General features: G+C 36.8%; 3 pseudogenes; 1 reads left to right on the top strand and 2 right to left on the bottom strand.

Annotated features, from left to right (window-relative positions):
• Positions 1-15,900: 15,900 nt before the first annotated feature.
• LOC100525998 lies at positions 15,901-16,866 on the bottom strand (annotated as a pseudogene).
• Positions 16,867-30,431: 13,565 nt separating this feature from the next.
• Positions 30,432-41,784, bottom strand: LOC110258399 (annotated as a pseudogene).
• A 14,166-nt stretch (positions 41,785-55,950) lies between these two features.
• Positions 55,951-56,874, top strand: LOC100511701 (annotated as a pseudogene).
• Positions 56,875-72,089: the final 15,215 nt, after the last annotated feature.

Here is a 72,089-nt window from a genome sequence, read left to right as displayed (position 1 = left end):
TTATTTATTCTTTCCTTCAAATTAGTATTCCCCTCCAGGACTATTTTCTTTTACCTGAAGAACTGACATTAATATTTATTTAGTGCAAGCTCTTAGACAACAGATTTGCTCATTTTCTTTTTCTGAAAATATTTTTATTTCACTTTCACCAAAAGACTATGAATTAATCTCATTTAGACTTTTAGCTTGGTATTATTTTCTTTCAGCACATTAAAGACATCACACCACTGTCTTCTGGATGCCATGTTTCTGTTATGGGAAAAGCTGTCAGTCTTGTTCTTTTCAAATCAACATGCATTTCCTCACCTAGAGACATTTAAGTGTCTTTTATTTTAATCTGTCATATATTTACAAATTGATGTATTTCATCAATTTGTAAACAATCTTGGTAGGTATCTCTTCAAATATTCCATCTTTCCCATTCTTTCCTTTCCTTCTCCCATTTGGACTTCTTTCTCATCTATGCAAGATATTTTCATTGTATCTCACAAATCTCTAAGGCCTCTTTCTATATTTTTAAGACTTCCTATTTGCATTTGCATTTCAATTTGTGTGTTTTGTATAGACTTAACTTCCAGTTCACCTTTTTTTATTCTTCTCTGTTTGATCTGATTTTAAACACACAACAATTTTTTTTAAATTTCAGATTTTTTAAATTCTAGAATTTCCTTTTAATTCCTTTTATGGATTCCAATTGAAATTCTCTTTCTCTCTCTTACTCTCACACTTTTGTTTAACATATTTACTACATTTTCTTCTATAATCTTGAACATACTAATAGGTATAATCGTAATGTTTTATTTACATTCATATTCTGCAAAATCTCTGCTTATTTTTAATTATCTATTTTTTATATTTTGATAATCTATTTTATGCTTTCAGATATGTAGTGAGTTTTTATTAAAAATTATTTTATACAGGCCCCAGATCATGTTACTTTTCTCAAAGAAGATTCATCCTGGAGTACCCGTCGTGGTGCAATGGTTAACGAATCTGACTAGGAACCATGAGGTTGCAGGTTCGGTCCCTGCCCTTGCTCAGTGGGTTAACTATCTGCCGTTGCCCTGAGCTGTGGTGTAGGTTGCAGACGTGGCTAGGATCCCGCGTTGCTGTGGCTCTGGCATAGGCTGGCACTACATCTCTGATTAGACCCCTAGCCTGGGAACCTCCATATGCCGTGGGTGCAACCCTAAAAAGACAAAAACATTTTTTTAAAAAAAATTTTAAAAATTTATGAGAAACATAAAGAGAATTTAAAATTTTGGGGAGATATCCATTCTGCAATAATGAAACCTAAATGCATCATTTTTGAATGCATAGATATGAAGGACAGATTCCCAGAACAGCAAGTTTTAACTGCATAAAGATTATGCCATAAGTCAGTGTTTTAAAACAATGATAATTTGTTATTGTTGACGTTCATGATTCTGGAATGTGGCAGGGTTTCAGCATGGACATTTGAGTGTTTTTCAGGTGGTGTCGACTAGGTTGGTCAACTGAGCACAATTTAAAGATGGCTACCCTCAGCGTTCTGGAGTTCCCATTGTGGCTCAGCAGTAACAAACCCAACTAGTATCCATGAGGATGTGGGTTCAATCCCTGGACTCACTCAGTGGGTTAAGGGTCCAGCACTGCTGTGAGCTGTGGTGTAGGTCACAGACGCATCTCAGATCAGATCTGGCATTGCTGTGACTATGGCATAGGCCGGTGGCTGCAGCTCTGATTCAGCCCTTAGCCTGGAAGCTCCCATATGCCATGGATGCAGCCCTAAAATATTTTTTAAAAACGGCTACCCTCATGCCCTGCACATCAACTGGGCCTCTTACTCTATGTGTTCTTTCTTCATTCAGAAACTCTGTCTACCTGTGGACTCTCATTTTAATAAAAATTGATGGGAGATTCATTATAGCCTTGGTTGTCTCAGATTTTTAAGGATGTGAAGAAGTAGTTTCAATTATCCTTAATGCCTAATCTTGGAAATTCCAGAATACTACTTCCACTAAATTCTAGTAATCAAAGGAGTCCTAAAGGCAGTCAAAATTCAAGGACATAGAGAAATACAATCCACCTGTAAAAGAAAAAAATTATGGCCACACCTGTGGAATATGGAAGTTCCTGGGTCAGGGATTAAATCTGAGCTTCAGGTGAGAACTGCATTGCAGCTGTGGCAATGCTAGATCCTTTAACCCACTGTGCCAGGGTGGAAATTGAACCTGCACCTCCACAGCAACCTGAGCTTCTACAGTTGGATTCTTAACCCACTGTGCCATGGCAGGAACTCCAGAATCCACCTTTTTACTACAGGAATGGCAAAGCCACATTGCAAAGAAAAATTCATGCAGAGAGGATAGAAATTTGTTGTAAAAACTCCTCTGTTGAATTCCATTGCTCTAATTAATGGTTTTGTGCTTTAAATTGCAAAAACAGACCAGAAGAGGGAAGGCAGAATAAATTAATAATTTTATACATATTGCTATGTATAAAATAAATAACCAACAAGGGTCTCATGTATAACATAGGGAATTATACTCAATATTTTGTAATAACCTGTAAGGGAAAACAGTCTGAAAAAATAGGTATGTGTGTATGTATGTACAAACAAATCACTTTGCTGTATACTTGAAACTAACACAACATTATAATAAATTATACTTCAATTGAAAGAAAGAAAGAAACAGACAAGAGGCAAAACAGGGAACATGGACTCTATGGAAGTAGCTTCAAAGAAATGTAGTCGTCTTTTTTCAACCTACCACCATTAGATACAGTTTCTTCTTAATTTCTTGTTTTTTTAATTTTTATTTTTATATGTTCTTTTTTCCATTTTAGCAGTGCTCTGTCAGTTTTCTACTGTATAGCAAGGTGACCCAGTTACATATACATGTATACATTCTTTTTTCTCACATGATCATGCTCACAAATGACTAGCTATAGTTCCCAGTGCTATACAGCAGGATCTCATTGCTTATCCATTCCAAAGGCAATAGTCTGCATATATTAACCCCAAATTCCCAGTCCCTCCCACTCCCTACGCCTGCCCCTTGGCAACCACAAGTCTGTTCTCCATGTCCATGATTTTCTTTTCTGTGGAAATGTTCATTTGTGCTCTATACTAGATTCCAGATAGAAGTGATATCATATGGCATTTGTCTTTCTCTTTCTGTCTTACTTCACTTAGTATGAGTCTCTAGTTTCATCCATGTTGCTGCAAATGACATTATTTGTTCTTTTTTATGGATGGTAGTATTCCATTGTGTACATATACCACCTCTTCTTAATCCAGTCATCTCTCAGTGGACATTTGGATTGTTTCCATGTCTTGACTATTGTGAGTAGTGCTGTGATGATGGCCAACAAGCACATGAAAAAATGCCCAACATCCCTGATTAGTAGAGAAATGCAAATCAAAACCACCATGAGATACCACCTCACACCAGTCAGAATGGCCATCATTAATAAGTCCACAAATAGCAAGTGCTGGAGGGAGTGTGGAGAAAAGGAACCCTCCTGCACTGCTGGTGGGAATAGTTACAGCCACTATGGAGAACAGTATGGAGGTACCTTAGAAATCTATACGTAGAACTACCATATGACCCAGCAGTCCCACTCATGGGCATATACCCAGGCAAAATTTTCCTTAAAAAAGACACAGGCACCCACATATTCATTGCAGCACTATTCCCAACAGCCAAGACATGGAAACAACCCAAATGTCCATCGACAGACAATTGGATTAGGAAGAGGTGGTATATACACCCAATGGAATACTAATCAGCCATAAAAAAGAACGACTTAATGCCATTTACAGCAACATGGACGGAACTAGAGACTCACATAGCAAAATAAGTCAGAAAGAGAAAGACAAATGCTATATGATATCACTTATATCTGGAATCTATTATATAGCACAAATGAACATTTCCACAGAAAAGAAAATCGTGGATTTGGAGAATAGACTTGTGGCTGCCCAGGGTGGGGGAGAGGGAGGAAGTGAGAGGGATTGGGAGCCTGGGGTTAACAGATGCAAACTATTGCTCTTGGAATAGATTTACAATGAGATCCTGCTGTGTAGCAGCAGAGAACTGTGAGAACTATGTCTAGATACTTACATTGCAACATGACAATGGGAGGAAAAAATATGTATACATGTATGTGTAACTTGGTCCCCATGCTGTACAGTGGAAAATAAATAAATAAATGAACAGTGCTGTAATGAATGTGCAGGTGCATGTGTCTTTTTCAAGTAAAGTTTTGTCTGGATATATGCCCAAGAGTAGGATTGCTGGGTCATATGGTAGTTCTATGTATAATTTTCTAAGGTACCTTCATACTGTTCTCCATGGTGGTTGTACCAGTTTACATTCCCACCAGCAGTGCAGGAGGTTTCCTTTTATCCACATCCTCTCCAGTATTTGTTATCTGTTGACTTGTTAATGATAGCCATTCTGACTGGTGTGAGGTGCTATCTCATGGTAGTTTTGATTTGCATTTCTCTACTAATCAAGGATGTTGAGCATCTCTTCATGTGCTTGTTGGCCATCAGTATATCTTCTTTGGAGGAACGTCTATTCAGGTCTTTTGTCCATTTTTCCATTGGGTTGTTGACTTTTTTGCTGTTGAGTTGTATAAGTTGTTTGTATATTTTAGAGATTAAGCCCTTGTCAGTTGCATCATTTGAAACTATTTTCTCCCATTCTGTAAGTTGTCTTTTTGGTTTTTTTTAATGGTTTCCTTTGCTGTGCAAAAGCTTGTCAGTTTGATTAGTTCCCATTGGTTTATTTTTGCTTTTATTTCTGTTCTTTGGGAGACTGACCTGAGAAAACATTCATAAGGTTGATATCGGAATGTTTTGCCTATGTTCACTTCTAGGAGTTTAATGGTGTCTTGCCTTACATTTAAGTCTTTAAGCCATTTCGAGTTTATTTTTGTGCATGGTGTGAGGGTGTGTTCCAGTTTCATTGATTTACATGGAGCTGTCTAGTTTTCCCAGCAACACCTGTAACTGATTTCTGAATGTTAATCTGATATCCTGATAATTTGCTGAATTTGTTGATCAGTTCAAATAGTTTTTGGGTTGAGTCCTTCGGGTTTTCTATATATAGTATCATGTCATCTGCATGGAGTGACAATTTTATATTCTTCAAATATATTTTCAATCCCCCCCGTTTTTTTCTCTCTTTCTGAAATTCCTATTATGTGTAGATTGGCCCACTTTATATTATCCTGTAGATCTTTTTATTGCTCTTATGTTTATTCATTTGGTTTTCTGTCTGCTGTCCTGATTGGGTGATGTCCATTATTCTGTCTTCCAAGTCACTAATTCCTCTGCATTATTCATTCTGCTATTTAGTGCCTTTAGCTCAATTTGCTTCTCTGCAAATGAATTTTATATTTTTTCTATGTTCCTCCTTATATTTACTAGTTCCTTTCTAAAGGAATCTGCATTACTGGTCATATCTGCTATTAATTCCTTGATATTCAGCCTTAATTCCTTCAGTATTTTCACTACCTCCCTTTTGAACTCAGTATCTGTCAGACTGCAGAGGTCTGTTTCATCGTTTGCTGCTTCATGCAAATTCTGTTCTTTTCACTGGGAATGGTTCCTGAGCGTCTTCATTTTGTTTATGGCTTTCTTTTTCTGTGAGTTTAGGGAAGCCAAACTATAGTCTTGGAAGGCTACTTCTATGAAAGAGCTCCCCTTTGTATTTTGTGGGGGCTTACTATTTATTTCTGATGTGGGAGTTTGAATATTTGCTGTCTCTTTCTTTGGTGTGAGCAGGCTCTTATCCCCAGGGTGCTGAATGTGTTTCCAGGGAGGAGGCAGTGGGTAGGGCTATTAGTCAGTGCCTTGTTTTGGGGCTCTTAACAAGCAGCAAGGACCTGCAGGAAGGTGGTGCAGGCTCCTCCTAGTTGCAGGGCCCTGGGAGTTAGTAATGAGCCTCGGCAGATTTACAAGGTGCCTAGAGCATGTGGCAGTGGCAGCAGCAGGCTGTGTGAGTTCCCAGGGGAATGAGAGCAACAACATGTAGTGTTCGACTGCAATGCCCTCCTCTGAGGTGACTGGAGCTGAAAATGGTGCCTGTTCAGGGACCCCTAGTGGTAGCGGTCCACGCCCACCTCTGGAGTCAGTGATGAGTACAGTGGTTTGCCCCCACCACCTGTAGACCTTGCAAGAAGCATTCCGTCTCACCTAGCCCACACAGCAGGTGCAGCACAGGCTGTTCCTATTTGCGGGACCCTGATAAGTGACAGAGATCAAGGGTGTGGGCACTGCCCAGAGCATTCAGCAGTGGCAGCAACAGGGCAGGTGTGCTCCCAGGGATTGGAGAGCAACAGCAGGTGGTGTTTGGTCACAATGCCCTCCTCTGTTGTACCCTTGAGGTGACTGGGGCCGCAAGTGGTTCCTGTTCACAGACCCCTAGTGGTGGCAGGCCATGCCCATGTCTGGAGCCAGAGATAACTGCTGTGTTTTGCCCCTGCCCACCTGAAGACCATGCATTAAGCACCCCATCTCAGCCCACACAGGGGGTGCTGCATCAGCTTCCCCTAGTTGTAGGGTCTTGGGAAAGGGCTCTGCCCAGAGCGTTCAGCAGTGGAAGCTGCAGGGCAGGTGTGTTCCCAGGAGGGTGAGAGCATTAACATGTGGTGCCCAGTTGCAGTGCCTTTTTTTTTTTTTTTTTTTTGCCCACCCCTATGGTGACTGGGGCTGTAGGCAAAGCCCACTCACAGGCCCCCAGTGGTGGCAGGCCATGCTTCCCTCTGGCCTCCAAGACCACTACCATGATCCGTTTCTGCTGCGGGTAGATCATGAAAGAGGCACCACATCGCACTTAGCCCCATGCTGCCCTTAGCCCACACAAGAGGTTCCCAGCCACCTGTAGCCTCCACCAGAAGCACCTGGTCTCCCATAGCCAGAGAAAGTGGCTTTTGGCCACTCGTAGCCTGAGCCAGAGGTGCTCCGCCCTCTGAGAGCCCTAGCGCGCATGCGGCCCACTCCTCTTCCTCTCACCCTCCCTGACAATGGCGCTTCACTTCTCCTGTAGCCCCAGACCTTCTCCCAGGTTTCCTCTGCCATGGCATTCCACTCCCCAGCCGGTAGCACACTGCTGCTGCCATGGTGCACTGCTCCTTAGCCCCTTAGGCTGTTCTCACACAGCCAGCCCTGGTCCTGTCCCTGGGACTGACCTCTGGAGCCTAAGTCTCAGTGCCCAGCCCCTGCCCAAGCGTCTCAGGCTGTGGTGTCCCGACGGTGGTGCAGATGATCTGTGCGGCTCTCACTCTGCTTTGTCCTCAGTCCAGCTGCTGTGCTTTTCTCCACGACTTTGAGGTCCCTCTTTCCGGGATGATCTCCTGGTAGGTTGGGTGGCTTCCCAGAATGTGGGTTCCTTTTCATCTTCAGAGCTCCCTCAGGAATGCTAGTCCCATCCTGATTCCCTTTCTCTCTCTTTTTCTTTTGTTCTACCCAGTTATGTCAAGGGTTTCTTGCCCTTTTTGAAGGTTTAAGTTCTTCTGCCAGCATTGCGTAGATGTTCTGTATGAGTCATTTTACATGTAGATGTGTTTTTTGGATGTGTTTGTGGGAGAAGCTGAGCTCGAAGTCTTACTCCTCCACCATCTTGATCCACCTCTCCTTAATTTCTTCTAAGAGCCTCCTAAGAAAGAATTCTTAATGAGTTATTTCATTAGGAAAAAATGTGTATTTTTCAATTCTAAGTGGCTATTTTCCCAGATGTGACATCTTTGGGTTATGTTTTCTTGCCTTAGAAAGTTTTTTAGTTTTTCTCCACTTCCATTTATTTAACAATGGTTAATTAGTTACTGGAGCAACACATGAGTATTCAACTAGATTGTTAATCAGTGGGAACTGTGTAGATTACACCTCTCCAAATCTGGGGGAAAAAAAATCCCTTTCTCTGGAATGGTATCTATTCTCTTCTTTATCATTTTCGTGTTTTTGGTTTTACTAAGGTGAGCTATTTTATCTTGTGTTTTAAGATAAGTATTTCTATTTTAAAAAATAATTTATCTTCATTTTTATAAGATAAAGTTGCAAACACTTGTTTATATTCAGGTTAAAAAAGTGCAAAGATGGAGTTCCTGTCGTGGCGCAGTGGTTAACGAATCCAACTAGGAACCATGAGGTTGCGGGTTCGATCCCTGCCCTTGCTCAGTGGGTTAACGATCCAGCATTGCCGTGAACTGTGGTGTAGGTTGCAGATGCGGCTCGGATCCCGCGTTGCTGTGGCTCTGGCGTAGGCCGGCGGCTACAGCTCTGATTAGACCCCTAGCCTGGGAACCTCCATATGCTGCAGGAGCGGCCCAAAAAATGGCAAAAAGACAAAAAAAAAAGTGCAAAGATAATTTAATATTTTAGGCAAGTCATAGAATTTTTGATAGTGTACAACAATCTGTGACTTAAAAATCTTATTTAATCATAAGTTGCTGATATGAGATCAGAAGATAATCAGCAGTTTAGAGAATAAAAGGTAGAAGAAACCTAAAAAGATTTCAGGAGGAGACAGAGGTGGTAATTTATAAGTTTGGTGTTTCACTGGCAAGTTTTTACTGGCTGACTTGGAGGCAACAAGCAAAATAATGGGTAACTGTGAGGCTGTTCTCTGAAACTTGTTTCTCCTGCACTACCCAGCCTTTTAAAAGCTTCTGCAACAGCCAGGTTCTTCATAATTCAACCTAGCTCATTGCAGAAGTTTCTTTCTCTTTTTTCTATTTTAGTTCTTGTATATTCATATGTTATTTAGCATTTAATAATACTTCATTACCCTATAGTTTTCTATTCATTCTTGTTTAGCCCAAGCTGAAAATTTTGAGGAAAACATCCCTCTGTGGTAGCATTACACTGATGTTGGAGATCATATCAGGCAGTGATCTCTTTCTAGTGACTTTAATTCTAGATACATGAATTAACTATATATATATATATATATATATATATATATATAGGGCAACAAAATAAGTAGTCTTGTTTAGATAGAGTCTATCATATTGAATATGATTACAAGTATGATGTAATTTCATTATTTGTGTATATATGTATACATTCTTTTATTCATTTCTCTTTATTAGATAAATGTTTAATCCTATGGATAAGTCAATTTTTTAAATCATTTCCAGGTAAAGAGAAGTCAGCTCAATATTCTGAAGTTATAACTCAAAACCGACATTCAAATTCTTAAAAGTCACCTTAGTATTAAGGAAAAAATCAGCTCATCATAGGAGATAATCCAGTATGAAAGAAAGAACTCTCATTGCCACCATTCCATGTTGGACCTTGATTGCCAACTATGTTATCAATTAATAATTTGAATATTTTAAGATGAATATCTTATTATCCATTCATATTTATTTCTAATAAAATTGTGATCCAAGAATCTGTTTTTCTCAGAAAAAATTACCTCATCAAATAAGAAAACTGAAGTTCTATCACATCCTATGAAATGATCTATACCTTTGATGACTAATGTTCCTCAGTTTGAATTGAGAATTTTACATATATATATGCATATATATGTAATATATATATTATGAAAATATAGACTAAGTCAAATGTTCTAAACTACATTTTAATTTATAAAATATAGTCATTTATAGAGGTCTTAGTGCCAGGGAAAAAGAAAGAATTAGGTGATAAATAATTTACTAGTGAATCACACCTATTTTGCTGAAAGGAAAATAGAAAATTTGAAAATTCTATTAATTAAAATGCATTGCTAGTTAAATTTACTGCATGAGAAAAAATTAGAGACAAATATAGCACACAAACATGCCAAAAAGCTAGAATATAAAAAACAAAGAAATAATAAGGTATCCGTTAAGGCCAGCCAACTTAGAATTCCTCTCCCTAAGGCCTACTTTTACTTTGGAGAATGTAATTAGACATTGGCTATAAGAACTTATAGCTGTCTCCCCAAGGGAATAGGAAAAAGGAGGTTTCCTGTAAGAAAACAAAGCAAGATATTGCTTTATTATTATTATTAATATTATTAACACAATGCACCCAAAAGTTTTATTTTATTGCCAGTACTGCTGAAAGGATACCATCCCAAATAACTTCAAACAACTCTGATGTTTTTGCCATTCATTTTTAATTCATCTTTTTAATTCTATTAACTACAAGAGACATAATTTACAGATGTTAGGATGGACAAGTCTTAAAACATACAGACTGAAAATTTGTTTTCCTTGTACGTGCATCTGTGAAACCATCACCCTTGTCAAATTGCAAAATATTTCTCTTACACCAAAATTTTTCCTTGGGCTCCTTTGCGGTAAACATTCACCAGCAGAAATAAGGACTATTCTTATTTCTCTCACAAAATATCAGTTTTATCTATTGCTGAGTTTCATTTAAATAAAATCTTATAATATGTACTCTTTTGATTATCTTCCCCCTAGAACCACTGTCCTTGAGAGATATATGCCATTTGTTTCATCTACAAATTTATTTTTAAAAATTTGATTGCTGGGTAGAATTCCACTGAGTAAATGTTCTCTAACCCCATCTTAATGCCTACTTCTCAGTTGACCTAAACTAACATAATTGGTACTGGGAGTGGTCTGAGAATCAGATGGTTAATGGGAATTTGTAGCTGGCTCACTCACCACCTTTATGGGTAAATAGGACTCTGTTGCATGTGGTAGATAGGACACAGATGAGCTCTGGCATAGTGTGTGTGTCTGATTTGCTGAAGATTTCACAGGCGGTGATGTAGGAATACATCCTGTTGGAAAGGAATGCTACTGCAGGTGAATGATTCAGTCATTTGAAAGATAAGGGGAGACGAATTCCTACAATGAGTAGAGTTGTTTGTTCATCATAAGTTGTAGTGGTGCCTTGAAATAACAATGGAAAGTGACTAACAAACAGTTAAAAGTTAAGTTTAAGGATTTATGAACTCTTTGGTAGTTGATGAAGAGTCTCTTGTCTCCTGTGGTAAGTAGGAGACTGAAGATCGAGCAGAGTTACACAGCTCCAGAGAGCTGCAAACACTCAGTCAAAGCTTATGTGTATTAAGCTAAGGTCAGGGCAGTGACAGGGAAAATCTAAAACCCTGAAATATGATATAGGTATATCTGGATAATTGTCTCTGAAGACTTTGGTTCTTCAGACTTCTTCACCTTAGTAAGAGCTCGAACTTTCTCCTACTCTAGGAGCTTCAGAGACTTCTCTTCTGCAAGGCAGTACATAACATTTTAGGCCTGGCCTAACTTCCCCTCCAGAAGATAATTAGAGTAGAGCCCCAGAATAACCCCTAGGACACTTGGGGGCTGATCAGGAAGGAAAGAGATTTTATACTAACATAATTGTAAGATTTCATTTGCATGTTCTGGCAGGAACCATGGGATTATTATTGAAGGGAGTGTTGAGGTTTCCTTCATCATGCACTGTTCTCTTGACCTTGGTGGACATCTTTATGATAGCTATTTTTAATTCTCTGTCAAAGAAATCATATGATTGTTTCATTAGGGTCCATTTCTAGAAATTTCTCTGGTTCCTCTGTTTAAAACATCTTTGGCTAGTTCTCTGTTTCCTTGATACTCTGTGTTCATCTATACACATTAGACAATGCAGCCTCCCAGTCTTCACAGATTGGCTTTGTACTAGAAAAGGTCCTCAGTAATAAGTCTGGCCTGAGTTTCAAGGTCCTTTATCAATGTTTTTCCTCCCCAGGAGGAAGCAGACAGTCTCTGGGCAATAGTTTTCATTTTTACATGCTGTGCTGAGCTCATGATGGGGTGTGGAGGTGAAGCTATGGTATCTGGGGGTCCAAGCTGCCATCTCCATTTCCCTCCAGCATCTAGACTGTGCCAGAGCTGTCAGAACTCCATGATTGGTGAGATGAGTGCTAGTTCTTTGGGAAGTGTCTTGGAAATTGGGGTACTAGATGCATAAACTGACTCTTTTCCTTTATAGGGTGAAGCTGAGAATTGGACTTTTTTTATCCACTCACTCTTCACTGAGTTATGGAGGATCAGTGGCATATGTTGGCTCAAGCTACTGCCTGTTTTCCTGCTCCAAGCAGCTAGACTGTGACAGATCTGCCCGAGCTCCAAGACCAGCAAGACCTCAGTCTCCTTACCTGCCTTGGTGAGTCTGATAAATTTCATTCTCCTGGGATGCAGGAGAAGTTCCATTATTTTCTGATTTATCATGAAGAAAATTTGTCCATGAATTGTTGCTGAATTGTTGTGTTTGTGGAGGAAGGAAAGTCCAGGGATTCCTCCTCTCCCATGTTACTGATGTCATGTCACTCCTAGCATCAAGTATTGATACAAGTTGCAATGTGGATGAATCTTGAATACATTAAACAAAGAGAAGCCTGCCACAAAAAATGACATTCTCATTCCCTTCCCACCCCATGGACTTAGGAAACCATTAATCTACTTTCTATCTGTAAAGATTTGCCTATTCAGGACCTTTCATAAAACTAGTCTCATACAAGGTGCAGTATTTAGTGACCCATTTATTTAACTTAGCTAAAAGTTTTCAAGATTCATGTGTGTTGTAGCATTGTAAGTACCTGATTCCTCTTTATTTGCCAAGTAATATTCCATTGTATGGATATAGTGTATTTGTTTATAATTCATCAGTTGATGAACATTTGGGTTGTTTTAACCTTTTGAGTATTATGAGGAAAGATACTATAGTCATTCACGTACAGTTTTTTTATGAGGACATGTGTTTTATATTGCATTGTGTCTGAGATGAAATGGCTAAGTCACATGGTAACTCTGTGTTTACTATTTTGAGGAACCGTCAAAAATCCCTCCAAAATATTTGTACCAGTTTATATGAGGGTTCCAGTTGTTCTAGATCCCCATCAACTCTTGTTATTGTCTTCTTTCAGATAATAGCTATCTTAGTAGATGTGAAGTGGTTACCTATGGAGAATTGGATTTATATTTCTTAGTGACTAATGCTGTTGAGCATCTCTTACTGTACTTATTATCCATTTGTATATATTCTTTGGAAACTTGGCAATTTAGAGTCTGCCTATTTTTAATTATTTGTCCTTTTTTTAGAATTGTGAAAGTTCTTTATGTGTTGTGGATACAAGTCAGTAATAAGATTTGTGATTTATAAATATTATCTCTCATTCTGTTCATTGCCTTTTCACTTCCTTCTGACTCTCATTTATGCTGGAGTTTTTGTTGGCTTGTGAGTTTATATTTTTAAAACCTTTCTGTGAGACTTCAGTGAATGCTATTTTCAAATAACATTTTTTATAGTGAATATCTGTATGACTTTTGCCAAATGTATGAGCCTACATGTTTAAGTAGCAAGTTAAAAGAAAATTCTTGCCTTGATTTGTTGGAACATACAAAGATCATTTATGACAAGACAAACATATTTTTTAGGAAGCATTTGTTTTCATCTCCACCAAGAATCAGGTTTGAGAGATAGTTTTTGTTTGTTTGCTTGCTTCTTACTTCTGCTCTGTGGGCTTTCTTCTAATTTTCTATTGTTTTTCAGAAATCGAGGCTTTAGCATAGCCTCCAGTCAATCCCCATCCTTGTTCACGCTCAAAGTCTATAATATCCCAAATTCCAAATTCTACTTGTAGGCTCCCTAGGTAATGATATTCTGTAGATGTTCTCAGAATGGGCAGTGTTTTAATACTGCTTTATTTTCCTGGAGTTTAAGGTTCAAACTTAGCCGCAGTTATGATTTTTTACTGTAACATCTATAATTGATCTAAACATTATTTTAAATGATTTTAGCAATTTTATATATTGTGTAACTCAATCTTGAGTGTGCTATACTGACAGACACAAAAATCTCACATAATATTGTATCAACTGGCATATAATCCCATCCACCACTGGATAAGTATTTTGCCACATAAATGCTTAGGATTCCTTTAATATGGGTATGCTGTAATATAAGGCTGAATTTTTTTTGTTTGTTTACTAAATAGAAATAGAGTTAAATATATGATGTCTTATTATAAATACTCTGAACATGCTTTGTTTCTTCTCTTACAGTTGCCTTAATATTTTTATGCATTTAATTTTCCTTTTAATTAATTTGAGAGCCCTAGTTCTTCTAATTTGTTTTCTAAAGTGTATGAGCACCATATACCCTTGTGAATTCTAGTCTTATTAAAAGATAATGCCTTGCAGTAGAGGTGCATTATTCTTTAGCTGTAAGTCAAATTGAATAATATTCTGCTAAAACATAGTTATTTCATCCTTTCTTTATTTATTCAGTAAGTATGTATGAGTTTATGTGTTCCAGTATATATACTAGATAGTAATGAACTTACGGCCTAAAAACAAGGCTGACATTAGCCTATAATTACACAAGTAGTTATTACCATAATTTATATGAAGAAGTGAAATTGCCGCATGGTATAACTACACAAGTAGTTATTACTATAATTTATATGAAGAACTGAAATTGCAGCATGCTATAAATTGCATAATTTGTATGAAGAACTGAAATTGCAACATGCTATAAATTGTAGCATGCTATAAATATTTTAAGTAAAATAAAGACTTTTAAACTGTCCAAGTAAATTTAGGAAAGGTGTTCTAAAATGTAATATTTTATCTGGATCCTATACTGAAAGAAGAGTTAGTGGGGTAAAAAGGTGATAGAAAAGTACTCCTTGTGAAGGGAAAAGCCTGGAAATAGTTCTAAGTTAAGAAGATGCCTGATGCTTTGGAGAACTTGAAAGAAAGTGAATGTGATGCTAAACATTATGAAAAGGAGTAGGTTGGAACAAAATTCTTGAGGCAGGGCATATTATGTAGTTTTGAAGTCCAATTGATATGAACCTACGTCTTTTTAATTTTTTTTTTTTTTTTTTTTTTTTTTTTTGGCCATATCCATGGAATGTGTAAGTTCCTGGGCCAGGGATCAAGCATGTACCACAACAGCAACCCAAGCCACTGCAGTGACAACACTAGATCCTTAACCCACTGCACAACAAAGGACCTCCATGAACCTAAGTCTTAATGGCACAAAATAGTCTTAGTGAAGGAAGAAAATGAGAATTAAACTATAATGACATCACTCTGGATGATTATGGAGAATGTCTTCAATGGAGGAAAAAGAATTTGTGGTGGTCTAGGATCAATTTCAACACTGCTGCCTAGAACAAGCAAGAAATATTTGTCTCTTGAATTGGGAAATTTTATTCAATGATAATGAGATTCCCAATTTAGCATGAACTACCCCCTTTTCAACACTCACAACCCAATTAGACTTTGCTTAGAATAGCAATGAAAGATCAAAGACAAAATGATCTGTAGTTTTATGTAAAGCACTTGGAAAAAAAAATACATGATAAAGTACATAAATTCAAATAGTGTAATTCACATTTATTTATTGAAGTTTGAAAGTCAACTGTGAATACTTATGTCATTTCTTGGATCATTTGGTTTCAAGGCTGTTCTTTGTAGTGCTATAAAAATTGTCCTTCCATTTTTTTTTTTCCTTTTGGTATCTTATATTCACTTTAGCTAACTAACACTCACAATATTACAAAATTTATTCTTATTTTTGTCTCATTGTTTCCAGAGATTAGATTATTTTCCATTGTTGTTTATATCCTTTCAATCATTATTGGTTCAGTTTGCCTCATTTAATGATGTTCACAATTCATTAACCATACATATCTATTAACATCATCTCTAATAGAATTTACCACATATTTTATATTTATTTATTCAATAGTGAATATATATTGAATCTGCAGGGTATTCAGTGCTTTTGTATGTTTATTTTGCTGTAGATCACTAATTATCATTATAACAGCATTAACAGAAAATTTAAAATATTTATTATTTTTTTCTATACCAGTTATGACTATGACATAAGAGAGTGAAATTATATTACATACAGTCTGTTCACATTGTATTAGCATTATATTCAAAAGTTGTGTTAGTAATATAGTGCTAAAATCTAGAAGTTCTGTGTGGAGCTAGTATTTTTGGAACCATAATTTTCTCATGGCCTCTTGCATTTTCTCATTTCTCAAAGTGTAAATAATAGGATTCAGTAAGGGTGTGATAACAGTGTAAAATACAGCAAGGATTTTATTGCCCGCAAAACTACTGAATGGCAGGCATAAATAAAGATACTTGGCCCAAAGAACAGAGTGACCACAGTGATGTGGGCAGACAACATGGACAGAGCCTTGGAGAGCCCTCCAGATGATCTTTGTTGCACAGTTACCAGGATGACAGTATAGGAGACAAGCAGCAGGAGGAAACAGGTAAATGAGAGCAGTCCACTGCCAGCAATGACAAACAATTCCAGGGTGTAGGTGTCCATACAGGCAAGCTTAATCACAAGGGGAAGGTCACAAAATATATTGTCTATGATGTGGGGGCCACAGAAAGGCAAGTTCACTGTTAATACCATCTGACTCATGGTGTGTATAAAGCCAATTGTCCATGAAAGTATAACAAACCCTTTCAGCAACTTGTGGCTCATGATCGTCCTGTAGTGCAAGGGTTTACATATGGCTACATATCTGTCAAAAGCCATGGCTACCAAAAGAGTCGCCTCAGCACCTCCAAAGCAGTGCATAAAGAACATCTGAGCCATGCAGCCCCACATGGAGATGACCTTGTGTTCAGTGAGCAAATCTCTGATCATCTTGGGTGTGGTGACTGTGGAGAGACACATGTCCAGGAAGGAGAGGTTTCCGAGGAGGAAGTACATGGGAGAATGAAGGGTGGAACTGAATGTCACCGTGACCATGATGAGAACGTTTCCCAACACAGTAGCACCATAGATCAAGGAGAATGTCACCAAGAAGACAAACTGAAGTTCCCATCCTACAGAAAATCCTAGTAAATAAACTCGGTCACTACAGATCCATTTTTCAGATCCATTTACTCAACTCAGAAAGGTTCCAGACCTTCTGTACGTACAATGAGATCTTTTTTAAAAAGGCAGGATTAGTACTGACATTTTCTGGTTTCTATTTCATTCAATGTGTTAGTTAAATCATGGATCTTTTTGAACCTGATTTCTCAAATCCCGTATTATCATTGTTCAGCGTTAAGTATTTGTGTGTTGTGTATGACTGGAGGTATGCAATAGCTTGGAAGTAAATAGTTAAATGATTCAGTCTGAAGGTATAGATTTTGCTTTGGTTGTAATGTATTACACTACGTCCTCTTTACTTAACCTTTGGACATCATCCATAGGATCTAGAGTGGTGAAAAATAAGTGGTAACAATTATGTGATTATTATGAGGAAAGCCTTCTTCTAAGTATTTCACATACTTTAACATACTTAGTGTTCATAACAGTCTCATGAAGTATTATAATTATACTAATTTTACATATAAGGAAACTCTGGCATAGGTGTATTAAATGACTAACTCATGATTACATACTAATAAGAATCAAAACAGGTATTCAGTTCCCATCAGTCTGACCAGCATCTGGGCTTATAGCAATAGACCATTTTACCTCCAGAATTAAAGGAATGTATATTTATGGGCAAGTTACTACATATTGATTAAATTCATCTGTTCCATTCATATGGATCACAGCAGATATTATTCAGCAAGTATGATGGAATCTTTCTATTAATTAACTACACTTTTTTCTTTATGCAGAATGAATCAATGCACTGTATCTAGAGAGTTTATCACCTAGAGAGATTAATTTACAAACAAAAAAACAATCAAACATATAAGAAAATATTTAGTTTAGCACATGATGTATCAAAGATGCTGTAAGAATTTTTTGAAATGGTGAACTAATTCCAAGTGTTACTTTCAAGATACAGTTTCAAGCTTAGTTGTCCCTATCTTTAAACTACTTAAAATATAGAGAGAGTACTACTGGTCAATAAACAAAAAAGGACCAGTCTTAGAAAATGGATGAGGGCTTATAGGAAGAAAAGAATTAATAGCAATGTATAGAGTGCTATATTTGGAAAAGTGACTGAATTAAGGCTTTTCTTATTTTTTATTTTTTTATTAGTCAAATGAATTTATCACATCTATAGTTGTATAATGATCATCACAGTCCAATTTCACAGGATTTCCATCCCACAACCCAAGCACATCCCCTCACCCCCCAAACTGTCTCCTCCAGAGACCATAAATTTTTCAATGTCTGTGATCAGCATCTGTTCTGCAAAGAAGTTCAGTCTGTCCTTTTTTTAAGATTCCGCATGTCAGGAAAAGGGACTGAATTAAGTTTTAAAATGCATAGGAAGTGTCTGTTTTCTTTTCTCTAGTGACCTGTAATTCCGTTGTTTTCAATTCTACTCAGTCTCCTTCAAAATATCATATCACTATTATCCAACCTTAATTTCCTGAGTTGCTCTCTTATCTCAGATGTTGTTAAGAAATGGTCATGGCCTAACAATTAGGGGAAATAAAAATGAAAATAATGTAGATCACCATCCAGGAGTGTACAGAGTGGGTGCTAAACAGTGGACTGTGGACCTGGAGGGGCACACAGAGCACAGCGCCGCACCACACCTCTATGAAGGGCGGTATTACATGGTTATCACATGAGTGGGCAGGATTATTGATAGTGACACCTTTGTGACAGTAATTGCAGTAATTAAATGCACTTTGGAGGAATGACAAGGCTTGATAATTGTTAGACAATGACTATGCCAGCTATAATTTCAGAACCAATGCCTTCGTTAGATGGAATTTTATGCCCCGGGATACAACAAACAATAGGAAAACCTGCACATGAAATTAATTCAGTTAAGCATAACTTGATTAACAAAGAATTATTTTGGCCTTTTAATTTATTTCAGAGGGAAGTCTGGTATTCATTTATGTTGTTGACTTTACCAGCATTTGTTTCTCTTTTTCTTCTCCTTCCTTTCTATGCAAGCTTTATCAAAATATTTATTTGGTTCTGCACTTAATTCACCTATTCTTATACTATGAGGGTACAAAGGCAATACAAATGGAATAAACTATCATATAACTTAGACAAAAATATTATTAGTGAAGAAAATTTTTTTCCTCTGAGTAATTGGTTGCACATTTCATTTTAATTACCTTTACTCAAGTTATGGTGTACCTTGGAGGAATTTGAAGATAAAATAATAATATATAAGCGCTAGGGTGGAACTTTGTAATCATTTATTCTCCACACATCCTTTAGTAAATGCACAATCAAGATACATATAACCAATTAAATCTTCCCAAGCCTTAGAGATAGAACCACCCCAAGGATATAAGGTGAGTATTAGGTGAGAGAATGTGGGTATAAGCTCCTGGCTGGGCACATGAGAGGCATGTGTTGCATCGGAGTCATTTGTGTAAATCTAATATTATAATCCTGAGACTTTTCCATGTAAGTCTCTATTGGATAAGAATGAGCCGAGACTTGTTTTAGTATATTGTTGGATATAAATATTTCTGCTTTTGTTCATGTATATACAATACATATATTACTTAATGTAAACATAATTGATTCAAGTAGATATTTTTTCCTTTTACATTATTATATGTTTTAATAGAATAAACATTTTAATATTGATGAATCCCATGTTTTCTAAAATTATACATGCTTATCCTAAAGTATAAATGGAATTAAAAATGATGCTAAGTAAAAAGAAGCCTGAAACAAAAGACCATATGCTTTATGATTTCACTATATGAAACACCTAGGAAACACGAGTATATAAAAACAGTATATTAATCATCCATTCAGCTGGGAATTGAGTGCAAATGAGCACAGATTTTCTCTCTGTAGTTGTGACAATGATTTAAAATAAGATTGTGGTGATGGTTAACAGCTATGTGAATATAATAATTCAATCAGTGAAATTATATTAAACGGTTCATTTTTATAGTATGTGAGTTATAGTCAATAAAACTTTAGAAGCCATTATACATTTTTTGCTTTTATTCTTAAAATTATTTTATTATATTAATTTACTGCTTTTAAGTACACTTTTTTAGTTTTACAGTACTATTCAGCTTCTTATACTCAAAATACTTCATTATGAGATAATTAATGACATACTGTGATTCAATGCCATATAGTTTTAAACTTTATTAAAGTCCTCTATTTGTATTTTTGACTGACATACTTGGAAACTTGCTTTTGTCTGTTTTTGTGGTTTTCTTGGCATTTTTTGTAGTATTTGAAATACCCATATTGAGTTTCCTGAAGTGTTCACATTTTCTTTAATTCTCTTGAATATGAACATCCTGTAAGGGCTGCTCCCTCTTTATTCCTTTAAGATCTCTTTTCTATGTATGGCTTCACAGTAAGTTTTATACAGAGATTTTCTAAATATATAGTTCTCATCATTAATTCTCCCATGCAAACTCCCATTTCAACTGTCATTATGATATGTGTATTTACATGTTCAACCAGTATCTGAAACTTGATTAAAAGAACAATTTCCCTATTCTGCAAATAAAATTGTGAGTTTCTAGCTTTTCCATTATTTTCAATGATGGTATGAGTCATCTGGATGCTCAAGATTTACTTTTCTTAATTTTATATTTAATCATTCTTAGTCTCTTATCATTTACTGAAAAATTTTACTCTGCAATATCAATTTGAGAGCATATGTCTTTTAAATTTTCAAGGAAATGTTGGTTATAGCTCATTGTGAAATAGGTATGTGATTTCATCTCAAAACCATAGCCTTTTCCTTCCCACCAACACAAAATTAATTAAAATACCATCTGCAGTGTACTGACCTTCTAATGAATTAGCTGTCTATGTCCCTTACCTGCGCTAAAGGCACATCATGAGGAACATGTTCATGGGTTTAGTCAAAATTAGAAATCTTCTTTTCACTCTCTGTGATGTCCTTAATGTGTTTCTGCATGGTATTTTCTGTCTCTTTTATAAAGATGTGAACCACATTGGAGGCAGATTTGTTAGAGCTCTGGGAATCCAAATTTCAGTAGGGGTAGTTAAAACGCTGAGGCTCTTGCCATAGCATGACCAGGAGGGATGTGCATTTTTTTTTTTTTTTTTTTTTGTCTTTCTGCCATTTCTTGGGCCACTCCACGACATATGGAGGTTCCCAGGCTAGAGGTTGAATCGGAGCTGTAGCCACCAGCCTAGGCCAGAGCCACAGCAACGTGGGATCCAAGCCGCGTCTGCAACCTACACCACAGCTCACGGCAACGCCAGATCCTTAACCTGCTGACCAAGGGCAGGGATCGAACCCGCAACCTCATGGTTCTTAGTCAGGTTCGTTAACCACTGCGCCATGGTGGGAACTCCAAGGGATGTGCATTCTTAATTTATGGCCCTGTGCTATGCTCTCACTCTCCTTAAGCATAGGAATGACTCAAATAGACATGAGAGTGTTGGTTGACTGGTTGTGATATAGTTAGTATAGACATCTCTGATTTAATGGATACTTCCTTTCCCTCACATCATGCTATTCCATGCTATTTTCTTTTTTTTTTTTTTTGTCTTTTTTTTGCTATTTCTTTGGGCCACTCCCGCGGCATATGGAGGTTCCCAGGCTAGGGGTTGAATCGGAGCTGTAGCCACTGGCCTACGCCAGAGCCACAGCAACGCAGGATCCAGCCGCATCTGCAACCTACACCACAGCTCACGGCAACGCCGGATCGTTAACCCACTGAGCAAGGGCAGGGACCAAACCTGCAACCTCATGGTTCCTAGTCGGATTCGTTAACCACTGCGCCACGACGGGAACTCCTCCATGCTATTTTCTTACCTCCTTTTAACAGCTTTTGGCAATTTTTTAGATGAATACTCTCCAAACTTTTCTGAGCATAACATCATTAATATAAAAATTGATTCATATATGTTATAAATTTATACCTAAAAGCCCATTATATACACATTAACATATTCAAGAAGTGGAAATTTTTAGAGATAAATTGGGACTAAATCACAATAAATTATGTAAAATTTTATATTATACATTAATGTTACAACTATCTTATCCTCACCAAAATGTTAATAATTATTGTTATTTACCTTATTATGAGCGTTTCAGAGAATATTGATACGGCACAAAATGGTTTCATTATCTTACCCATTTTACTATAAATATTATAATAAATTCTTGTTTTACAATATGTTGCTTTTACAAAGTTAATCATATTGTTCATTCTGCTGTACGTTGCATCACTGGCTTTAAAATCTGTTTCAATGAACATGCCAACAAAGGATGTCACGAGTAACTTTCAAATTAGTTGACATTTCTGTATCTTATGTCCAAGTCCTTATTTAATTCCAGTCAAATTCACTACTCAACCTATGACTTAATGTAGATTTTGTCATAGAATTTGCTTTTATTATGATTGATTACAGTTGATGAGAATTTTTATATACAAATTCTACATTCTTCTGTAAAGCAAAACTTCTTCTCCCAAGACATAACTTATTCTATCACTTGATTTGTAGATCATTAGTGATGGTTAGAAATGGTTCCTGTGTACCTTTCAATAGTGTTTGTTAATAAGAAATGTAGTTTGTTTCATTATAGCTGGTTTACAGTGTTCTGTCAATTTTCTACAGTACAGCAAGGTGACCTAGTGAAAAAAAAAAAAAGAAAAAGAAAAGAAATGTAGTTTGTTTATTGTCATATTGTTCATCTTAGCCATTTTTACCGAATGGCAGAAAACAAGTAATTTCTCAGTGGAATACAGCCTTTGCTCTTTGGTTTTTAGTAAGAAACATTCAAAAACACTTTATACTACAGTTGGTGTAAATTTATAGCCTTCTATTGGTTATCATGTGACTATTAATATTGTAAATAAAATGAGAGAGATTTTTGTTATATATATTTACTTTTTAGTGTTTTACTGATCTTGATCACTAGCTAATATATCAAGGTTCAGTATAGATTGTCAAGTTCATTGTTAATAATGGAGGTATATCCGTATTATAAAATAATGTTTTTTAATAATAATTTTTATCCAGTGTGTCAGTCCTGATACCTCATTGTTCATTTACTTTATGATTTAACTGAAAAAGAGTTCATATTATAGGTAAAATCAGTTTTCCCATTTTGTAATCATTTACTTGAGTTTTAAGGATTAGAATGATCTTCAATCCAAGGTTTATTTGCAGAAATATTTTTAAAGCCCCTAATGAAGTTGAACTAAAATAAAATAAGATAAAATGATACAGTCTTTATGTATCCCCTCCTCTTTACTTTGGCACACATAAGCTATTATACAGAATGCTAATTACTTATTGAATAATAATTTGTCCAAAGCAAATGATCATGAAGAGAAATGCTTTCAACTCATCTGTCTTTGGTTAACTCACACCTTCTTCAGAAACTTTGTCATATGGAGCATAACCACATAACATACAAATTAAATTACTTAAAATAATCAATGTGGTAATTATTAGTAAAGATTATTTGTCTTTTAAAATTAAAAGACATTAAATAGATGTTCTCATTTTTTATACCTAATTGAAGACAGCTAGCTGAAAATGTATTCACCTTCCTTGCACAGTGGGTTTAAGTAACTTTTTAGATGACTGTTTACTTCAGTCTTCTCTTTTGGTTCAGCTATGAATTCTGACCCAATGGAGTATTCCTCCAGGTTCCATACAACTCACATTAGTATCTCTTTACTTCTTAATTAAATATGCACTCTAAATTACTTGCCAGGATAAAATTCTGTGATTCTTGATGTATGACTTTCCTCTCCTTAAATGTTTAATATTCTCAATTTATATTCAGTTTATTATATACATGTATATTCCTTGGTATACAGATTGTGTTTACTTCTTACTTCTGGTTGATTTATTGAGTGAATTTGTCTGCTTTCTCCAATATCCTTCAACTCTTTAGTGTTGAATATACTGTCGTTTGATTTTCTCTGACAGTAATGTGGGTCAAAATATATGTGTTCTAACTTCACATTTATTTTCTGGCAGCATAAGTACTACAGTGAGGATATTATTCCAAGAAATAAAGAAACTATTTACAACTAGTTCTCTAGTGGCTACAATAAGGCCTTAAATAGGTATTGAATTCAACAAGGCTTGAACTTTTCTAGGGCTCATTCTGTATGTCAGGAAACTGTCTTCAAGGATTTCAGAATCTTATTATTGGAAACTGTCCCTGAATAATCCTGTGCTAAGTGTGATGATACAGGCAAACAATAAATCAAACAGTTTTATAGAGTTTGCAAATTTCTCATAAAAAAGGCTATATTTCCCAAAAGAGGCAATTATGTCTTTAATGATAGATACAGATTTCCTACAGAGGGAAGCAAGAAGAAAAATTTAGGCAGAGATAATTATATGTAGGAAGATATGGAAGCATAGAATAGTTTGACATATTAAGTGAACAGGAAATAGAACAGAAAATTAGGTTCAAATAAGAACTTTGAAGAGTCTTAAATATCACTCAGGGCAGTGTGGAATATATTCTGTAGTTAATAGGGAGCTATTGGAATGTTGAAATGGAGACTATGAAGAGAATTGAGTTTCACAAGGTCATAGTAGTAGCACTGTGAAGTGATTATTGCTATTTTAATAATCTAGATAAGAAATGATGAAAGTCTGACCCGAGGCCATAGAGAGTGATGGAGAAGAGGTTATATTTAAATTATCAGGAAGCATTGTGAATATTTGGCAACAGAGTGTGCCTGATTAATGGCAGCATGCATATAGCGGTGAGTTCCAAAATACTGTCTGTAGATTTTCTGCATTAGAATCAAAAGAGGTAGGATTTGTGGAATGTCAGACTGTGAGATCTGGTGGATTATCTCCCCAACAAAACAAACATTTTTTTTTTTCTTTTTGCCATTTCTTGGGCCACTCCCAGGGTATATGGAGGTTCCCAGGCTAGGGCTTGAATTGGAGCTGTAGCCACCAGCCTATGCCAGAGCCACAGCAATGTGGGATCTGAGCTGCATCTGCAACCCACAGTACAGCTCACGGCAACGCCGGATCATTAACCCACTGAGCAAGGTCAGGGATCGAACCCGCAACCTCATGGTTCTTAGTCGGATTCGTTAACCACTGTGCCACAACAGGAATTCCTAAAACAAACATTTGTGTAGAAAAACTTGTGAAGAACAATAGAGTTCCTGGTGTGTCTCTGTGGATTAAGAACCTGACTAGTATCCATGAGGATGCAGGTTCGATCCCTGGATTTGTTCAGTGGGTTAAATAATCTGGAATTTCTGTGGCTATGGTGTAGACTGGCAGCTGCAGCTTAGATGGACCCCTGGAATTTCCATATGCTGCAGATGTGGCCCTGAAAAAAAAAACAAAAAAAATAAATAAACCAAAAAAACAAAAAACACAACAAAGAAAGAAAGAAAAGCTAGTAAATCTTGTTAGGAACACTGAGTCTGGCATCTAAGCCACACCACTGCTTCTTGTTACCCTTCCCTCCCAGTTCTATATTTGGAAGCCCTTCCCTGCTCAACTTGGTGTCTTCTGCTCCAGGAAGTTGTAGTCAAAAAGATAGGGACTCACTTTCCTTAGAGCTTCCAGTTGATGATTGTGGTTTCAGATTTCACCCTGGGAGGCTAAGGCCTTAAATGTTGAAAAAGCTCTAGTCTATGTAGGAATCATGGAAAGGATATTTCCCCACACAACACCTACTTGTAGGACAGAGATTCCACTTGTATGAGGTGTTTAAGGCAGTTAAACTCATGAAAACAGAAAGTTGAATGGTGGTTGGCAGGGGCTGGGTAGAGGAGTAAACGGGGAGTTGATATTTAATGGGTATATCATTTTAATTATGCAAAGCTAATCAGTTCTAGAGAATTTCTATAAAACCTTTTCCCTATAGTTAGCAATACTCTAGTGTGCACTTAAAATTTTGTCAAGAGGATGGTTCTCATGTTGAGTGATCTTACCACAATAATAATCATTTAATAGTTCTACTCCAGTCATGGCAGGCTGAGAATACTAGGGCCCTCCTCAGCAGCTCTATCCTCTGCTTACTTGTTAAGTGGACCTTCATGCCAGAAGGAGCAGGCTGAGATCTGCCAGGCTCTCTCCTACCCCAAGTGCCCACTCATTAGCTCAGGGAGATCATTCTGAGAGAAGCAAGCTTCTGTCCCTTCCCCCAGCTCCTCCAGGAAGGGACAGAAATGACAAATGGGTTCTACCCAGAAGACTAGGTGTACCGTAAGGATGAAGAACTCCACAACTCCTCTTGAAGGGCCTGCCTTTGTTCAGAATGTAGCTTGGAGTGTTCCATGTATAAAGACAATATCAAAACAATGGGGCTTGGTGTTCCCTTTATGGTGCGCTAGAAACAAATCTGACTAGTATCCATGAGGATACAGGTTCAATCCCTGGCCTCGCTCAGTGGGTCATGGATCCGGCATTGCCATGAATTGATGTGTAGTCGCAGATGCTGCTTGGATCCCACATTGCTGTTGCTGTGGTGTAGGCTGACAGTTGTTGCTCCAATTTGACCCCTGGCCTGGGAATTTCCATGTGCTGCGGTACAGCCCTAAAAAGCAAAAACAAACAAACAAAACACCCCAATGTGGCTCTTGTGGAGAGCAATTAAGAGGACAGTCATAACATGATGATACTAGTATCAACAAACCAAATTGCAAAGCAAACAGCAATTTAAGATAGAGAAACAAAGCAAGAGACAAACAAGAAAAACTCTACTGAGTTCACAGCCAACCTTGGGGATAAGGGAAACTAAGAGCATGCCATGGCTGCACTCATGTATGAGAAATCAGCCAAAGGCAAGAGCAGAAAGACAAGATTCTCTAAGCTACCCACATACCCATTAACAAAAGGTGGAAGCTTCATTGTCACAAGAAGCTTACATATAACTTCTAACCAAATACTCTGAAAAATAAGCTACACTGAAACAAGGAAAACTCCTAGGAAGCAAAACCTAAAAATAAAACTGCAGAAATTCCTGATAGTCTAGAAGAGAGTGTGAAAGCCCTAGTTTGTGCACATCTTAGGAATGACTGGGGAGGGAACATCCAGCTACTAGTTTCTGACTAAACTTGGAGTAGAGGTGTAAACTCTTTAAACTTGGCAGTAGCCTCCACCCCCACACACAAACACATCTAGTAGTAAAAGATAAAATTATAACTGGCCAAGAAGACTTAGGCAAAATCATTGACCAATAAGTGGCTTATGATATCTCAGAGGTAGCCAGACTGGAAGATTAAAATCAAGGGGAAAAAAATCTAAACAGGTATATAAGAGACTACACACTGCAGAGGAAATAAACTTCACAGGGTTAGCTCAGTCAAGACACTAAACAAGCAAACAATCACAGGAACATTGATACTGGAAGGGCAGAGTCAGTAGCCAGTGTTGCCACAATATATTAATAAAAATGTTAGTTAAACAAAAATAAAAAATGAAACAAATATATAAAAAAGAGTGTCTTATACTGAAGTATAAGGGCAATAGAAACTGCTTTTGTGAAGACCCAGATTTGCACTAAGCAGAAAAAGACTTCAAAGCAGCTATATGGAAAAGAAGCTGAAAAAGAGTGGATATGTGTATATGCATCAATGAATCACTTTGTTATATGGCAGAAATTATCATAACATTGTAAATCAACTATACTTCAATAAAACTTTAAAAATGAAAAAAATATACTCTCAGAACTATCAGAAACCATGTTTTAAAGAATAGAGAAAGTATAACAATGTCTCATCAAATAGAGAAGATCAACAAAGATATGGAAATTATTTTTTTAAAGAACCAAATGGAAATTCTGGATTCAAAAGTGCAATAACAAATGAAATAATTGCTAGAGGGGCTCACCAGTAGATTTAAGCTGATACAAGAAAGAATCAATGAAGCTGAGTATTATACCTATAGGGGTTCCACAGTCTCAAGAACAGATAGGAAAAAAAGAGAATAAGGAAACATGAACACAGCCTCAGAGAATCGTGGACCATCATTAAGTGCACCCATGTATATGTAATCGGTAATAAATTTTGGTTTCTAGTTTGGACCATCAATCTGATAGTGTCATTTTTTTAACAAGATCATAATATTTTTCCAGCTTTATTAAGATCTAATGGACATAAAATTTGTATATTTAATGTGTACAACGTGTTGATTTGATGGCTTATTGCACAGTGATTACCACCATAGTTAGCTAACATATTCTTCATGTCACAAGATTGCTATTTCTTTTTGGTAGTGAGAAAATTATAGATCTACTCTCTTAGCAACTTTCAGGTATATAATATGGTATCCTTAACTAAATACACCAGGCTGTACTGTACCCTTGATCCCCAGAACTTTTTGATCTTACAACCAGAAGTTTGTAATCTTTGATCAAAAGATGTGTCATATAATTGTGTGTATTATTAAATACTACTCAGCCATACAAAAGAATAAAATATTCCATTTATAACAACATGAATGGACCTGGAGGGTATTAGGGTCTTATTCTTAGTGAGTAAGTCAGACAGAGAAACTCAAGTACTATATGTTTTCACTTAGATGCAGAATATGAAAAAGTAACATAAATTAAAAAAATAACAAAATAGAAAAGACTCACAAGTTCAGAGAATGAACTAGTGGTGATCAGAAGGGTGTAGGGTGGAGAGAAGGGCAAGATAGGGGATTATACAACCTACTAGGTATAAGTAAATAAGTTTCAAGGATGTAATGTTCACCCAGGGTATATAGTCAGTATTTTATAACAGTGATCTTGTTAATTCAATAGGGAGTGCAGGAAAAATAACAGGTTTTAGAAAGATAGGTGATTATTTAGTTTTTATATCTTGGATGCCTTTCAGATATCTAGAGAAGGTACAGTAAGAAGTCTAAAATAAAACTTTGCAGCTCAAATATGAGGAGCGAAAGGAGAAAACAATGTTTCCAAGAGTTTACTAAGTGTAGACAGCAACTACCTGTCCAAAGAGACCAGATAAGCAAAGAAGTGACTTTACCCCAAACCCATAAATGCTTCTGGGACAGTGCTATTGTTGCTGCTGTTGGAACCTCTATCCTACTGCTGGGTAAGAATTTAAGAGTGGGCTCCTGCAAATATTTCTGGACTCTGCAGTTGCTTGATATTGCTGCTGTCAGAACACAAAGCAGAGACACATAGGCTTCTCCCTTTTTCAATATCATATTAATGTCTTCCGCTGATAGACCCAGATAGAGATAAGTTTGCAAGAGAATTTACCAAATGTTATTTTCAGGCTTGCAGTTCTCTACTATAGAGAGGAGACTATAGAAGAGCTCATGTGGGGCTGAAAGTCAACAAACATTCAAACCATCCTTTTGTTTGGTGGCTCAGCACCTATTACATAGCATTTGACCTTTATTTAAACTTCCACAGAATGACAATTGTTTCAGCCTAAGATTCATTTATCCTGCATACATATATAGAAATGGAAATGTAAAAATTCCCATAGGTTATCCCTCTCAGTGTGGTACTGGTATTTTTTCTAATTTAGTCATAATCCCACATGAATATTCGATAAACCCAGAGACTAAATAGTAAATTAACATCTTGATAAAGAAAAAAATTAATTTGAAATTTGTTAACAAATACTAGGCATACACAATTACCATAAACACTTTATGAAAAAGACATTCTTCATTTCTATAATCATTGTTCTACTAATGGCAAACTATTGGAATATTTATTTACGGCTGCCTTCTTTTACTATCAATTATATTCTTCTTTTGTCTTCATCCAAGACCTCTGATGATGGTGATTCTTTACTTGGTGGAGTAAATCAAATTTTAATTTTTACTAGGCTATGTAAATTTTTACACTTTTACAACTTGATATGCAAATACTGTGAGGCATCATAGAGAATCACTTGGACTTCAGACATGATCGTTCCAACCCTGTTGTGTAACAGCAGTCCTAGTACACCTTGATGCCTGGGATCAATCTCCTTAGCTGCTCATAAGCGCTTTTCTATTGAATCAGGGGCACAAGGAGATTGAAATGGCTGGTGAAATTTTACTTTCAGATCAATGGAAAATTGATTTATTCTTTTGTTGGAAAGATTTATTTCATGAGGTCTATGACATGTAAAGGAAGGGACAGGAAACAATAATTATGAATGCTAATAAAATTTAGATTCAACATATTTTAATTAGACATCGGATCTAAGTCTAGTATTTAAATTTCTGTGACAAGTTTGTTAAATTTTATAATGCTCAGTTTTCGTGGATAATATATAAATAATATTCTCCATTTTCATTGTTGTGAAGTTAAGAGAAAATGCATGTGAAGTGCCTCAGAGGTGGTTAGAACTCAATAAGCAGTATCTTATAATCTAATTGAGTTTCTAGCAAAACTTAAAATTACAACATAAATGAATGATGATATATTGGAATGGTCTGCACTTAGATGCACAATTAGGAATGTTTTATTGTATATAGGCTTGTGTAGGGAAAGATTATAATTTCCCAAAGTGTGACTTATGTCTGGTATAAAATCTTATACCTGTGTCTTTGGATGATTACAATAATGGCAACAATGATGATGCCTTTGATGATAGCAATATTTTAGTTAAAAGGTTGATCTGCAACTCACGTGCCTGGTCTTTATTTTTATTATTGCTTTCTTCATATCTTTATTCCTAAATGAGTAGATGATTGGATTTAAAAGAGGAGTAAAAATTGTATAAAACACAGAAAGGATCTTATCTATAGAGACACGGCTGAATGGCCATATGTAGATAAAGATGCAAGGTCCAAAAAATAGTACCACCACAGTACTATGAGCTGAAAGAGTAGACATCGCTTTGGAATACCCACTGGAGGAATGATGCTGGACAGTAATCAGGATGATGCTATAGGAGATGAACAGAAAGATGAAATAGAACAGAGAGTAGTCCACTAAATGTAGTGACTAATAGTTCCAAAGTGTAAGTGTCAGTGCAGGCCAGTTTGATCACCTGAGGCAGATCACAAAAAAAAACTATCCACAACATTGGGGCCGCAGAACGGTAAAGTCACTGTGAAAACCATTTGGCTAATAGTGTGCACAAAACCAGTGGTCCAGGAGAAGAGTGCAAGTCTGAGGCAAACACGATGGCTCATAATATTTTTGTAATTGAGGGGTTTGCATGTGGCAGTTAATCTATCAATTGCCATGGCTACGAGTAACATCATCTCACTTCCACCAAAGAGGTGAAGGAAAAACATCTGGGCCATGCAGCCTTCATAGGAAATGGCCTTATTTTCACTCATTAAGTCACTGATCATTTTAGGAGTTGCAAAGGAGGCCAGAGCCATGTCAATGAAGGAGAGGTTGGCCAGTAGGAAGTACATGGAGAATTTAATTGAGGGTCCAGTTTCACTACCAAGATAATAATGAGGTTACCTAATAAAATGGCTATGTAGATAATAGAAAAGAAGAGAAAAAGAAAATCTGTAACTCATGAAGCTCCGTGAGTCCCAGCAAAATAAACTCAGACACTATGGAGGGATTTTGCTTTTCATTTGTTTGGCTGTTGATATATGCTACCTAAAACAAAATCAAAATAGATTAAAGTCTGTTATTTAAAGTTGAGAGATAAAAACACATTCATTTAACTTTGCTTTCTAAAATCCACTGAAATGTGCAAAATAATCAAAAATATTAAACAACACGGAATCCAAATTTTTTGTAGAATGACAGACATGATTTTCTTAGAAGAGATCATGAGGAATACCTGTCATAAACCAAGGTGTTTGAAGAAGATTGAAGCTGTCAATATGTAACTCATATCTGGACTCATCTTAAGAAAAGTGATTATCTCAGTTGGTGATAGAGTAAGGGATTTCCTTGCCACCTTTTTAGAATTTGAGAAATAGATTTATGGTTCTCCATAGGCAAAAAAGGGGACCTTTCCACCTTGAAATCTATTTCTCCCTGCATAATAATAGTAAGGGTCATGTAAATGAAAGCATGTCACATCGTTTTCTAATTAGAAGCAGAACCAAGAAAAAGGAAATTGAGTAGATGGAATATAGGGCACTGACAATCTAGGAGCCAGTTCTGAAGTTACTACTGAAAGTCAGAGGAACAGAGACAAGGAACATTATGAGTCTTTGAGACACATATCTATGGCTGGCCAAATTGAGAAGACTTTCACTTATTTTTTCCTGATGTGGAAGAAGGATCCAACAATTTGAGTCTTCTCCCATGGGCTCTGATTTCTTCTGGACCTATGGATTTAGTAGATTGGGAGGCACATGCTCAGAGACAGCCTAAGTGGATGCTTGCTGCTGGCTTATAGGTCCTGAATAAACAAACGGGGATCTACAGGGAACATTCCATGTTGTTCTAGATGTGTAAAGCAGACTTCTGCAGAATGAATTTACAAATGAAAAATGCTAGCCAGAAATTTTGAAACAAGATAACAAGGAAGATGTAGCTGATACTTAAAAAGAGATAGTAACACAATACATTGTTTTCCAAGTGAGACCAAAAAAAAAAAAAAAAGAGAAAATACAAAAGACTTTATATCTGACTGAAGACTTAATAAAAATAAATGTAATGTAGTTTAAAAATATTTTGAAATGTTTTAAGAATTCAGAGAAGTACAAAAATAATAAAGGTCTTCACATTTCTGTGATAAGTACTTGTATTCTTGTCATTTTGCTTCATAATATTTAAAGAAAATAAAATTCCTGGTAGAAGTAAAGTTTACTTATCATATTGTTAATTTGTATGTGACTTTTAAAAATAAGTGCTATCCAGTCATAACAATTTTCTATGAGCAGAATTTTGTTTTTACTGATGAATTGCTATTTTTTAATATTTATTTATATATATACATTTTTCTACTATACAGTATGGTGACCCAGTTACACTTACATGTATATATTCTTTTTTCTCACATTACATGTTCCATCATAAGTGACTAGACAGAGTTCCCAGTGCTACACAGCAGGATCCCATGGCTAATCCATCCCGAAGGCAACCTTCAGCATTTATTTACCCCAAGCTCCCAGTCCCTCCCACTCCCTCCCTTTCCCCCTTGGCAACCACAAATTTATTCTCCAAGTCCATGGTTTTCTTTTCTGTGGAAAGCTTCCTTTGTGCCATATGTTATATTCCAGATATAAGTGAATTGCTATTTTAAAAATGGTTCAGTATACATGTACATATCTATCTACATATGACTTTTTCAAGATTATACTGCTAGAAGTAGAATCACTAGTCATTTTCAAATAATTAAATAATGCAAAATTCTCAATAAAAGTTGTATAAATTTATACTACTGCTTCCTCACAAATTTTATTTTTTAGCTCTCATTCTAACAAATATATTTTATTGCGAGAATGCAAAAATGTTCAATATTAGAGATCACTTTATATAAGTAACAATATTAAATAGGTTTGCAAATATCATAATTTTAAAAGGACAACAAAATCAGCATATAACAAATGAAGAGATATTACATTCACAAATTGTAAATATGCCAATTATCTTTAAGTTCATGTATATATATTCAACATACTCCCAATCTGATTCCAAGCAGTATTTTTTGAAAATTGACAGGTTGAATTTAAAATATAGTCTGAAATACAAAAGACCAAAATGGGCCAAGGCAATTTTGAAGAACAAAGCTAGAAGATTTATATCAATTTACAAAGACTAATCATAAAGTCATAAAATAGCTTGATTAGGGCCCAAGGATATAAAAATAAACCAATAAATATCAGAAATAATAGCAGTTTGATTAGGTCCCATGGTTTATTTTTGCTTTTATTTCTATGCTTTGGGAGACTGACCTGAGAAAACATTTGTAAGATTAATGTCAGAGAATGTTTTACCTATACTCTCTTCCAGGAGTTTGATGGTGTCTTGTCTTATATTTAAGTCTTTCAGCCATTTTGAGTTTATTTTTGTGCATGGTGTGAGGGTGTGTTCTAGTTTCATTGATTTGCGTATAGTTATCCAGGTTTCCCAGCAGTTCTGCTGAATAGACTGTCTTTTATCCATTTTATGTTCTTGCATCCTTTGTCAAAGATTAACTGACTGTAGGTGTCTGGGTTTATTTCTGGGTCCTCTATTCTGTTCCATTGGTCTGTGTGTCTGTTTTGGTACCAGTACCACACTATCTTGATGACTGTGGCTTTGTAATATTGCTTGAGCTCTGGGTGAGTTATGCCTCCCGCTTGGTTTTTGTTTCTCAGGATTGCTTTGGTAATTCTGGGTCTTTTGTGGTCCCATATAAATTTTTGGATTGTTTGCTCTAGTTCTGTGAAAACTGTCCTGGGTAATTTGATAGGGATTGCATTGAATCTGTAGATAGCTTTGGGTAGTATGGCCATTTTTACAATATTAGTTTTTCCAACCCAGGAGCAAGGAATATCTTTCTATTTCTTTACATCTTCTTTAGTGTCCTTGATTAATGTTTTATACTTCTCAGCATATAAGTCTTTCACCTCCTTGGTCAGGTGTATTCCCAGGTATTTGATTTTTTGGGGGTGCAATTTTAAAAGGTATTTTATTTCTATATTCCTTTTCTAAAGTTTCATTGTCAGTATACAGAAATGTGACTGATTTCTGAATGTTAATCTTATATCCTGCTACTTTGCTGAATTTGTTGATCAGTTCAAGTTGTTTTGGGGTTGAGTCCTTAGGGTTTTCTATAAAGAGTATCATGTCATCTGCATACAGTGACAAACTGAAAATCTTTTGCACAGCAAAGGAAACCAAAAAGAAAACAAAAATACAACTTACCGAATGGGACAAAATAGTTTCAAATGACGCAATGGACAAGGGCTTAATCTCTAAAATATACAAACAACTTATACAACTCAAACAAAAAAGCCAACAACCCAATGGAAAGATGGGCAAAGGACCTGAATAAACATTTCTCCAAGGAAGATATACAGATGGCCAACAAGCACATGAAGAGATGCTCAACTTCCCTAATTATTAGAGAAATGCAAATCAAAACTACCATGAGATACCACCTCACACCCGTCAGAATGGCCGTCACTAGTAAGTCCACAAATAACAAGTGCTGGAGGGGTGTGGAGAAAAGGGAACCCTCCTGCATTGTTGGTGGGAATGTAAGCTGGTATAACCACTATAGATAACAATATGGAGGGACCTTAGAAAATTATACATAGAACTACCATATGACCCAGAATTCCCACTCTTGGGCACATATCCGGACAAAACTTTCCTTAAAAAAGACACATGCACTCGCATGTTCATTGCAGCTCTATTCACAGTAGCCAACACACGGAAGCAACAAAATTGTCCATCGACAGACAATTAGATTAAGAAGATGTGGTATTTATACACATGGAATACTACTCAGCCATAAAAAATAATGAAATAATGCCATTTGCAGCAGTGTGGGTGTAACTAGAGACTCTCATATTGAGTGAAGTGAGTCAGAGAAAGACAAATACCGTATGATATCACTTGTATCTGGCATCTTAATTTGCAACACAAAAGAACTTTTCCACAGAAAAGAAAATCGTGGACTTGGAGAATAGACTTGTGGTTGCCTGGGGGGAGGGGGAGGGAGTGCAAGGGATTGGGAGCTTGGGGTTAAGGGATGCAAACTATTGCTTTTGGAATGGATTAACAATGAGATCCTTCTTTGTAGCACTAAGAACTATGTGTAGACACTTATGATGGAGCATGATAATTGGAGAAAAAATTATGTATACATGTATATGTAACTGGGTCACCATGCTGTACAGTGGAAAAAAAAATTGTGTTGGGGAAATATCAATTTAAAAAAAGAAATAATAGCAGCAAATAACATAATAAAGCACTTTAGTGGAGAGACAAAAAGAGCTGTTTACCTGTGAGTCAGGAGGGCTGTTCAGTAATAAGTTAGCTGGTGCTGGTGGCTTTTCACTAGGAAAGAGGCTCTTCCTGTTGTCAGAATTCCACAATATCAATAAATACTAGCAGTTGACTTTATCATGTTCTCCCAAAATGCCAGCTTCAATATTCATATTGCTTGGCTCCCAAGATTTGATATTTTAATTTTCTTTTCCAGCTTATTCTTAGTTTTGTTTGGTTATAAAGTAGACTGAATAGCAGGTGAGATGCCTCTCCTAGAACACAGTACAAAGCTGCACACAGAAATATAACCTAGTCTTCCCATGAGATAATGAGAGAAGGAACTTTGATAAATTTTTACTTAGAAGTTTTCCACTAAAGCATGCCTTTTTGACATGTGACTCTGCCTTGAAACATTGTGTTTGCCTTCATGCACTACTTATAGCACAACATAATACAGTTATAGCCTTTCAGAGAATGAGGACCCAGAGCAAGAAGAATGAGACAGCAAAATTCAACAGAAAGTGTAGTCAAACCTTGAACAACAGGAGTTTGAACTGTAAATGTCCATTTATATGTGGAATTTTTTTTCAATAGTAAAGGCTATAGTACTACAAAATTGGCTGGTTAAATCCAGGAATTTGGGATATAAAGGGCCAATTATAAGTTATGCATGGATTTTCCATTAGTGTGGAAGGTCATTGCCCCTAAGCTGCAATGTTCAAAGGTGAACTGTATTGTCTAGATTTAGACACACATATGTAAATGTGGTATATGATACAGATAGATTTTTGGATCAGTAAGGAAAATACTCAGTAAATGATAATGGGACAAATAATTAGCAGTTGTGGATGGTGAGATCAGATTTCCAACCTCACTTCTCATTTGAAAATAAATTAAAGAGACTTGTAAAAGATTTACAACTGTAAAAATAAAACTATGAAATAAGTAAAAGCAAACATAGGTCCATATATTTTAACATAATGTAACCCATAAAAGCATTTTATGCGTAATGTAAAAACTAGAATCATGAAGATAAAGACTAAGAGATTTGACTTTATGAAAGTTAAAAAAATAAAAACAGTGAATAAATGAGATCCTGCTTGGAGCACTAGGAACTATATCTAGTCACTTATGAATGATGTAGCATGATAATGTAAGAAAAAAGAATGTACACATGTATGTGTAACTGGGTCACCATGCTGTACAGTAGAAAAAAAGTGTATTGGGGAAATAACTAAAAAAAGAAAAGAAAAAAGAAAAGAAAAGAAAAAAAAGAAATGAGAATATATTTTCAAACAAGTGAAACAAAGAATAATTATCTCTGATTGTTAAGAAAAGATTAAAGAAACAATGGAAAAGTGGGGAAAGCATATGGATTGGCAGATCATAGAGGTAGAACTGCAAATATCTTTAAACAAAAACAAATGTGCTCAACCTTACTGATACTTGTTTAAATGCAAATTAAAATAGCACAATACATAATTTTATCTATTACATTAAAAAATCAGTTTTGGTCAGAGTGTGAGATGGCGTTTAAGAATTCTCATATCCTACTTTTTGATATTGGCACTTTTTTTTGGTGGGGGTGGAATTTGGCATTTGCATCTTAGGTCTAAAAGTCTTGCAACAGTTTGAATGGAGAGCCTTCAATTCTGGGATTTATAGCCTAAGTTTTCCCCCAAAAAAATTATCAGGAGTGCTCATGTGAAAATTTCTTTAATAACCAAAAATTGGAAAGCTCAATTAAAACCCCTTCATTAATGGAAAGATTTAAACATGGAAATCTAAATGTACTGATATGGAAAAATGTATGATTACATTTTTAAATGTAGTTAAATTTGAAATTATAACATTTCAATGAAAAGTTATACACACAGGTATATAAATTTCATACAAATCTCAGAGAACAATAAAAGCACTAAACTCTAATGAGTGCCTAACTCTGGTATATTAGCTTATAGAGCTCAATGCAGATTCTAATTTTATAAGTTCAAATTCTATATATTTAATAAAGTTGAATTAGATTCTAGTCCTGTATACCTGCTCTCAAAAATGTAGTTGGCATTTAGCTACCAAAACCTTCAAATCAGAGAATCATTTATTTTACATACAGTCATAAAGAAATTTTAAAAAATAATCTGTAGATAACTTGAGACTCATGATAGTAACTATGTTCTATCATCTACTACCTAAAGCATTTGGAGTTACAGTAGCACTGAAAACTAAGGTTGATAATTATGGGTCTGGCAATCAATCATAGATAACCAAGATTGGAAATATGTTCCAAATCATATGTCAACTTTGAATAATGTGGCTTCCCCAAGAAAAGCAGGACAATGTCTCTTGTTCCCTTAACCACCCGTTCTTCCAAAGTGTCATCTGTGAATTACTAGGAAAATTCTTGAAATGAAGGAAAATAAAGGAGATAAATCTATGTGACATTAAAATGTATTGTAAAACTAGAATAATAAAATGATACTTTACCTTCATAAGAGTAGAAAGAATAATGAATAGATGTAAGAAAGCTGAGAGTTCATAAATAGTTGCATATCAAAAAATATACTGTTTAGGATAAGTGTGAACTTATTTGGGAATAAATAAGGCTGGCTAGCTACACAATCTTAAAAAAATAAATTAAGATACTTTAAATATTTCAACAATAACAATTTAAACAAAAGACAGGTAAATATATAAGCAAATATATATGCTTGTTGTATTTTATAATATTTTGTCTGATCAAGATAAATATATAGATAAATACAAATGCTTTGTTACATTATAACATTGAGTTAGGGTTATGTCCAAAGTGGAAAACACAGAATTAAAGGTTAATAGATTTTATTCAGTGCAGATGAATAAGCTTTCTATTATCTGAAAAACATAATAAAGATTGTAAAATGCAATCGTTCAACAGAAGGAAAATAGTCACATATGTGTGTGTGTATATATATATATCCTTAAGATCAAATTTTTATGACTCAAGGATAATTTCAAGAGCCCTATATAAAATAAATAAAACAAGGTGAAATACAAAATGTTTAAGAAAATATAAAAATTATATTTAATCATGTAGAAAAAGTTTAATTTCAGTATAATATAGCTTCAGGCCATACCAAAGTTTTATTGATTTACTTTGGATAGTAGAATTAGACATCTGAGTATATCTTTCTATATATTTTGATATATCACAAATATTCCATAATCAATGTTTCACATTTGAAATTGGCATATTTAAAATAGATATGTTATTTAATTCAAGCATAAAAATATATTTAATTGTTCTTTATACCTTTTGCTTGCTTTGGAAGTTGTCACTGAAAATCACTGAGACTCTTCTAGGATTTTTTCACTTGCTCACATTTTTTTCAGTCTTGTTTTTGTATGCCCAAGTTCCAATAATGGAGAAACCCCTTTTATTTTGAAATTGTGTGAGACAACATGAAAAATGTCTCAATAAATTTGGGAACACTTTTCATTTTATAAATGAAGTCCCTTAGCAATAGCAATTACGACTCCATTAGAAATCATTACCAACCAAACAATATATCCACATTTCCATGTGCAGTCATGAATATAAAAAATGAGAGTCTATTTAAAATGTTGATAATATAGAGTTTTCAAAGGCCCAAAATAAGAATTTAGAAACATAAGAGATATGATTAATTGTATTATATTTCACTATATCATAGAAAATCTCTCTTAAATTTTCATGGTCATAAGCATCTCTTTCTTTAATCCTATCATCTGAATAAAGGTCAAGAGATAAGCACAAATTTAATTACAAACACTGCAAATAACTTATTCCTAAGAGTCACATCCCTCTGATACCTTTCTGTTTTCCTCTATAATTAGTTCCTCTTGGATTTGCAAGCTCTGCTGAAACTGCATTGTTCCAAAATCATTCATGATTAAAATGAAAAAGATTTGCTATTGTTTATATGGTCTCTTCCATGTCAAACAGCAGTTGACTGATTTCTTATTTCTCACATTTGACTGCCTCTGTTTATTACATCAACGAACACCCTATACAACCATTTTGTCAAATTCTGTTGGATTTCAGTAAAAAACCTAATCAGTAGTATCCAAAACTACTTGTTATTGTTGTCTCTGAATTGACAACTTACATACTTATGATTTCACACATTTGTAGCTTAGATGTTCTTGAGAAAATAACGTAACCATTAAAGGGTCGATGTGTTATTTACAAATCTGCTGCAAACATTTTTGTACATTTCTTAAGGACTTTCTCTTATGTATATATCTTGCAGTGGAATTACTGGATCATGGGGTGAGCGTGTCTTTTAGAAACTGCCAGGAGTTCCTGTGTGAGGATGTGGCTTTGATCCCTGGCCTTGCTCAGTGGGTCAGGGATCTGGCATTGCCATGAGCTGTGGTTTAGGTCACTGAGATGGCTTGGATCTCATGTTGCTCTGGCTGTGGTGTAGGGTGGCAGCTGTAGCTCCAGTTCAACCATAGCCTGCGAAACTCCATATGCTGCCAAGTGTGGCCCTAAGCAGCAAAAAAAGAGGAAGGAGGCAAGATGGCAGAAGAATAAGAGGACAGGTTCACCCTCTCCCACAAACACTTCAAAAAAACACATCTACATGTAAAACGACTCACACAGGACATCAACTGAATGCTGGCAGAAGAACTTAAACCTCCAAAAAGAGCAGGAAACTATTGACATAACTGGGTAGAACAAAAGAAAGAGAGAGAGAAAAGGAATCAGGATGGGAGAAGCATTCCTGAGAGGGAGCTGTGAAGGAGAAAGGCAGCCCACATCCTGGGGAGCCACCTAACTGATGGAAAGATCAGCGGAGTCAGAGGGATCTCCAAGATGCCAAGGGAAGTGCAGCAGCAGATCTGAGAACCAAAAAGCAGAGTGAGAGAAGCACAGATCATCTGAACCACTGGCACAGATACCACAGCCTGAGAAGCTTGGGTGGGGGCTGGGTGCTGAGACTTAGACTCTGGAGGTCAGTCCCTGGGAGCGGGCTGGGGTTGGCGGTGTGGAGACAGCCTAAGAGTCAAGGGAGCAGTGTGCTGTGGGCAGGGGAAGCAGTACACTAAGGGCTGGGGAGTGGAAAGCCATGGCAGAGGGAACACGGGAGAGATAAAGAGCCATTGTTGGGGAGGGGAGAGGAGAAGGGGCTGGCTACTACCATTGAAAACTCCTTCTGCCCCAGCGTGCAAGCCTTGCCCCTGCAGGATTGCAGAGGGTGGAGCTTCCCCAGCACAGCACCCTGCCCTGTGGGAAGTGGAGAAGCCACCCTACAGGCCGAGTCCTGAGTCTGGACCAGAGAGAGGCCGCTCAACATGTGGTAGCACTCCTGGCCCTGACCTGACCTAGGGAAAGCTCTGCGCCACTCTGCATCAATCTGGGCCACCTTGCCCTGCCCTGCAGGAAGCCATGCACTGCTTTGCAGCACTCCAGCCCAGCCCTGACCCGCAGGAATCCATGGGCTGACTCGGAGGAAGCCATGCACTGATCCGCATCACTCCAGGTTCCCTCACCCTGCAGGGAGCCACGCTGCCCACCCTAGATTGTGCCTCTCAGGTGCAGCTTCTCACGACCAGAAATCACTTGCTAGCCTACCATAGACCTGGTGTCTCCAGCAGTGGGAAGCCACTTACTAGCCCGTGGTGGGCCAGACCTTCAGGTGGTAGGAGCAAACCACTGCAATTATCCCTGACCCCCAAAGTGAACATGGCCTACCACAGCTAGGGATGTCTGAACAAAAATCACTTGCCACCCCAACCACTTCAGAAGGCATCACAGACAAGGACACTACAATGGAACACCACCTGATGTTGCTCTCACTCCCCCAGGAACACACATGCACTGCAGCTACCACTGCCAAACGTTCTGGAGGGACCTAGATGCTTGATCACTGTCCCTTCTTAGGAACCTGCAACTAGAGCACCTTATTCAGCATATCCTGTGGGGGCTAAGCAGGACCAGGCACTTCTTGCATGATTTATAGGTGGTGAGGGCAAACTGCTGCAGTTATCTCTGACTCCAGAGGTAGCAGTGGCCAGACACCATTAGGGGTTGGTGAACTAGCACCCCTTGCAGCCTCACTCACCTCAAGGGTATCATAGAGGAAGGCATTGTGACCGAATCGCCTATTGCTGCTTGTGCACCCTTGTGAACACACTGGCCCTGCTGTGGCCACTGCTGAATGTTCAGGGCAGTACCCATATGCCAGACCTCTGTCACTTCCCAGGATCCTACAACTAGGAACAGCCTGTGCAGCACCTCCTCTGTGGGCGACATAAGACGGATCACCTCATACATGGCCTATAGATGGCAGAGGCAAACCACTGCAGTTATCACAGAAGCTAGAGATGATCATGGCCCACTCCCACTAGGGGTCCTTGAATAGGCACCACCTGTGGTTCCAGTGACCTCAGAGGAGGGCATAGCCATCAAACACAAGCCTTTATTGCTCTCACCCCCCTGGGAACTCACACACCCTGCTGCAGCTTCAGCCAAATTTTCTGGTCACCTTGCAGATCCTTCTAGAGCTCATTACCACTGCCCAGGGCCCTGCAAATAGGAGTAATGTGTGCCACCTTCCTGCAGGTCTCTGCTTCTGTTGAGAGCCCAAAGATCAGGCACTGAATGCTGGCCCTACCCATTGCCCCCTTCTCCCTGAAAACATCCAGGGCATCCTGGGGATAACAGACTGCTCACACCAAAGAAAGAGACAGCAAAGATTCAAACACCCACACCAAAAAAAAAAAAAAAAAAGTAACCCCCCCAAAAAATACAAAGGGGTATTCTTGCATAGAAATAGACTTACAAGACTACAGTTTGGCTTCCCCAAATTCACAGGGAAAACACACACACACACACACACACACACACACACACACAAGCAAGATGAAGAAGCTCAGAAACCATTCCCAGTTAAAACAACAGGAGAGCTCACCTAAAGCAGTCAACAATGAAACAGACCTCTGCAGTCTGACAGACTTTGAGTTCAAAAGCGAGACAGTGAAAATACTGAAGGAATTAAAAGAGGATATGAATGGTATGCAGATTCCTTTAGAAAGGAACTAGAAAATATAAGGAGCCAAGACAATCTAGAAAATTCATTTGCAGAGATACAAACTGAACTAAAGGCAATAAAGGTCAGAATGAATGATGCAGAGGAATGAATTAGTGATGGGGAAGATAGAATAATGGAAATCACCCAAACATGACAGCAGACAGAAAACCAAATGAAAAAAAACCATGAAAGCCATATAAGAGACCTATGGGATAATATAAAGTGGGCCAATCTACACATAAGAGGAATTCCAGAAGGAGAAGAAAAAGAAAAGGGAAATGAAAATATATTTGAGGAAATTATGGCTGAAAACTTTCCAAATCTAAAGGATACTGATGTCAAGATACAGGAAGCACAGAGGGCCCCAAACAAGTTGAACCCAAATAGGACCACCCAAGACATATTGTAATAAAAATGGCAAAAGTTAAAGAGAGGATTCTAAAGGCAGCAAGGTAAAGCAAAGCATTAATGATAAGGGACCCCATAAGGCTATCAGCTGATTTCTCTACAGAAAAACTGCAGGCCAGAATGGAGTGGCAAGATATATTTAAAGTGCTAAAAGGAAAAAATTTGCAAGCTAGAATACTCTATCCAGCAAGAATATCATTTAAAATAGAAGGGGAAATAAAGAATTTCTCCAACGAACAAAAGCTAAAAGAGTATAGCAATACAAAGCCCATTCTAAAAGAAATGTGAAAGGGCTTCTATAAATTAAAAAAAAAAAAAAAAAGGAAAATCTAGGATGGAGGAAACCACGATTGGAAAGCAGTCACTTAAATAAACCAGCATACTGATCTAAACATGAAGCCATTAAAAGAAAAAGAAAAAAAAGACATCAAATTCATACAGTGTGGGCAATGGAAGTAAGAAAAATTAGATTCTTTTTCATTTTTTTTAAGGATGTGTTTGAGCCTATATGATTATCAGGCTAAAGCAAGCAGATATAGGAAGGGATTAATATACTTAAAAAACAGGGCAACCACAAATCAAAACTGAACATTACATTCACAAAAACTGAAAAGAAAAGTATTCAAACATAAAATAAATGGAAATCATCCAACCAAAAAAAGAAAGGAAGAAAAGAGAAACATAGAATCAACTGGAAAACAAGGTTTCATATGAGAATAAATACATAGCTATCAATAATCACCTTAAATGTCAATGGACTGAATGTGCTAATCAAAAGACAGAGTGGCAGATTGGATTAAAAAAGCAGAAACCTTCAATCTGCTGCCTACAAGAGACTCCCCTTAGGGCAAAGAGCACGTATAGATTGAAAGTGATGGGATGGGAAAAGATATTTCATGCCAATGGACCAGACAGGAAAGCAGGAGTTGCAATACTCATATCAGACAAAATAGACTTTAAAACAAAGGCCATAAAGGAAGACAAAGGACACTATTTAATGGTTAAAGGATCCATACAAGAAGAGGATATTACTGTCGTCAATATATATGCCCCTAATATAGGAGTACCCAGATACCTACAACAAATACTAATAGACATAAAAGGAGAAATTTATGGGAATACAATCATAGTAGGAGACTTTAACACCCCACTGACATCAATGGACAGATCCTCTAGACAGAAAATCAATAAAGCAAAAAAAAAAAAAAAAAAAAAAAGAAAGAAAGAAATTGCTGGAGATTCAAAGGTGGTTTCACCAGTTTATCCTCTCACCAGAGCTGTTTGTCTAGTTGTTCCATATCTTTCACAGACTTTGATATTTTCAGGCCTTTTTATTTTCTTAAGTATGTAGCAATATTAATTGTGGTTATAATGTATATTTCCCTGATAACTAGTAACCTGGGACATCTTTTCATATGATTATTATCTATTTGAATATTCCCTTTTGTGAAGTATCTAGTTATCTCTTTTTGCCCAGATCTTACGAGTGGATAGTGTAGTTGAGACAAGCAAAATTCTTTTTCTTTTTCTTTTGTTATTTAAGTTTTATGAAGTATAGTTGATTTACAATGTTATGGTCATTTATACTGTACAACACAGTATTCACTATATATACACACATCCATTCCTTTTCAGATTCTTTTTCCATATAGATTATCCCAAAATATTGAGCAGAGTCCCCTGTGCTATATATCAGGTTCCCACTAACCAGTCATTCCATATACCACAATCCCAAACCCCTAGTCCATCCCTCCCCCTTCCCCTCTGCCCCTTTGGTAACTCTAAGTTTGTTTTTGAGGTCTGCGAGTCCATTTCTATTCTGCAAATAAGTTCATTTGTATCCTTTTTTTTTTTTAGATTCCACATTTAAGTGGTATTATTTGATGTTTGGCTTTCACTGAGACAAGAAAAATCTTGAAACATAAATTACACTGCTGGCAAGAGAAGAAAAACATTAGATACTGTGTATCAAAGAAATTCAAATTATAGCTTAACATACTCCCTTTAAAAACAAAGGAACATTTGCTTGACTAAGGAAAATTTTCCAAATCTTTAAAAATGAGATAATATAGAGGGAGGAGACCAAGATGGTGGAGTAGAAAGATGCTGAGCTCACCTCCTTCCACAAATATATCAAAGATATATCTACATGTGGAGCAGTTCTCCCTGAAAGCAAAGTGGAGACTGGCAGAAAGACTCTTCCACAACCAAGGCTATAAGAAAGATCCATGCAGAATCGAGTAGGAGAGGAAGAGAAATGATCAGATGGGATCTACACTTTAGGAGGGATCATAGAAGAGGAAAGGTTATCATGGGCTTGGAGATCCTTCATGGGGAGTGAGCAGTTCAGACCACATATTGGACAGCCAGGCCTGGAATCCAACACTGGGAAGACAAGTCCCCTTAACTAGTTTGAAAACCAGTGAGACTTATAATAAGAGGGCTGTATGAAACCCAAATTCCATTTGTGAAGGGCATATACATGGCTGTTCACTCCCTGAACAAGGTGGACAAAGCAGGTTGAAACTGCCTGGGGCCCTGACTGGTTTCCAGCCACCACCCCAGCATGTACCCCTGACTGTGCCAGTCACCCACTCTAGCCCTAAGCCCCAGCACAGCTCCCCAGTAGGGTGAAAACGTTATTGCCTTAGGGAGTGTACAATTGGCAGGGGATGGAGCTCACTTGAACCCAGCGCTGCATCTGAACCTGGCAAGGGTAGCCATTGCTGACACTCACAGAAATAGTAGATCAAGAGCCATCTTGAGCTCTGACTGGCAGCCTGGACAGTCCAAGCTGAGCACCCACCCTGGCCCATCTTGCTCCAGCACTGCTCAGCTCTGGGGTGATGGTACCATTGCTGAGAAGGGGAGAGGTGAGTATACACTTGGAACAGAACCAGCTGTACCCAACTTTCAGGGCTTCTGCTTCAGCACCTTAGTACCTCATCTTGCCCCCTATAAGATGGTGATGACTCCTGAAGATAGAAGATGCTCTGGTTCACACCTAGCTCTGGCTCAAGACCTCTACCTTCAGCCTCACCTCCCACCAAGGTGATAGCTGCTAGCATATCCTTAGAGAAATTGTGACCCACACTCACTTCAGACCCAACTTTCCCCCAACTGGACAAACACAGACTGCATAAGGACACTTCCAAAGAAGGACCCCCTTTCAAGACCAGAACAATAGTATTCCACCTAATCTCATAGAAACTGATAAAGTTAAACAAAATGAGAAGGCAGAGGAATTTATTTCAAATGAAGGAAAAAGAAAAAAAAACTGAAAAAGCAATGAATAAAACAGAAAAAGAATTTATCAGATAAAGAGTTCAAACCATTAGAAACAAGAATGTTAACTAAATATGGAGAAGTAAAAGATGAACAAAATAAGAATTTTGAATAGGTTCAAGAAAATATATAAAAAAGAATCATTTAAAGTTGAAGAATGGAGTAACTGAAATGAAAAATACACTAAAAGGAATTAACAACAGACTGGGTAATACAGAAGGATGCATAAGTGCCCTAGAAGATAGAATAATTGGAATCACCCAAACAGGACAATAAAAAGGGAAAAATAATGAGAATGTTTAAGGAACCTGTGAGATAATATCAAACATACTAACATTTGTATTATAAGGGGACCTAGAAGGAGAAGAGAGAGAAAAGGGTTAAAAATGAATGTGATTTAATTATGGTTGAAAACTTCCCAAGACTAAAGAAGGAAAGAGATGTCTAGGTAGAAGACACAGGATGAACCCAAAGAGACCCACAGCAAGACATAGCATAATTAAAATGGCAAGAATTAAAGAGAAAATTCAAAGGGCAGCCAGAAAAAAACAAGTCACATAAAAGAGAACCCCCATAAGGCTATAGACAATACTGACAGACAAAACTGGAAAATTTACACTGCTTGATTTCATTACTTTTTCCAAACTGCAGTAACTAATAGAGCTTGGTTTTGGTATAAGGAAACACATAGATCACTAAGCAAAATTTCAGAAATTGAGACCTGATTGAAATTAAAAGATGTTTATTTGGAACTTGTTAGAACTGCAGCCTGAGAGACACAGATTCAAGAAGTGCTCAAATTGTGTTCCACTGAACTCCTGAATGGTGAAGGCTTATAAAAAGGCAAAAACGACAAGTATATTTACATGAATTGTTTATCAAGAATTATAATTGGATCTAGCAAGAAGTAAGGGTGCTTGTTAAGCAAAGATTGATTAGAGTCCAAAATAGTTGCATAGTTACAGGGCAATAACCTTGAGACCCAAGGTTGAAGCTAGCAGATGTTGTTTTAAAACACCTGCTGTCTTTGGGTTTGGTGCAGGTTTCAGAAAGTTCACGTTCTCCGTGGTGCAGAAATGTGTCTGAAACAGAGCCTCAGTGGCCTCCTGTCTCCATTTTGCATGCCTGAACTGTGATTACTCCTTTTAATTTCAATCTGTCATCAAAATCAATGAAATAGCATGTGCAATCTAGATTTTGACTCACATACCACCCAGTATATGACAAAATGCTACTGTAATTCAGTGAAGGGAAAGATGGCCCTGTAAATAAATTGTCTAAAGCAATCAGATAGTCATAGGAAAAATAAATGTTCCATACTCCCTACATTGTATGATACACAAAACATAAGATGGAAGAATATACACCTAACTGTAGAGGTAAAACAGTAACATTAGAATGCAATGACAATAATAAATTACCCTTATATTCTTAATTTCTTGAAATAGATTTTACCAAAAATTTTTAAATTGTTTAATGAAAGAAAACATTGAGAAAGTGAAAATTTGACATATACCAAAGAAGATATCCCAAATTCATATATTCAACAATATTCTTAATTTTTTAATGTATAAAGAACACAAAAATGTAATTTTCATAGTGTATGGTAGGTAGGGTTTCTCAATCCTTGCACTATTGACATTTTGGGCTGGATAATTATTTTTTGTAGAATGTCTCAAACATGTTCTACAATATTTTCTTAGCCTCTTTGCTGAAACTCCATCTTGTCCTGCTTTACTTTACCCCATCTTCCTGCTTAAAAAACAGTCACTGTGCTGGTAAATGACTTAGGCTTAAGAACAAAGACCTAAAGGCATAAATTATTCACTGGGTCAGCTGAATGAGGACATAATGCATTGGTCTAGGCGCGCTGGACCTGTGCAGAATGGCACGCCATTTGCACAAGCATAGTATGTCCTCTAAAGAATAAGAGGAAGATGAGCTTCATGGCTAGAAGGGGTTTATGAGGGGTCTTTAGCAAGATATGCATTAGCAAGGAGAGCAGAGGTGCAAACCTAGGTGTGCTGGGTTGCTGCAGATAGGCAGCCATCTGCAGAAGCACAATGGTGATTCTCTAGAATGCTATGCATAGATAGCTGAGGCCAAGCTTCCTCAATGCTAATGATTGTTAAGTGCCTAAAGGTCAGAATAAAAGCTTAATCAGCAACTGGCTGTGTGACTTTTAAAATAACTTAAAAAAACCTATATCCTGCACTTACAACCCCTCCTCACTTGACATAATCATCAAGAGCACAATAAAAGCAGTGTGTTTTCTTGAGTGGGCTCTTGCTCCCTGAGACCTTGAGTCCCCGGTTCCCACCTTTACTTAAGATAAATGTGTCTTGTTTTATGTTAACTTTTTTCCTTAAGTTTCACGGCACCCGTTCTTCAGCCCCAACCTGCTGAGCTGGTCTCAGCAGTAGAAGACTTTCTTGTTCATTTTAAGTTGTTCAGCAGCATTCCTGGCTTCTATCCATTAGATGCCAATAGCGCACCTAGATGTGACATTCAATAAAGTCCCAGATATTGCCAAATATCCTTTTATTGAGAACCACTGATATACAACATCCCATCAAAATTAATAAAAATTCAAAGAAGTAAAATATAGCCTGTAACCAAGAGAAATATATTGAGAAATTATTTAGATAAGTGGATTTTTAAAATTATAATGGGAAAAATCACATCAAAACATATAATAAGTGCTGAAAATGAGTAATTAAAAAATCTTAAAATACGCAAGAGGAAAAATAAACTTTATATATTGAAGGGCAAAAAAATAAGGAACTCAGAATTTTTTCAGAAAATATGTAAGCCATCTTTAAAATAATAACAGAAAAAAATTCTCTCAACTTATTTCAAAGCTATTTTTCAAACATAAAAATGAAACTTTTGGGGGAGGGGTGGCTTCACCCACAGCATATGGAAGTTCCCAGGCTAGGGGTTGAATCGGAGCAGTAGATCCTGGTCTATTCCACAGCCACAGCAAAATCAGATCTGAGCCACATCTGTGACCTACACCACAGCTCAGGGCAACGCCAAATCCTTAACCCATTGAGTGAGGCCAGGATCAAACCCACATCCTCATGCATACTAGTTTGTTAACCACTGAGGCACAGCGGAACTCTCTGAGGTAATTTTAAGCACACAAAAAATTAAAGATTCTTGGCAATCATTGCTTATAAATAGAAATGTTAAATGAATTGTAATGGCATTTTGTTACATTATTGTATGTACAATAGAAGTTTGACATTGACAATAGTACAGAGGAGAGAGAAGATAAATTTTTTTTGTTTTATATGAAATGGTATAATATTGAAGGTACTAGAATGAGATAATATAAAGTTGCATATTATATGCTCTACAGAAACCATGAAAATGAAAAGGAAAAAAAAAGAGGAAGAAAAAAGAAATAAAAGAAAGAGAGGTTAGCTAACGTAATCATTTATGTCTAGTGGCTGCTAATTGAACAGCCAGTCTAAAGCATTTGATTAATTCCTGGTCAAATTAAAAGAGGTATTTGGATTACTGATGGGGTTTCTAGAATGAGGGCCATGTTGCTTGCAAATCAGCCAAATAACTGAAGACAGTAAAACTCTTGAAGAAGATAAAGGGAAATCACCACATGACAGATGTATCAAGTGTCCATATTTAGCCTTGCAGGTGGAATTCAGCTCACAGCCTCAGTGATATCTTCAGATGTTCATAGGCTCTCAAATCCAGTGGTCTTGCTGTGGTCAAGTAGATTGGCCCTAGATAACTGCAAAATAAAACTATTCTCATCTTGCATACTAAATCATGGAAATTTTATGGGAACTTTGAGGAAGATTAAAAAGTTCACATAGAATACTCCTAAAAAAAAATCAATGCACCTGGTCTGAGCCAGAGACTGGAATGCAAGGTCTTAGATGATGCAGGAATTCATAGAATTCCTACTTGAATCATGAAATAAGGAACTTGGAACATCCAAACAAAGAAAAGATGGGCATACTTCTCTCACATACACCCGCTGAAGCCACTACTCTGAACTGAACTCCATGCCTATGGGAAAAAAGAATCTGGAGATGATTTTAGTCACATTTCTCTGAAGACAGGGCATATGCAGAATCAGCAAATGGATTATATGGACTCCTTCGTGAAGCACCAGTGATCTGAAAATGAGTATTCAATAGAATAGCTTCTATACAGTCTAGTCCATAATATATTGAAAAATATATTTTGATTGCATATGAAAGCAAGCAAAGGGAATACTCTATAGGAATAGTGTCTTAGAACTGGAGGTGGGAACAAGGAAATAAAGGAAAACGTAGTAACCTAATTTATACCTTCATGTCTTCTGTTTTGATAGGCCTAGTTGCATTTAAAATAATACCAGGCCTAAGGTTAGTTTACAGTAAATGTTAGATTTTTTGTATTTCATGCTTGTTAATACTCTCAAGTAAGTTTTCACATTAGAATACTCAAGACCTGATAGTGGTTTTATATTGCTTCTCTTAACTGTTGTCCATAAGTAAACATATCGATTTCTATAATTATGCAATACAGAAAAATTTCCTCTGTTGTAATTCAGGGAAAACAACATAGCATCTTTAATAATTCCCACTGGTATTTGATCACCAGTTGGGCATTGTTCGGTCTCAAAATAGATCCTTTCTTTATTACTACCTTCTTAATATTTAGGACCCCTTTTCTTCCAGAGAAAATATTCGTATTTTTCGTTATTTGGGGGATAATGCCATTATTTGGGGGATGGGAAGCTCTCCAGGTTCAATGTGCCCTGAGTCAAGTCATGTCCTGAAACACTCTGAGGAGCTGGTAAGTCATGGAGGCAGTTTTAATGTAGATTAAAAGGATATAGAAACATACCTGGATACTGGCTTTCATTCACCTTGTCCATAGGTGAAATCAGATGTGAAACATCATTTAGAAGCTGAATAAGTGGTAAAATTATAGAATTCTAAAAAGCATTGTTATTCTGGTAGTCATACGAACATAGCATGTTCTCATTACACCTGTGACAACATGGGGAAAATTGTATAATTGAGTACTCTTCGATACAATTCAAGTGCTTTTATTTTCCATCTGCTCAATAGTTTCCTGGCTGAATGGAATCTTTACTATTGTTTTCAAAGAAATTTGTCATTTTCCTGTGCTTATAAACCTACCATCTCTAACACATCAATTTATCCTGTTCTGTTTGTTTTACTTTTCAAAAACATAGGTCAGCTAAATTGACTACAATCATGTGGACAAGGGCATGATTTGCATGACTTTTGGTAAATCTAACCTAAGCTATATTTGCTTTTATTTATTATTTTTCTATATAAATATTACAAATCATTTAAAATATAAATTTAATGGAATAAATTGTTAATATATACTCCAATATTTTAACATTTTGTTCTCTGTAGATAAAGCATGAGATGATCAATCACAATTTATCTTTTTCTCATCATATTTTGATAACTATAATCTCCTATGAGTAAATTTCAACTTCTAATGCTGTTATACTTAGTGCATGTGATAGTGAGTCTATACATTGAATTACAGTGTTGCTTTCAAAGTTTCATATAATCTATCCCCAGCAATTTTAGAATAATCTGAAAGTTTTTCACTGACAAGGAGAAGTTAGGGAACTTGTTTCTGCAGGAAAGGAGGATGCCAGGCTGACAATAAAAATGATCCTTTTGAAAACATCATCTTTTTCTCTTTTCTGTCTCCTCTTATCTCCTCCATACCCTTAGAGAGTCTGTGTGAGTGAGTGTGTGTGTAAAAGATTTGGGGTTAAAAACCTATATACAAAAATATCCTTTAAATAAATCATAAATTAATGCAATTTGTGCAAATTAACACTATAAAAACAGAAAAAAAAGTAGAAAAAGTCTTGGCATGTAAAAACCATTAATTATGTATCATTCATTGTGTTACTCAAAAAATTAACAAAATTTTTTAAAAGTTGTTTATTTTTAAATGTATTTTTTCACTCATTCACTCCATCAACAACTCTTATTGATGACCTTCATGTGAAAGTGTGTTCATGAGAAATATAAGAGTAATTTGTCTATTTTCAAGGACCTTAAAAATGATTTGGGGAAAGAAACAACACTAGAAATCAGATCCTAGGAATTAAACAAAGCTAGGATTAGAACAAATCTGTCTGCCTCTTGTTCTAGTGTTCTTTCTGTTTCAGAAGATCAATACCTAATACATGTGATATTCTTAGAAAATATTTAAGTTGTAGAACACATGAAACAGACCAAAAATACAATGGAAATGGTTATGGGCTTCATATCTAGAGAAGGTTTTATTATGTAGGAGAAAGGCCTTGAGGTGCCCTGATAGAAGAATTTGTGTAGCTAAAAAGATGAAAATAAGCAAGGATGGAAATGTTAAAGTGTATAAAATCATGAGGTAGTTGCTACTGAAATAGACTGAATGTTTGCAATACTAGAAAAGAGTATTTGATTTTTTTAGGGTAGGGGAGGACTTAACTCTCAAGGCCTAAGGGAATTTGTGGATTAATATGACAGTTAAGCAATTGCAAGTTTTTGAAAGAAACCAGTGATTTGATGAAAGCAGAATTCTTACAAGCAATGTTAGATTCCTAAAATCAGACTGTATTTGTGGGGTGATTACATTATGCATCATCTACAAAATGGAATTTATACAGCCATAAAAATTTAAAAATTTTTATGTGTTCATGTGAACATATTTTAATTTTTTCAGTGAAAAACCCAAGGAAAACAACTATGTATATAGTTTGAACACTGTTGTCTTAGTAAAAGGGTTATATATGTAAACAGTAATACTCACAACACACACACACACACATATACACACACAAACACTGTACAAATATGTGTGTTATTTTTCTTGAAAGATACCTAAGAAACAAATTGTTTACAGTTAGTTATATTGCTATGTGTGACATGGTTCTTTTTTCCATTAGTATAAGCTACTGTATTTTTTTTAAGTAAAAGAAAACTACACATTTCTAACATTTTGTTTTAAAATGGTGATTGTATTTCTGTTTCAAAATGCTTCAATAGTCTATTTAAAATTTAAAAATATGATTTAAGTTCTTAATTTCTGTTGATTTTGCCTTAAACTTACTTTAATCTAGATTCTTAATATGTATTATATAGTTATTCATTCATTTATTCAACAGATATTTGAGTATCATGCACTATTTCACATGCTAGAACGTATATAAATTACTTTGTGTATATTTGAAAACTGTCCTGCTCTCTTTAATGCAGTTTCAAAAATTAGACTTTAAAAAAAAGCATTAATCTAGATTCATAAAATATTGGACATAAAATTTAAAAGGATCTATAAACTTTCCAGACATGGAAATGAATACCTTTACATACTTGATGTGACTTAGTACTTTACATCAATCCATGTTTCTTAGAGTAGGAAACTGGCCAAAAGATGTATTTATATAGGGGAAAATACAACTGGAAAATGTGCTTGTGGAGTTGTCTTAAAGAAATGGAATATACAGCATTATGATGCTTCTTTCTCTTGAATGTTTGGGAGAGTAATTGCAGGGAATTGATGGGATACAGGAAAAGGAGATGCAAGGCTATTTCTGGGATTCACATAAGGTACCTTCACATGAAAGTACTTTCTCTGTGGTAAGTAATAACGGGGAAAAAAAAGAAGAATATACTTTATTTACTGAAAAAGCTTTATAAAAATTTACTTGTTTATTTTTAATTTTTTATGGCCGCACCTGTGGCATATGGAAGTACCCGGGCCAGGGATTGAATGCAAGCCACAGCTGAGAGCTACACTGCAGTGGACTGGGGATGGAACCTGCACCTCCGCACCAACCCAAGCAGCTATAGTCAGACTTTTTACCCACTGTGCCACAGCAGGAACTTGTAAAAATTTAGATAATTTAGAAGCTATTAATGATGAAAGTTATTTTTAAAAAGGCAAAGCTGGTAAAATCAGTTTTACAATAAGTAAAGGCTGATGACAAAGTTACCTCATACATTAGATGATTAACTGAGAGAATTATATTTCTTTTTTTAATTTAATTTCATTTATTTATTTTTATTTCCCGAATACATTATTTTTTTTCTAGGGTATAGCAGGGTGACCCAGTTACACATATATGTATACATTCTTTTTTCTCACATTATCATGCTCCATCTTAAGTGACTAGGCATAGTTCCCAGTGCTACACAGCAGGATCTCATTGCTCATCCAATCCAAAGGAAATAGTCTGCATCTATTAACCCCAAGCTCCCAAGCCATCCCACTCCCTCCCCTTCCCCCTTGGCAACCACAAGTCTTTACTCCAAGTCCATGATTTTCTTTTCTGTAGAAAGCTTTGTTTGTGCCATATATTAAATTCCAGATATAAGTGATAACATATGGTATTTGTCTCTCTTTCTGACTTACTTCACTCAGTATGAGAGTCTCTACTTGCATCCATGTTGCTGCAAATGGCATTATTTTGTTCTTTTTATGGCTGAGTAGTATTCCATTGTGTATATATACCACATCTTCCCAATACAATCATCTGTCGGTGGATATTTGGGTTGTTTCCATGTTTTCTTTTACCAATATAAACTAGTTAACTAGTGAGCTGTGAGGGACTGGAGTGTAGAAGAATAAAGGTACATTTCTTAGAACCTAAAAGCTTACATTTAAGACTTGATTTATGTTTTAATTCATATTTTTTAAGAGTCTATTTCAAAATATGATGCTTGAGAATCCAGGATGTATTTTCTACAATTATAATTTCCAGGTTAAAAAACTCAATATTATTCTGTGAATATAAAACCCACTGTGATTATTTTATTCATGGAAGTCTTTATCACACAAAGAGGCATCCAATATCATGTAGTCCAATTTTTTTTTTTAATTTTAATGAGGAGGAAATTTAACCATCAAAAGGAAAGTTACTTAAGGAGTTGCCATTGTGGCTTAGTGGTAATGAACCCGACTAGTATCCACGAGATTGCAGGTTCGATCTCTGGCCTTGCTCAGTGGTTTAAAGATCTGGCATTGCCCTGAGCTGTGGTGTAGGTTGCAGATGTGGTTCGGATCCAGCATGGCTGTGGTGTAGGTGGGTGACTACAGCTCCAGTTTGACTCCTAATCTGGGAACTTCCATATTCCACAGCTGTGGTCCTAAAAAAACAAAAAGAAAGAAAAAGGAAAGTTATTCATCCTGTGATGTCCAGTGAGTAGTTCAGCTAGGTGTTGTATTGAAGTCTTCTGATTCCAAGTTCACAACTTATACAATTGTGGTTTCATGTACTATTTTTATTTTTGTCTTTCAGAATGCATTTTCTGAATTCTACTATTTTGTATAATTCTCTGGGCCATTCAGGAAATCATTGACCAACAAAATTTCCCAAAAGTAGAGGGTGCTTGTAAGTTCAATATCCTGTCTGAATAGCAAAAGTGGACAGAACACAAACAAGCCTTTCTGTAAAAACAATTTTCTTCCTCCTTATTCTCACTCATTTTGATTATTATGGAATTAAGTTAACATCATGGTAAGTTGACAACATGGAAAAGACAAACCATTCAGAGGTATCTGAATTCATGTTGTTGGGACTTTCCAAATCTCAGAATCTTCAGATTTTGTTCTTTCTGGGATTCTCTGTGGTCTATGTAGGGATTGTGTTAGGAAACCTCCTCATCTTGGTTACTGTAACTTTTGATTCACGCCTTCACACACCAATGTATTTTCTGCTTATCAATCTCTCCTTTATTGATATGATCTTGGCTTCTTTTGCCCCCTAAGATGATTGCAGATTTCCTCTGAGAACAGAAGACCATCTCCTGGTGGGGATGTTATTCTCAGATGTTCTTCATGCACCTCGTAGGCGGGAGTGAGATGATGTTGCTTGTAGCCATGGCAATAGACAGATATGTTGCCATATGCAAACCTCTCCATTACATGACTATCATGAGCCCACGAGTGCTCACTAGCCTATTGTTATCTTCCTATGCAGTTGGATTTGTACACTCATCTAGTGCAATGGCTTTCATGTTGAATTTGCCCTTCTGTGGCCCCAATGTTGTGGACAGCTTTTTCTGTGACCTTCCCCTGGTCATCAAGCTTGCGTGCAAAGACACCTACATGCTACAGCTACTGGTCATTGCAGACAGTGGCCTCCTGTCCCTAGTCTGCTTCCTCCTCTTGCTTGTCTCCTACACAGTAATCATTTACTCTGTTAGGCACCGCACTGCTAGTGGCTCCTCTAAGGCCTTCTCCATCTCTCAGCTCACATCACAGTTGTGACTCTCTTCTTTGCCCCTTGTGTCTTTATTTATGTATGGTCCTTCAGCAGATACTCTGTAGATAAGATTCTTTCTATATTTTATACAATTTTCACACCTCTCTTAAATCCTATTATTTATACACTAAGGAATCAAGAGGTAAAAGCAGCTATTAAGAAGATAAGGAATGTATACATGTATGTATAACTCGGTCACCAAATTGACAAAACACTGTAAACCAGCTATAATGGAAAAAATCATTATATAAAAAAATAAAATAAAGTAAGGCAACCAGTGGAACCTAATCAAACTCAGAAGCTTTTGCACAACAAAGGAAACTATCAAAAAAAAGAGAAAAAAAACCAAAAAGACAACCTAAAAATGGAAGAAAATAGTTGCAATGATGCAACCTACAAGGGCTTAATCTCCAAAATATGCAAAGAACTCATATAACTCAATAGCAAAAAAACCAAAAACCCGATTGAAAAATGGGCAGAGGACTTGAATAGATATTTCCAAAGAAGACATATGGATGGCCAACAGACATGTGAAAAAATGTTCAACATCACTAATTGCTAGATAAATGCAAATCAAAACCACTGTGAGATACCACCTCCTACCCATCAGAATGGCTATCATTAATAAGTCTACTAGTAACAAATGCTGGAGAAGGTGTGGAGAAAAGGGAACCTTCCTACACTGTTGGTGGAAATGTAAATTGGTACCACCACTATGGAAAACAGTATGGAGGCACCTTAGAAAAGTAGATGTAGAACTACCATATGATCCATCAGTCCCACTCCTGGGCATACATCCAGATCAAAAATTTCATTGAAAAAAATACATTCACCCCATTGCAGCACTATTCACAATAGCCAAGACATAGAAACAACCTAAATGTCCATCAGCAGATGAATGGATTAAAAAGAAGTGGTACATAAACACAAAGGAATACAACTCAGCCATAAAAAGAACAAAATAATGCCATTTTCAGCAAAATGGATGGAACTAGAGATTCTCATACTAAGTGAGGTTGGAAAGAGAAAGACAAATACCATATGATATCACTTATATCTGGGATGTAATATATGCACAAATGATTCTATCTATAGAAAAGAAACCAACTCATAGACATAGAGAACAGATTTGTGGTTGCCAAGGGTGGGGGAGGGAATGGGATGCATTGGGAGTTTGGAGTTAGTACATGCAAACTATTGTATCCATTCGAGAGGATAAGCAATGAGAATCTATTGCATAGCACAGATTACTATATCCAATCACTCTTGATGAACATGATGGAGCATAATGTGAGAAAAAGAATATATGTATAACTGGATCACATTGCTGTACAGAAGAAATTGACAGAACATTTTAAATCAACTATACATACATACATAAATTGAAAGTTAACAACTCCTAGCAAAAACTGAAACAAGTTTCCAAGGAGATTACTTAGTGACTGCAGTCTCCTGAGTTTCTTTCCTAGCTTAAATAAGAAACCAAGAATTAGAAAGGAGAATTTATGGGAGTTCCCATCATGGCTCAGCGGTTAATGAATCTGACTAGTATCCATGAGAACACAGGTTCAAAACATGGCCTCAGTGTGGGTTAGGGATCTGTCATTGCTGTAAGCTGACCTGTGGTGTAGGTTGCAGACTCGCCTCGGATCTGGCATTGCTGTGGCTGTGATGTAGGCCAGCAGCTACAGCTCCAATTTGACCCCTAGCCTGGGAACCTCCATGTGCCGGGGGTGCAGCCCTAAAAATAAAATTAAAAATAAATAAATAAATAGAATTAAGGGAAAGTAAGATAGAGGAAGGAAAACACCTAAAATTTTTCTAAGCATTAATTCTCCATGCCACAAGGGTATGGAGAATTTACAATAATGGGCTTTCTAATTTCCTCAAAAGACAGTCGAGATGTTGTCCTAAATCCCATGCCTTCCAAAGAGGCAGTCAAACTTATTACTAAAATATCCATCTTCACAGACAAATTTTAACATTATTTTAAGAGCTTTTCTTACTCTAGTACCTATCAGCTGAGTCCAGAATTCCAGTGGACATCACAAACTGTAAGTCACCACTAGGAATTAAACTATTCTGAAAAATCAAGGCAGGCAGGTAACAAGAAATTATCTAATGTCAAAATCATTGTTTATGATTTTTAGATTTATTTCCTACCATAGATTTAAAAAGCTAAGTCTTTAAGGCCACTGAAAGCATGGATGAGCCTTCCAAATTTCAGGAGGCATTAAATACATGCAATACATGTCATTATCTTAATTTGCAAGATCATAGCCCTTTGTTCAGAATTGTTCTCCCAAATGATTATATTTTGTTCATAACTGGTCAGATAGGTTGATATGTCTCAAAAAGAATAGGAATTGAGTCTACTCAAGAGTGTTGGAAAGCAATTCTTCTGTCTGTATTAAAAATAAAGATTTTGGAAAACTAATAGAATTGTATGAAATTAAGTAGATAACTAGCTTGTCTAGTAAAGTCTTTGAGTATCTCAGTGTTGTTAGCTAGTTGCTGTTTTTATCCCCATTCTTAATGTGTAAGTGAACTGAGGCAAAGGGGCTTTATAATTTACCTAAGTTTCCACATCTAGCAAGTAAAAAAAAAAGTGAGATACAAACTCAATCTGTTTTTTGAAGCTATGCTGCTTCTAACAGTGTTACTCAAATTTTGGAAACCACACTTCCCAAAATCCAGAAAGAGTTTAAATCATAACAGAGGGAATCTGAGTCCATGGACAAATAATGTAATTTATTGCTTTTATACAGTCACAACAAAAAAAAGTGATATGCTCCTCCAATGAAAGAATTAATACTTTCTCCAATAAGTTTCTCAAGGAAGGATGCAGTTACAGAAGGCTCAAGATAGAGATTAGTGGAGTTCCTGTCATGGTGCAGTGAAAAAGAATCTGACTAGGAACCATGAGGTTGTGGTTCGATCCTTGACTTCACTCAGTGGGTTAAGGATCCAGCATTGCTGTGGCTATGGTGTAGGCCAGCAGCTACAGCTCTGATTGGAACTCTAGCCTGGAAACCTCCATATGCCACAGGTGCAGCCTAGAAAGGACAAAATTCAAAAAGACAAAAAAAAAAAAAAAAAAAAAAAAAAAAGATTAGCCATCCACTCAGCTGCAAGCCTGATAAGGCCCATGTTTACTGTAGCAGAGGTGTGGACCCTGAGGAACCAGCAGGCCTCTCCTGGGACCTATGTGGAGCAAGCTAAGCCACCTTGGAAATCAGAATTAAGCAGAATACTTTTATGTCCAATATTTACAGATGCTGTTGGGAAGTAATAAATAGATGCTGAATGTGGGGAAAAGTGATATAGAACATTGCAACTCTTAAGACTCACCTGCTCACATGTATTGGAGTTTTGGAAGCAACTGCATATGATAAATATGATGAAATGTACAAATAGTGTTATTGTAAAAAGCTAAACACAAAACAGCAAAGAATTTATAATTTTAGCCATAGAAATTTAATAGAGGTGTAGTGGGTAGAATAGCATCCCGAAAAATTCATGTCCATCTGGAATTTCAGAATGTGACCTTACTTGGAAATACAGTGCTTGAAGATGTAACTAAGATAAGGATCTAAATGAGATCATACTAGATCAGGGTGGTGCCCTAAACCAGTGAGAGTGCCCAAAGGAAAGAGAAAAGGACACACAGATATCAGACAAGAGCCATGTGAAGACACAGGTAAGGAGAAATTGGAGTTATGCAGCCACAAGCCCAGGTACATCTCAGGCTGCCAGAAGCTGGAGAAGGCAGGGCAGGATCCTTCCTTGGAGCCTTCGGAGGGAACATGGCCCTGCTGACACCTTGACTTCAGACCACTGCCTCCTGCCTCCAGGATATGGGACAATATTTTTATGTTGTTTGAAGCCATGATGCTTGTGGTAATTTGTTAGGGTAGCCCTAGGAAATTAATATGATCAACAAAACTGATTCTTGTACAAGGAAAAAAAAAATAAGCTAAATAAAAATTTGCACCTTCAAATTAACAATAAGAATCTAATGTTGAATGATGTGAATTGATGGAGTATCGAGTAGTGTTAGTGGGAGGGAAAACCACTTTGGAGAGAATTTTGGCATTGTTTAATGAAATTAAGTTTATGAACACACTACTACCAAGCAATTCCTCTTTCTCCCTCACTGGTTCTCAGAAAGCGGCAGCTGTCCCTTAGGGTAAATGTGGATGGACCTATCACTAAGCCTTAAGGCACCCCCTTTCCCCTGTGCAACAGCAAGCCTCACCAGGTGCCAGTCCCAGTTCAGCCACCAGGTAGCCCCTGGGAAGATGTTAAGATGTCCTCTTGGGGATTGATGTGGGGAGTCCCCTTCTACATCAGCCCTTCCTAGGAAGGCTTACGTTTCAGTCTAAATGAGAGAGGCCAATGTGGAGGAGAGCTAGGGCAGAGGAGGGTCTGAGAGGCAGGAAGTCTGCTCCACTACCTGCCTCTTCTTTCCCTTGGGAGGACATTCAGCAGTGGCTCTCTGAGCTGTCACCTCTTCTGAGAACTCAGTCTCTGCTGGCCATCACTTCACTCAGCTCCACTGTGCTCTCAGCTCTGCCTGAAAGTTCCCCCAAGCAGTCACACCATTGATCATGGTCTGGATGAGGACCCTGTCTATGTCACCAGCACCTAGACCAGCATCTGGCACACCTAAGATGAGACACAGGGAGGTTAAGCAACGTCCAAAAAATAACCAGCAAATCAGGAGTAGAGCTGATCTAGGACTCCCATGTTTAATCACAAAGCTAGGATTCTCTGTTGTGGGTGGCTGCAAGAAGGAATCAATAGGAAGTGCATGCTGTTAGGTGAAGACAACATCTGGATGCAGCATTCTGGCTCTGCCGTCTGAGGAAAAAGGAACTCTCCACTGAAATGAGAGCTCGGCATGCACTAAGGCAGCTCATTTCTAATTTCATTGTGGGGTTTGGGGTCCCTTTTCATTATTAAAAAAATTACTCATCTGAATATTTGTCCTCAGAGAACACCTAGTGCAGATATACAAAGTAGTAGAGCGAAAATGTCTTTATAGAAATAACTCCAAGCTAAAACACTAAACTTTTTGAAATTACCCCAACTAAAACACTGATCATAATATCTAGAAAAATTTGCCATAGAGTAGGAATTAAATGTTTGCTCAATAAATTAATGTTTTCTTAGTGTGTAACAAGTTGATGTGAATGTTATGTTTGTTCTTAGCAAGACCCATAAAAGAAATATTGAAACCAAATAGTGTTGATGAGCGAACATTAATTAAATACTAATATTTGAGTGAATTTGTTATCAGTCACACTAGAGAAAATTCCTCTTCATTAAAGTCTTTCACTGACTTCACTGACTCCATCAATCTCACACTGGCATAGCTTGTAGCTAATGTTAAACACTCAATATATAGTAGTTTTTAAGAAGTTGAGCAGTTGATTCTATGTCCTCAATGATATTTTGCCTAAACCTGACCTCCTAGTTTAGAATTAACACCCTCTTTTATTTGTACCCACTCTCCATGCTTCATGGCATTATCATTAAAAGCTTAACTTTTTATTGCATTTTTTTGTCAAATACCACTGTCAAATTACCCCTTGAGACTTGGGATGATGTGTCATTTTTTTTAATTCCCACTAGATTATTGCACAGTCTCTGACATATAATAGGTTCTCAGGAAAGATTTTTTTTAATCAATTAATAACATAATCACATGATGAAAATTTAAAGATTTAAGGGGAATCAATTATGTCTTAACCCTTTCCAGTTTAGTGTGGCAATGAAATGGTGAGTTAATATATTTAAGAAGATAATAGTGGCAGTGGGTTAGAAGGAGGGAGAAAAAAATAGAAGAGAGATGCTTATAGCAAAAATTATACTTTGGTAACCAGAATAGTTGCAGGTTACCTATAGAAATCCCAATTTATATGTCTGTGTTATATATATTGATCTCTTTTTACTTGTACATATTTATGCATATCAAGAACTCTATGCACATCAAGAACTTTCCCTTGTTTACAATGATTTTTGCACCATGCACTGAAATAAATGCCATTTTCAAAAAATGTTTAGTAAGTATCTAGGTTGCACTAGTCATTATTGTGTTAGGTAATAGAGTAGGTTTGACAAAATATGATCCCTGATTTTGAAAGCATTGTTTAGACATTTCCACCAAAACACATGTTTACTAATACTATAATTTAACAGACATTGTTAGAGGTTTTATTTTCTTTTAATCCTTAGAAATATGAGATCATATTTCTGATATAAGCAGCTATGGCCTGCAGTAGTCAGATAACCAGAGTGTGCATGGAAGCCTGGGAATCCTAAAGAAAGCAGCAGAGATAGAAAAGACAAGTGAGCATTAAGGAAGTAGCTGCTGTATGAAAAGTGTTAGTGTTCTTTAATAACTTAGAGCACATACAGATTTGGCCAAAGAATTTATTTTATAGGCTAGGGTAGCTTTTTTTTTTAAGTCATGGAGATCAACTGTAAAGAGTTTTGAGAAAAAAGTTTCATAACAGAAGAAGCAGTAAAAGTCATCAAAGAGTCTTAGAAATGTTTCCTGAGGACAGTTGACAAAATAATCTTAAGTGCAGGAGGAGAAAAACAACTAAATCACAAAAGACTAACCCCATAAGACCATCAGCTAATTTTTCATCAGGAACTTATGGTCCAGAAGGGATATATTTAATGTGCTGAAGGAAAAAAATTAACAACCTAAAATACTCTATCCTCAAGATTATCATTCAGAATTGAAGAGATCGAGTTTCCCAGACAAGGCAAAACCAAAGCAGTTCATTACCACTAAATAGGCCTTACCAGAAATGTTAAAGGGTCTTCTTCAAGGGGAAAAGAAAATAGTAAAGGTCTTTTTTCTCTTTAGGTATATTTATTTCTAAGTATTTTATTCTTTTTGATGCAATGGTAAATGGGATTTTTTGCATAATTTCTCTTTCTGATCTTTCGTTGTTAGTATATAGAAATGTAGTCAAGTTCTGTGTATTAATTTTGTACCCTGTGACTTTGCCAAGTTCATTGATGATCTCTAACAGGTTTCTGGTAGAGTCTTTAGGATTTTCTAGGTATAGTATCATGTTGTCTGCAAACAGTGATAGTGTTAAATCTACCTAAGGAGACAAAAGACCTGTACTCTGAAAACTATAAGATGCTGATGAAAGAAATCAAAGATGACACCAACAGATGGAAAGACATACCATGCTATTGGATTGAAAGAATCGATATTATCAAAATTACTATACTACCAAAGGCAATCTACAGATTCAGTGCAATCCCTATCAAATTACCAAGAACATTTTTCACAGAACTTGAACACAATATTTTAAAGTTTGTTTGGAAGCACAAAAGACCCACAATAGCCAAATCTATACTGAGAAAGAAAAATGGAGATGGAAGAATCAGGCTTCCTGACTTAAGACTATACTACAAAGCTACAGTCATCAAATCCATATAGTACTGGCACAAAGACAGAAACACAGATCAGGGGAACTGGATAGAAAGCCCAGAATTAAATCCACACACCTATGGTCAACTAATCTATGACAAAGGAGGCAAGAATATACAATGTAAAAATGACAGCCCCTTCATTAAGGTGCTGGGAAAATTGGACAGCCACATGTAAAAGAATGAAATTAGAACACTTCCTAACACCATACACAAAAATAAACTCAAAATAGATTAAAGACCTAAGTATAAGGCCAGATACTATAAAACACTTAGAAGAAAACACAGGCCAAACACTCTCTAACATAAATGAGAGCAATATCTTCTCAGATCCACCTCTTAGAGTAATGACAGTAAAAACAAAAATAAACAAATGGGACCTAAAAGTTTCTGCACAGCAAAGGAAACCCTAAACAAAATGAAAAGACAAACCACAGAATGGGAGAAAATCTTTGCAAATGAATCAACTGACAAGGGATTAATCTCCAAAATTTATAAACACCTCCTACCATTCAATACCAAAACAATGAACAACCCCATCAAAAAATAGGCAGAAGACCTAAACAGACAATTGTCCAAAGAAGACATACAGATGGCTAAAAAACACATGAAAACATGTTCAACATCACTAATTATTAGAGAAATGCAAATCAAAATCACCAATGAGTTACCACCTTACACCTGCCAGAATGGACATCATCAAAAAATTGACAGCAATAAGTGCTGGAGAGGGTGTGGAGAAAAAGGAACCCTATTACACTGTTGGTGGGAATGTAAACTGGTACAACCACTGTTGAAAACAGTATGGAGATTCCTCAGAATATTAAAAATAGAACTACCATTTGATCCGGCAATCCCACTCCGGGCATCTATCCAAGGAAAACCATGACTCGAAAAGATATATGAATTCCAGTGTTCATTGCAGTACTATGTGCAATAGCCAAGACATGGAAATAACCTAAATGTCCATTGACAGAGAAGTGGATAAAGAAGATGTGGTACATATGCATAATGGAATATTACTCAGACATTAAAAGAAGTACCAGCATTTTTAGCAACATGGGTGGACCTAGAAATTATCATGCTAAGTGAAGCATTCAGCCACCAACATCAAATGCTATCACTGACATATGGAATCTAAAAAAAGGACACAATGGACTTCTTTGCAGAACAGATATTGACCCACAGACTTTGAAAAACTTATGGTTTCCAAACGAGACAGGTTAGGGTTAGGGATGCGCTGGGGGTTTGGGATGGAAATGCTATAAAACTGGGTTGTGATGATCACTGTACAACTACAAATGTAATAAAATTCATTGAGTAATAAGATGGAAAAGAAAAGGTATAACTAGAAATAAGAAAATATACAAAGGGATTACATCCATTATTTAAACCTTCCGTGAAACCTTTAGTGAAATCTGGGCCCTCTTCTGGAACATTGTCAGCCAATGGGTTCATTGGTATTATAAACTAAACCCACTTGATTGTGCCAAAATCTTTTAGTCTTTGACCTCTTCATTAATAATAGATCAAGGCAGTTCTAGAATGTTACCTCATTTATTCTGGGCCATCATTTCCCCCAGATTTCCAAGTATAAAATCCTAAATCATAGGAAAGTACATCCATATCAATTAATTCTCTCTTGTTGAGACTGTATTTCGCCCCCACACAATGTCTAAACCCTCAATATCCATTCATAAGCATGCCCTCTTGATTTCTACCACTGCATATTAACCAGCTCATAAAGCTCCTTTGGTGAATTTTTTTTTTGTCTTTTTTTTTTTTTTTTTTTGCCTTTTCTAGGGCTGCTCCCGTGGCATATGGAGATTGCCAGACTAGGGGTCTATACAGGGCTGCAGCCGCAGGCCTACACCAGAGCCACAGCAACACGAGATCTGAGCCACGTCTGCAAACTACACTACAGCTCACGGCAACGCCAGATCCTTAACCCACTGAGCAAGGCCAGGGATCAAACCCGCAAACTTGTGGTTCCTAGTCAGATTCCTTAACCACTGAGCCACAATGGGAACTCCTCCTTTGGTGAATTTTTTCCTTTCATTTTGGAGCAGGCTCAGCACTCCTCTTTTCTTAATATTATGTGACTACATCTTAGTAATTTGTCTACAAGTAGTGAGGTGAAGCAGGGCAAATCATGAGGTGAACATGTATTGTCTTGCCAGACATACACAGCCATTTGGGCTTTTGCATTTTCTCCAGGCAAAGTGAGGTTGCTGTCTTCCAGAAAAAAGGAGGAAGGCTCTTTTACTGGCCCAGATGTTCAAAGGATCATGGGAATTAAAGGTTTTCAAAATATGCTTCCAGATATTCTCATATTAAATACTAGGTCCTAATGTTTTTTCTACCAGAGTCATGACTTCATTATCAAATTATTGCCACAATTGTAAATTAGGCCTTGTTTATAACTACGCTAATTTCACAATTGCTATTTGTCCTAATTTTAAGCCCAGCCTTCCCCATGACCGTACACTGTGGGGATCTCTTTATATTCTGTCTCGGTGCCAACTATTTTTCACTGAAATGATAAATGGCTAATCTGAGCCTATTAATTTCCTCTGTCATCACTTTGATACTAGTTCAAAATAATCAGTTTGATTAGGTCCCATGGGTTTATTTTTGCTCTAATTTCTATTGCTTTGGGAGACTGACCTGAGAAAATATTCATGATGTTGATGTCAGAGAGTGTTTTGCCTATGTTTTCTTCTAGGAGTTTGATGGTGTCCTGTCGTATATTGAAGTCTTTCAGCCATTTTGAGTTTATTTTGGTGCATGGTGTGAGGGTGTGTTCTAGTTTCATTGCTTTGCATGTTGCTGTCCAGGTTTCCCAGCAATGCTTGCTGAATAGACTTTCTTTTTCCCATTTTATGTTCTTGCCTCCCTTGTCAAAGATGAATTGACCATAGGTTTCAGGGTTTATTTCTGGATTCTCTCTTCTGTTCCATTGGTCTGTCTGTCTGTTTTGGTACCAGTACCACACTGTTTTGATGACTGTGGCTTTGTAGTATTTCTTGAAGTCTGGGAGAGTTATGCCTCCTGCTTGGTTTTTGTTTCTCAGGATTGCTTTGGCGATTCTGGGTCTTTTGTGGTTCCATATAAATGTTTGGATTGTTTGTTCTAGTTCTGTGAAAAATGTCATGGGTCATTTGATAGGGATTGCATTGAATCTGTAGATTGCTTTGGGTAGTATGGCCATTTTTACAATATTGATTTTCCCAATCCAGGAACATGGAATATCTTTCCATTTCTTTACATCTTTGATTTCTTTGATTAAAGTTTTATCGTTCTCGGCATATAGGTCCTTCACCTCTTTGGTCAGGTGTATTCCGAGGTATTTGATTTTGTGACGTGCAATTTTAAAAGGTATCGTATTTTTGCATTCCTTTTATAATATTTCATTGCTGGTACACAGAAATGCAACTGACTTCTGAATGTTCATCTTATATCCTGCTACTTTGCTGAATTTATGAATCAGTTCAAGGAGTTTTGGGGTTGAGTCCTTCAGGTTTTCTATGTATAGTATCATGTCATCTGCATACAGTGACAGTTTGATCTCTTCTCTTCTTATATGGATGCCTTTTATTTCTTTTGTTTGTCTAATTGCTGTGGCCAGGACTTCCAAAACTATGTTGAAGAGCAGTGGTGAGAGTGGGCATCCCTGTCTTGTTCCAGATTTGAGTGAGAAGGCTTTCGTTTTTCCCCATTGAGTATTATATTTGCTGTGGGTTTATCATAAATGGCTTTGATTATATTCAGGAATGTTCCCTCTATACCCAGTTTGGCAAGGGTCTTGATCATGAATGGATGTTGGACTTTGTCAAATGCTTTTTCTGCGTCTATTGAGATGATCATATGATTTTTGACTTTTTCTTTGTTAACGTGGTGTATGAAGTTGATTGATTTGCATATGTTGAACCATCCTTGTGGACCTGGGATGTACCCTACCTGGTCATGGTGTATGATCTTTTTGATATGTTGTTGGATTCGGTTGGCTAAGATTTTGTTCAGAATTTTTGCATCTGTATTCATCAATGATATTGGCCGATAGTTTTCTTTTTTGGTGGTATCCCTGTGTGGTTTTGGCATTAGGGTGATGGTGGCATCATAGAATGTCTTTGGGAGTATTCCTTCTTCTTCAATCTTTTGAAAGAATTTAAGGAGGATGGGCACCAATCCCTCTTTATATGTTTCATGGAATGCACCTGTGAAGCCATCTGGTCCTGGACTTTTATTTGTAGGGAGTGATTTTATGACCTCTTCAATTTCATTTCTAGTGATCAGTCTGTTCAGTTGGTCTGTTTCTACTTGATTCAGTTTTGGCAGGCTGTAAGATTCTAGAAAACTGTCCATTTCTTCCAGATTGTCAAACTTGTTGCCATATAGTTGTTCATAGTATTCTCTTATGGTTTTTTTGTATTTCTGCTGTATCTGTTGTGATTTCTCCTTTTTCATTTATAATTTTGGTTATTTGGGTTCTTTCTCTCCTCTTTTTAGTGAGTCTGGCCAGGGGTTTGTCAATTTTGTTTACCTTTTCAAAGACCCAGCTCTTGGTTTTATTAATTTTCTCTATTGTTTTTTGAGTCTCTATGTTATTGATTTCTTCTTTGATCTTTATAATTCCCTTCCTTCTGCTGACTTTAGGACTTTTTTGTTCTTCTTTTTCTAATTCATTTAGGTGGAGGGTTAAGTTGTCAATTTGGGATCTTTCTTCTTTTTTTAGAAAGGCCTGTATTGCTATAAATTTCCCTCTGAGCACTGCTTTCGCAGAATCCCATAGGTTTTGAGAGGTTGTGTCTTCATTATCATTTGTTTCAAGGTAGTTTTTAATTTCCTTCTTGATTTCCTCATTGGCCCATTGGTTTTTTAGTAGCATGTTGTTTAGTCTCCATGTAGTAGGTTTTTCTCTTTCCTTTTGCCATGGTTGGTTTCTAATTTCATGGCATTGTGGTCAGAGAAGATACTTGAGATAATTTCTATGCTCCTAAATTTATTGAGATTCGCTTTGTGTCCCAATGTGTGGTCGATTCTTGAGAATGTTCCATGAGCATTTGAGAAGGATGTGTATTCTGCTTTTTTTGGATGTAGCGTCCTGAAGATATCAATGAAGTCTAACTTTTCTATTGTTTCCTTTAGGATCTCTGTTGCTATATTGGTTTTCTGTCCAGAGGATCTGTCCATTGATGTGAGGGGGGTATTAACGTCTCCTAGTATGATTGTATTCTCATCAATATCTCCCTTTATGTCTGTTAATGTTTGTTGTATGTATCTGGGTGCTCCTATATTTGGGGCATATATGTTGACGATAGTAACCTCCTCTCCTTGGATGGATCCCTTAATCGTTAAATAGTGTCTTTCTTTGTCTTTCTTTATGTCTTTTGTTTTAAAGTCTATTTTGTCTGATATGAGTGTTGCGACTCCTGCTTTTCTGTCATGTCTATTGGCGTGAAATATTTTTCCCCACCCTTTCACTTTCAATCTATATGTATCTTTTGTCCTAAGGTGAGTTTCTTGTAGGCAGCATACTGAAGGTTTTTGCCTTTTTATCCACTCAGCCACTCTGTGTCTTTTGATTGGGGCATTCAGTCCATTGACATTTAAGGTGATAATTGATAGATGATTATTTACTGCCATTTTGAACCTCGTGTTCCAGTTGATTCTATGGTTCTCCATTCTTCCTTTCTTTTTTTTTTTTTTTTGGTTGGATGGTCTCCTGTTATTATCTGCTTGAGTGTATTTTTTTTTATTTTTTGCAAATGCAATATTTGGTTTTGGCTTGTGGTTGCCCTGTTTTTTAAGTATGCTAACCCCTTCCCATAATTGTGTGTTTTAGCCTGATGGTCCTGCAAGTTCAAACACTTTATTACTGTATTAAAATTAAGAAGAGAAACATACAAACAAACAAAAAGGGTTATTTACTTCCTAACATCCCTTGCCCACATTTTATGGTTTTGATGACTCTTTTTTCTTTTTATCTTTTTAATTTTATTTTGTTTGAAGCATGTTCATGATTAAATCTGTATGCTGGCTTATTTGAGTGACTGCTCTCTGATTGCGGCTTCCTCAGTCTTAGTTCTTCCTCTTCTTCTTCTTTTTTTTTTCTTTTCTTTTTCTTCCCTTTCCTTCCTTTCTTTTTGGTTTAGAGAAGCCCTTTCAGTATTTCCTTTAACCTGTGCTTTTTGTTGCTGTATTCTTTAAGTTTTTGTTTGTTGGGAAAAATTTTTATTTCCCCTTCTATTTTAAATGATATTCTTGCTGGATAGAGTATTCTAGGTTGCATATTTTTTCCTTTCAGCACTTTAAATATCTCTTGCCATTCCCTCCTGGGCTGTAGTGTTTCTGTAGAGAAATCAGCTGATATTCTTATGGGGGTTCCCTTGTAGGTAACATTCTGTTTTTCTCTTGCTGCCTTTAGGATCCTCTCTTTATCACTAACTTTTGCCATTTTTATTATGATGTGTCTTGGTGTGGGTCTGTTTGGGTTCAGTTTGTTTGGGGCCCTCTGTGCTTCTTGTATCTTGAACCCAGTATCCTTTAGATTTGGGACGTTTCCAGCGATAATTTCTTCAAATATATTTTCCATCCCCTTATCTTTTTCTACTCCTTCTGGAATTCTTATTATGCATAGATTGGCCCGCTTTATATTATCCCATAGGTCTCTTATATTGCTTTCCAGTTTTTTGATTTGGTTTTCTGTCTGTTGACCGGATTGAGTGATTTCCATTATTCTATCTTCCATATCACTGATTCGTTCTTCTGCATTATTCATTCTGGTTTTTACTGCCCCTAGGTAGTTTGCATCTCTGCAAATGAATGTTCTGGTTTTTCTTGGCTCCTCCTTATATTTTCTCATTCCTTTCTGAGGGTATCTGCATTACTGTTCATATCTTCTCTTAATTCCTTCAGTATTTTCACTGTTTCTCTTTTGTAACTCCAGGTCTGTCAGACTGCAGAGATCTGTTTCATTGTTGACTGTTTTAGGTGAGTTCTCCTGTTGGTTTAACTGGGGGTGGTTTCTCAGCTTCTTCATCTTGCTTGTTGTTTTCTTTCTCCTGAGGGAGTTGTACTCTCTGTTATCGGCAGTGTTTGCCTTGTCACTGCTGTGGAATATTTCTTGAGGGCTGGTGTTGTTGGTCCGTCTTTTTTGAGGCAGTGTGGCTTTTCTGGAGTGTTGATGGGGCTAACAGTGTTTCTTTGAAGCAAAGGAGGGCTTCCTGAGGGCAGACAGGCCTGGGAGGTCCACACCATGATGGTAGCAGATTTCACTTGGTCATGCAGAGCTTGCTCTGGTGTTTTTAGGCTGTGGGCTTCTTGCAGGGGGTTGGCGGTGTTGGGCAGCTGTTCCTCAGGAGTGCAGCACCCCCTGGGGGCTGGAGCAGCTATCTGGGTCACTGAGAACCTAAGAGGCTCTTCCCTAGGACAGCCCAACTCAGAAGGACGGCCTGAGAGTGTAGGCGGATCTTTTCACAGTCTGGCCGAGCTTGTTGCAGCTTTTCTGGGCTGCAGGGGGTCCTGCCTGGAGCTGGCAGTCCTATGCAGCTGATCCTCTAGAGCTTGGCACCCCCTGGGGGATTGCGAGGGTAGCAGGGCCACTGGAAATCCAAGAGGCTCCTCTCCAGGGCAGCCCAACTCAGAAAAAACATCCGAGAATTAGGTAGATTTATTCACAGCCTGGCTAGGTTGGTTCTAGCTTTTCTGGGCTGCAGGCCTTTTCTTGGGGGATGGTGGTGTTTGGTGCTGCTCTGCGGAAGTGTAGCCCTCCAAAGGGCAAGCAGGCCTGTTCAGGGGCAGCCCCTGCGGTGGTAGGCTTCAGGCAATTGTTGAGGCCAGCCCTCCTGGATGGCAGGCAGCCCCAGGTTCGGCGAGAGCTTAGTGGGTGGCGGGGGTGGGGAGAGGGAATGCACTGGGAAGCACAGCTTTCTGCTAGCTAGC

This window comes from Sus scrofa, unplaced genomic scaffold (genome assembly GCF_000003025.6).
Source record: "Sus scrofa isolate TJ Tabasco breed Duroc unplaced genomic scaffold, Sscrofa11.1 Contig1966, whole genome shotgun sequence".
In the NCBI taxonomy this organism is placed as follows: domain Eukaryota; kingdom Metazoa; phylum Chordata; class Mammalia; order Artiodactyla; family Suidae; genus Sus; species Sus scrofa.
The sequence above is the reverse complement of the archived record's forward strand: the minus strand, read 5'-3'. Positions and strand labels throughout refer to the sequence as shown.